The following is a 60,948-nucleotide window of genomic DNA, read 5'->3' on the forward strand; positions in this document are numbered from 1 at the left end:
TATAATCACCAACTAATTTAGATATTTGTGCAGTTGATTGAAAATATGCAAAGAAAGCAGCATTATTGAAAATTATTTTTAAATGTTTGGAATTTATTAGAGTTGACTATGGAAAAGAGATAATTAAGGATGCTAAATATAATTAATGTGTTGAGTTATAAAAAGCACTGCTTAGGTTAGGTGTTTTCCAGCAGTTAGAGAGATGGCTGACACTGTAATGACAACTTTACATTTAAATATGTTTGTGGTTCACATAAATATGTATTGAAAAATAATTTCTCAGTTGATGTATAAAGAATATACCTCCATCTTCATGTACAAAAACCTTTACACAGGAGCAAGTGCAGGGGAGAGACAAGGCTGTGGTAGAGAAGAAAGCCCAAACTGCTGCATGATATGGATTTCCCTTCATATCTTCAGCATGTGCAGATTCCCTACTTCAGCAGGCAAGGTGAGGTGTTAATTTCTGGAGGTGTTAAATGTTGGGGTTTAAATAAAATTGATGCACAAACAATGCAAAACAAGGTGAGATCAGCTGAAGAAAACAAAGGCACATTTTACTGGTTTGTTTTTTAATATTTAAAACTGCAGCCTTTTCACTTTGATTTGCTTCAGGGAATCCAACTCAAGATTTTTGATCTCTCAAGGTTTACAGCCCTAGGGGTAGGGAGGCATCCTCTAGCAAGAGGAGGTCCAGTGTAAGGGCAGGTCAAACCAAGATGGCAAAAGCCTCCCTGCAAAGAGGTGAGTTTTGTTTCTGTGCTGCTTTTGTAAGGATTGTTTGGGTTTCATATCTTCTGTCAACTTTACCTGTGCATTCAAACCCCAGCAATACCAAAGCAGAAAGCTGAAACACAGGGATGTGGAGGAGGTGGAGCTCTGGGAAGGGCCAGCTCATGCTGCAGTGGGCTAACATCAGTCCCAAGGGATCTTTGCTGTTTAACTGCAAAATCTCTTTGAGCAGCCAATACCAGGATGTGCTGCAGGAGCCAGAGAGTGTGGGTGCTGTGGGTCACTCATACCCAGGGCATCAGGCTGAGGAGTGGTCCAGGCAGTCAGACACAGAGCAGAAAGACATCCAAACTGACTGACAGACTGTATCAAACCATCCTAGGCCAGCACCAGACACTGTGGATGTTCTAGGAGGCTGTGAAGCTCAGCTGAAGGACTGCTGCAGGTGGAAACAGCTGTGGGCTGGGCTTCCACATCAGCTGTTGGCATAGCAAACACTTAAAAAAAACAATTATAAAAATGCACAAAGAATTACAAGTTTTATAATTATATGGAAAGGCCAGACTTCTCTGACTAGGAGATTTAGCATAAAGAGACTTTGGCACTCAGTGATTTCCCATAGGTTATAGATGCTTGAAACTCTGTGCCACCATTTCAACTGGCTCTTCACATCTAAATCTATCAAAGATGGAGCTTGCCATCAGGTACAGTGAGATGTTGTACTTCACCCAGCAGGAGGATGAGGCTTGCCAGATTCCCCTGCACTGTGCTATTTGGTCTTTGTGCTCATCCATCCTCAGGAAAAGTAAATTCAGTCTGTGCAAGGGAAAGGAAAGCACAGATGGCAAGCTGGAGTCTGTAGAAGGAAACACACAGAATCATAGGATAGGCCTGAGTTGGAAAGGACCTTAGAGATCATCTTGTTCAAACCCTCCTTGCCATGGGGCAGGGACACCTTCCACTAGACCAGGTTGCTCCAAGCATTGTTCAACCTGGCCTTAAAAATTTCCAGGGATGGGGCATCCACAGTTTCTCTGTACAACCTGTTTCTGTGCCTCACCACCATCACCACCATGATGTAAAGAATTTCTAGCTCCTAAACAAAACCTACTCTCTCTCAGTGTGAAGCCATTCCCCCTTGTTCTGCCACTCCAGGCCCTTGTAAACAGTCTCTCTCCATCTTTCCTGTAGGCTCCCTCCAGATACTTCCTTCTTCTCAGAAAGAAAAATTATAGCATTGCAAATATTATTTTCAGAAATCAGGTCAGATAAAAGAGAAAGTCTTATTTCTGGGCAGAGTAGGACTGTGATTCTTTGGGTTTTGTTTTTTCATGTTTTAAGAGCCTTACTGTATCTTTACTATTGCCTGAGTGGATGCTGCACATGAAGAGCCTCCCTGATGTTTAAGATAAGCACTTAGCCTCCTGGAGAACAAAAGCAGCCAGGGTGAGACTCCTGTAACCTTGAAAAACTGAAACCAATCCTTCCTGTAATGACTTTCCCAACATTTTCCTTTTGTTTTTCTCTGGGCCAAGGAGTATGTCTGAAACCAATAATACACAGTTCCCTTCCATGGGCATTTCATTGCTACCTTTAAAACCAGGACTTACTGTTTGAAAGTCAGGCTTCTTTTTCCCTGATGCTTTAAATGTGAATTTGAGGCCATAACTTAGCATGGGCTTTAAATGAACTTGAGAGTACTTGATGGTCTGTGTTCAGTTTCAATGAACACAATCTAAATTACTGAGGACAGAAAGCTCCTCAAGTTGATGTTTTCCACAGACATCTGAGATTTAAATACTACTAAAAGCCACTTATTGCATAAACCTTCATTGATTACAGCAGCATTCAGTGCCTGCTGTCTGCTCCCTGAGCACTGTTGCTCATATCCCCAATTTAGGATATCTTGACTTTGAATGGGCATAGTGGCAGAAATCCACCTGACACTCCAAAATTAGTTGAATTTTGCAAGCATTTCTTACTAAGCTTTGGAAATGCTCCATCCCCCTCCCAGTTCTCTAAGATCCTCAGAAAAGTTATTTGCTGTGGTGCAAGCAAATGTAGAGCTGAGGCTGGAGAGCTCAGTGTCACCTGTCTCCTTTAGATGTCATTTTCCCTCATTGCAAACATTGCAGACATTTTCCTCCTCATTGCAAGGAGACAGACAATGCTTACCTGTATTTCTGTGTATAGGATAGTCATGAAAGGAAAACATATCCCTAAAATGTTATTTCTACTAATGGAAGATAACACTATGGAAAAGAAGGAAGAAGATAAAACTCCCAGATACATGTTGCCTGGTTTTAGGGCTTTAATGGGAAAGAAGAGACCTCCTGAGGGGTTCATTTTACTCAGCTTATTCTCCAGTTGCAGTTGCATTCTTATTTGGTGTCCTGGTATTTGGCAGAGAAAAATCCTTTTTCCATTGACAGTGTTTCCCCCACTGGAATCTAATGACATTCTGCTTTTGGGAATAAAGCACAGAGAACTAAGGGTGGCCCCTCAAGAGGCCATCTCTTGGATTGCTCCTGAGGCATCCAGGTGAGCAGCAAGCAGTGCTGAAGGCCAGGGTGTGAGGACAGCACAGGGAACAGCTGGCAGCCCTGAGCACAGCTCTCCTTTCACCTGCCAGGTCTCCAGGACCCTGGAGCACCTTGAGGGCTCCACTTTCCCGTGTGCCATTCCACAAGCAGAAGACCATTGGCCCACGCTGCTCTTCCCCAGTGGGTTGTGTGGTGGGATTTGTCCAGGTGCAGAGCCAAGCTGTGCTTGGGGGCTGGCATCCCCCTGGGAGCTGCACCAGCAGCCCTCCTTGGGGGAGGATGCAGGACCTGAAAGGGCAAAGCTCAGACTTCATGTTCCTCTTTGTCCCACAGAGGTGAGGAGGAGCATCTGCTCCAAGGGGAGAGCAAATGGGCATGGGCAGGACCCCACAAATCACCCACATGTACACACACACACGCACACACTTGGCTGCTGTGCTTTCTCAGGTCATAAACTTGTGTTTTTGCAGGCAGGAGGGGGATGGATCTCAGCTGTGCTTTCTGTACTCCCCAGGCTTTGCTTTTCATCCTGGTCTCTGCTATGGTGTTACCTGTTTCCTTTCCCACATCTGATCAGACTAAAAATAAGCTATAAAAAGTCATGATGATTCCAGTTGGAAACAAAATAAGTTATTGTACCTTTCTGGAGCAGCTGTTCTCCTCTGCCTGCAAACCCCAGCTGGCAACTGAGCCCCACAAAACCCCTTGCTCACTTCTCCCTGTGGGATGGGGGAAGACATTTGGGAGAGTAAAACCAAGAAAACTCATCAGTTGTGATAAAAGTAGTTCAATAGGTAAAGCAAAAGCCACACACAAGCAAAGAAAAACAAGGAATTCATTCACCACTTCCCAGGGGCAGGCAGGTGTTCAACCATCCCAGGAAAGCTGGGATCCATCACACCTAACAGTGACTTGGGAAGATAAACTCCATTACTCTGAACATCCCCCCTTCCTGCCTCATCCCCCAGCTCTTTTTGCTCAGAATGATCCCATATGGGCTGGGATACTCCTCTGGTCTGTTGGGGCCAGCTCCCCTGGCTGTGTCCCCTCCCAGCTCCTTCTGCACCATCAGCCTCCTCACTGGTGGAGTGATGTGAGGAGCAGAAAAACCCTTAATTCTGTGTAAGCACAGCTCAGCAAGGGCTAAAACACCCCTGAACTATCAGCACTGTTTACAGCACAAGCCCAAGCCATCGCCCCTTACCAGCTAGTGTGAGGAAAATTAACTCTACCCCACCCAAAACCATCACAGGAATTCATCAGACTGAAATGAAAACCTTGGAAGGTGGGGAGGGGAGCTGCCATGAAACTCAGTGCCAAAGAGATGTGACAAAAGGTCACACAGACATGCCTGCACCCTGGCTAGGGCTGGGGGTAGATGCCCTGGGGTTTTCTCACCTGCCCAGCTCCATCCAAATAGGTTTCAGACATACACCTCTGGCTTCCTAATTAAGGTAAAAGTCACAAGAAGAAGTTTCCCTCTTCTGCAGTTGTTTCTGTCAAAGGGAAAGATTAGGTTGACTATAAATGATATTAATGTTGTCCTTAAAAAGTCATAAGGAAATCTGCTGTAAATCAGCCTGCTATTCCCCTGGAATACAGAAATGTGTCTGTTTGCTTCCCAAACAGTCATTTGCTGCAGACAAACTGAGTAAAAGGAAATATATGGCACCAAAAAGTGATTGAGAGAGTGGGAGAGTTGGGAAGCACTACTGGAGCAGCACAGCCAGGGCTCTCCTGCAGCCCCATGTTCAATAGCAGAGTGCAGTAGGTGGTTCTTGGATTTGTCATTGTTATGGAGCTGGTGAAGTTTAGAAGAGTCACAACAAAATTTTCATTTTAGAAGTTATTTTGTTCCCATATCGTATTAGCTGTATTTCCCTTCTGTCGTTGTCATTTACGAGAATATTGAAAGATAAACCAATGTTTGTTTTGCTAAGCTCATTTTCTCTTCCTACCTACTTCCCCTCTGAAATCATGAGGTGAACTATTTGCAGAAACAATATATTTGATAAATAAACTCCTTTTCCTTTTCACAAATTATCTGGGAATAGACATTGATTTTTTATTACTTTGTTCATTATCTAAAGCATTTGTCAAATTCTTTCCAATAAAATTCCAAACCATGCGTTTCTGTCACAGCTATCATTAACAGTTTGACTTAGTGATTTACTTTCTGGAGCCGGATCTTGAATAATTCTTCATGTCATTTCCAAATCCCAAAGACACTGTTAATTTGCTTTGCAGGAGCATCTTCTAGTTCCTGCCATGCATCAGGATGACACTGTGCTAGGTGCTGCATAAAAGATCAAAACAATTCTTATTCCAATACCCAGTCTAAGTCTAGAAACAGCTGGATATTACCAGGAAAGCCAGAGCACAGCAACAGGTGGGTATGATGGACACTGGTGCAGCATGTGAGCTCTCAAACAGTTGTCACATATTTTGTAGGCATTATAGCAAAGAAGTGTCTGTCTAAGCAGAGAATGATAAAACAATGAGGTATTTTACTTAAATTCTGAAATTATTTTGGTTTATTCACTGATCTGATGCTCACAGCCCCCTATATAATTTAATGCTGCTTGAGTTCTTCCCAGACCTTGCAGCCTAGCTGCAGGAATAACTTGGGTATCAAAATGTCTAGAGAAACAGATTTGTAGAGATATTTGTAAACTCCATCAATATTTCTTGTAATTACATTTTCAGAGAGTAAAAGAGATTGCAAACACAGTCAGAGCAAATATAAGAAAATGTACTTTCTCAACCTTTTAGCTTAAAAGTCAATTCCTAAGTTCAATGAAGCAACATTCTCATCTTAACAGTAGTCTTCCTGCCTGAAAAGGGAAGGGTTTGCAAAAAGAGATAGAGAAAAGACTCCACACATGAAGAATTTTCCTTATAATTTTTCAAGAGAACTCGCAGCTCTTTAAAACTAATAATCATCATTTCAATATATAAAATCAAGCTTAAGCAGAATTGGGCAAGAGCATATCATATGTGACTGCTGGGATTATATAACGGGAAAGTCCTCATTGATTTTTATAAAGCATTGGATCCCAGAGATTTTTAAAATCAGGCACGAGGCTGACCCAGTTTGGGTGGAAAAAGCTCACAGAATCCCAGGGAAGTGCACAGCCCAGGGAGAAGTCTCAGGAGGTACTGTTATTTTTAACCTTTGGACCTACAAGACAAAGAATGAATTCTGAAAACTCTGGGTAGAAAAGAGGTACTTAGTTTTGAAATTTTAGAATCCTCTACCCCCTCCCCTAGATCCTGACCCTGTACAGCAAACTTTTTTTTTTTTATTAAAAAAATTTGGTGTAGACTGAAGCTGGCATTCTACTCATCCCTCCACAAGCATGGAAGACAAAAGGAAAATATTTTCTAGGATGTGATTCAAAGCAAGAACAGAATATGCAAGGTTAGACCACCAAAACAGAAAGGGGTCTTGTTTTAACTGAAATCAAGAAAGTTAAATTTAAAACCAAACATGGTAAACTGTTGAATACAAAGATGAAACTTACTCTGAGAACTAACATTTGAAAATTGGTCTACAAAATACTGCAGTTTCCCAGTGATTAACTGTGCCTCTTTAGATGATTCAAACAAAACTTGACCTGGACAAGTATTCTTTTTAAATTGTAATTGAATTTTCTTTCAACATACAAGAAGGTTTCAGCCTTTCTTATAAATATGAAGGGACCATTATCTGAATAGACTCTAATAGAGAGGTGCTGAACAGCATTTCAGATACAAATTTATTTGCAGTGGAGTAAACAAGTGTTTGTGTTTAGAATCAGGTGAGGATGAGATGCTTGTGTTGGTACCTGATCTTATCATACCAGTGCACAAATTTTTAGTTGCTCTGAAATGGGAAAAGGACTGAGTAGACATTTTTTTAGCAATTCAGTTACATGGGACTAGCTATATGTATATGCTCCTGGTTTGAAATCCCCACCACTGTTTCAGCCTCATTTCACCACCTGAGAAGGTATCCTAGGCCTTCAACACACTTCGTTGCTTTCACTTCCTTGCCCCTAAGAACAGGATGTACAAACAGAAGCAGAGCAAGGATGGATACCTTGGGTCTAGTTTCCAAAGACCCTTCTAAAAGCTGGGACACAAATTAGGATGGGGAGTGCCCAGCGAGGCAGAGATGCCCACATTTGCTGGTGTATGATGACTGCAGTAGCATCTCCCACACTCATTTAAGGAGTGCTTTTATTGGCCAGTGTGGAAATATTACAATATGGGACACTGGAGGAGTTTTGGCCAGAGACAGGCAGGAGAACCTCTCTGGACACGAAGCACAGCCCTCCCTGATCCTTTCCACTCCTTCCCATGCTGGGATCTTCCCCAGCCAACCCCAGCCTGCCAGGCTCTGTGCAGGCAGGACAGGCAGCTCCAGCCTTGCAGAGCACAAGGCTCCAGCCCCAGCTGTTTGCTGCTGGCACTTGGGGAGCAGCAGCTGCTCAGCAAGGGGCAGCTTTGGGCTATCCTGTCTGGGTTATGCCCTGCATCTGCTGTCTCTTATTCTTGCCATTCTGTGCCTGTCAGGTGTCCCAGGACAGTACTGCTGGCAAGAGCTTGAGAGATTTGTCTTGTTGTTTAGGTTTAGGGTTTTTTAAGGTTTTTTTTCTACTCAAGCCAGATGAAATTCCAGATTGTGTCCAAGTCCTGGCACAAATGTGAAGGCAAGGCACTGCAGTACTGGCAGAAGGTGGCAGTGCCTTAAGCTGGTACTGCCAATGAGGGCACGGGCAATTTCTCAGATGGAAATCACTGGCCTCACAGCCATATTTTGTTAACAGAGCTGAACATTTCTCATTCATTGCAAGCTGGCTTTGTTTGAGTCCTAATTCTGATTTTCAGTGGCAGAAAAACAATTCTAAGTCACTGCCTCAGAAATTAAGTTTTGGTCTTTTTTTACATAATAATCTTTAGCTCTTGCACAATTTTACCTTCTTTATCTACAAATGTTAGCGTTGTCACCTTAGCCCAAAAGTCAGCATTGCAGTCCTGCCCTGCTGATACTCAGCTATCTGCTGAAAGACACAACACAAAGCACACAGCTGTAGAAAGGAGCTTGGACAAACTTCATTCTAAGGCAAAGACTCAGATTTCATTGATCTACAACTTGACATTCAGTTCCTGCAACTGAATAGAAAAAAGGCATTTATAACCTATTAAAAACCCAAGGATGATTTTAGTCTTCTTTTTTTTTTTTTTTCTTGGAGAAATCAGTCTTTCAGAATAGCCTGGGAGTTGCAAATAAAAAAGAACTTTGCTATGTTTATTTAGAGAACCTAACCCCTTGGAGCCAGCATTTTCACTAATGCATTTTACATTAGCGGGCTGCATCAGGAAATCCTGACTTTTGGTGCCAGGGGGGTAATTAATATCAGATCATGTTTGCAAAATGGTTGTGTTTATGTGGGAATGAGGACTGAGCTCTAACTGGCAGGGTTTGAAGTACTCAACTTTTGGTACGAAGCTTCCATGACTTGCTAGGATGGGATGTCGAAATTAAAGAACTAGGTCTTGGTAACTTGGTAGAGCTACAGCTGCTGAGGAGAGCTGCAGCATTTGGCATTCTGTTCAGAAACCTTTAAGGGGATTCTGAAGAGTCTTAAGAGTGCGAGATTGGAGGTAACATGCAAATAGTTGTTTTGCTCCTGTGGTCTCAGATGTGGCAGCAAGTGCCCAAAATATACATACTATGATTGTTGTTTCCCAGTGCATCCTACCTCCATTGCTCCCAAATCCCTGTGCTTACTAGACAAGGAGTATCCATAGGTGGTACAAATGCATTTTATCAGCACACCTCAGAAGCAGTACTTGCTTTTGTGCACACATCAGCCAGCATGGTCCAAAACAGGTGTGGGTCAATTAAGGAACTTTGAAGCCCAGTTTCTCCTGAGCTCTGCGTTTTGCAGGGGATCTGCAGTGCCACTCCAGTGCTCCCCACTCTAGGAAGTGCAGCTCCCCTTGCACTTGGCACCCAGCTGCTCTGCACACTTGTTTCTTCCTGAAAAGAGGGAGGAAGCATACAAGATCTTCTTTAACTCTTCCTCCCAACTCAAAGCCAGGGTATTCAGGGAATGGGCACTCTGCTCATGATGGTAATTCACCCTCCTTTGCTAGGACAGGCACGGTCTGCAGCTCCAGCTGGGCCATCTCCAGCTCATCTCCAGCTGAAGAGGATGATGGAAGGATATCCTGAACAGCACTATATTCTTAGTATCAAAGAGAAAAAACTACAGAAGATGATTTGAGCAGCCTGATCCAGTGGAAGGTGTGCCTGCCTGTGGCAAGGGGGTGGAACTATGTGACCTTTAGGATTCCTTCCAACCCAAGCTATTCTCTGATTCTAAGATGGTGAACTGCATATTTAGTAAAGACCTTGGTTCCTCACCTGCCCAAAAATCACAGTTTCTTAGCACCAATTAGGAAACTTGGAATAAAGTTTAATAAGGTTGAAAATCACTCAGGAGTACAGGACACACTGAATCATAACAAATTGATGTAGGCAAAGTTTAAAATTAAAGGATGTTTTCTGAAGTTGAAAAGAGGAAGAGTGCAACAGAGTAACAGCAGCAACTGATGTTCAAAATGGGTTTTATCTGCTGGTTTCCCAGCATCCATTTCCATGGGATGTGGCAGCTGGCAGGTTCTCTGCAAGACCATTTATTTACTCTCTCCTCACTCTCTCCTTTGCTGGAAGTTCATTACTCCCTCAGCGCTGGTGGGGATTAAAAGTAAAGGTGTAATCTATGTTAGAACTAATATATGTTTTGTACTATAATGAGCCAATATACTATTATGGATCTTGTGGTCAGCTCACTGTGTTTGATAAATATGATCAATAGATGTTATTCCCCTCTGAGATGCCCCCACCATCATCTTTCCATACTCACCTCATGCCAGTAGTCATTTGGGGATAATTATCCCCACCAAGATCCTACCTCTAATGTGCCCACTGTCTTTCCTTCTGTCATAAATTGGCCTGATAAGATAACAAATCTGAACTCTATTGCTATTATTGCTGTTATTTTACTAGTTCCTTGATCCTAGAATAGGGCTAGCAATCTTCATGGCAACAATAGTAAAATTCTATGTACCTAATGAATTTCTCTTCATCTGGTATTTGTGTAACTGATTATTCCTACCTAAGTCTAGGAACAATGTCCTAAGCTTGAATACTCTTCAGCAACACTGCCTACAGCTTTTGTTCTCTGAGAAGTAATGGATCAGCTCTTCTTTTTTTTTAACCAGTATCTCTCAATAATTATAGTTCAGTTTGTTGCTTGTCTTGATTTTATTTCAATGTGTTCTACTGTTATTTTAAGCCAATTCCTAACAATGAGAGCCTTCAGTACTCCTTTGTTTGAAGGCACTGATGAGCTCTTGATCCTCCACATTGGGATAGTTTGTACATCCACCATAGTGTAATTTTCTTTGAGGACTTGCCTGCTCTTCTGAATTAATTTTTTAGACTTTTTTTCCCCCTATTAAAGTTTCCTAGGGTAAAATCTCGCCATGATGGCTGCATTTGGTCTTTTCCAACTTGTTGTTGCATGCATTCTCAACTGGTCAATCTTCCATGCCTCAGAGAAATGCCTTATTCACTGACAAAGCATCTCCTCTCTTCAATTGCAAAAAAATATGTATGTTAATGTTCAAAACTAGTAAATAAATAAATAGAACTGCGTATCTGTTATGCCTATGTAGCTATAGTTTCAATCATACATTTATGGATCTTCCTGTATATTCCTGCACTTACTGCATTTACACACAAAAATCTGGAGTTTTAAGCTTATCAATTCAATATCCTCATTCTTGTTCATCCTCTGATCTTATAATATAAACCACCTCACTCTACAAAATCTTTGGTTCCTGACGCTTTGTTTCTGGACACTGACATCTTTGACTGCTGGGGACTGACTGTGCATGAGGGCCTGCAGTGCTCTGTCCAGGCTTGTCCCACCCTCAGCAAAGGAACTGATGAAGTGGAGCAAATTCAGTGGCGGGCCCCCAGGCTGGAGCACTTGCCATCTGAGACAAGGTAGTGGGCACAGGGCTTGTCCTGCTGAGATGAGATGGTTTGGGATGGGACCTACAAGCAGCATACCTCTAAGTGTATAAAGGTAGGCTAGCAGGAAGACCAAGCCAGGAATGTCATGGCAGTGCATGGCTGGAGGGCAAGAGACAACAGACATGAGCTGAAGCATAAGAGGTTCAGACTTGCTAAAAGAAGAAACTTCTTCAAGTGGAGGAGAAAAGTCAGTCAGGGGAACATGGTTCCAAGGAGGTTGTGCAGTCTCTGTTCTCAGAAGATGGTCAACCTGATCTGAACCAGGCTTTGAGCAGGAGGCTGGACTAGGGATCTCCTTAGGTCCCTTCCAATGTGTATTAGCTTGTTATCTGACTTGCTGCCTTCTGAGAATGTCATGTCATCAAAGTTGTTGCAAACCACCAAATTCTCCCTTTTTCCCATCTATATTGGCACTGGTGCTACAGACCCTCCCTTGTCCTTGCAAGTGTCTTGGGTTACATTAAGGAGGGATACATAAATCCTTTATGCTTATTGATGTTTCTAAGTTCCACCATCTATTCCTCCTCTTAAGCTTTCTATACCCTCCTTTTACTCAAACATGATTTTTTTGCTTTGAGACATTACATAGCTCTCAGTTTCATCAGTGTGCAGTATGGTGGATAAATGGAATCTTTTCATGACCCTATGCCACACCTGCGGCACAACTTCCCAGAGTGCATTTAGGGAGCCACTCACCTTGGATATTTCTTTATCTGGAGAAAACAGCACTGGTCCCTCCCACTATCAAAATCTCTTTGTGCAGATGGTGGAAAGAAAGGTGTCCCAGTTTGGGCCACTGAGATCAGTCGGTGCATCTGTGAAAATCTAGGAATCCTCACATAAAAGGAGTAGCAAACTCTTCTTGTTGATGGAGTCACAGGTGCTCACAGTGCTAAAAATTGAGGATTCAGTGCTGGGATAGGTTCCACACAACTTGACAGATTTTTTCAGGCAAAATTTGCCAAAGCAGATTTTGTTGTCCATCTTCCTTGCAGTAGACTTTCCCACTCCTAAGTCATCAGTCAGTGAGCAATAGAATCAAACCTCTTGGGCACCCTGTCCCTCATATGCACTGGTGCTTGGAATATGCTGTGATCTTTTAGAAACTCAGGGAGCAGTTCACTATAGAGGTCTTCACCCAAAGGCCCTGATTCCAAATATAACGTAAGTCCACTAATCCATGGCTATCTCTTGGGCTCAGAGCCTACTCAGAGCAATGGAGAAAGCACTCTCAAAACACACACCATGGCACAGATATCTCCCAGTAACTCCAGCAGCAATTGTGCCTTTGCATCCTTATCAGGCGTCCAGGAGAGTCTTGCCTGTTACCCTTCTAGAAGATGAGCATGGTGGAAAGGTAAGCTGTTGTGGCTTACAACAACAAACAGATGGCCAACATGGTCCCACTGCTGTATGAGAAACAGCAGCAAAGGAGAGAGCTTCTGAATATTCATCTATATATACAAACTGTCTGCACTACTGATGCCATAACATGGGGTAGCCTACAAGTTACTGAGTGATTGGATCAGCCTGTTGCAAGGACAACCACACACTCACCAGCACCACAGCACACTCCAGCATCCTCCTGCAACAACTCTCAGTGAAAAACAGGCAGCCCAAAAGGTGCTTTGACTCACGAGTTCACTCTTACCAAACAGCTGATACAAGCTGGACGTGCAGCCAAGTGCCAAGTGACCAGCTGCTGTCAGTGGTCACTCAAAGAGACGATGGGGCATGGTATCAAGAAATCCTGGACAGCCGGTCACCTCTATTGTGCTTGGCCCACAGATTTCAGGTCTGCCACATTTTAAACTCCAGATTTCTAAAACAGTAAAAAGAACTACTGAAGCAGTCAAATCAGTCTCATGTTCCTCATCAGCAGATTCTCACATAAGACTCTTGCTTTTCTGCCTTCCTTTTTTGCAGCCAGACAGGCAGAAAACATGAAGCAATGTGAAACTGATGGGCAAATAACACAGGCAACTTAGAACTTAGAAGCTTCTGAGGCAATAGAGTACCAGTGCTGTCTTTACAGCAAGACCACAGCAGCAGCTGTAACAAGCACCAGTGAACACAGGCTCCATTAGACATGTTTGCATGCACACAAGGTGCTTGTAGCTGTGACAGATACCCTCGTACTCACCACATATCTATTTCAGTCCTAAAATCAACCTCTTGCCATCAACCAAAAACGCTGGAGGATACAACAGAAACCTTCATGCTGCCTCAGGTTTGCCAAATGCACTTTTCCTGAGCCTACATGGACACTGAAGCAGGAAATAAATCCTAAGCCAGTGTCACTCTAGCAAATATTTTGTCATACTCAGATGGGCTGGATCTCTGTCCTTATGAAATCAGAAACTCTGGTGTTTCCAGGCAGAACCCTTTTTACACACCAGTAGGCTAAGAAGGCATTCCAGGATAGAAGGCAAACATTTTTGCTAAACTGGAAACAGTGTTGTGAGCAGATTGATACAATTATCTAAGTGCCCAAATAAGAGCTAGCTCTTAAATAATCTGCATCCTTGCTGGGGTGAAAAAAAAAGAAAAGACAGAGATTCTGATCATTAACCTTTGAGACTGACACTGCATCAACTTGCCAAAAAACTATCTTAACAAGTAAGGCCATAATTAGCATTTAGAAAGAAACTCTAAGAACTGCAGCACTTGTTTACATTGTAGCCCTGTGGAAAGAAAGTCGAAAGGCTGTGGGCTGAGAAAAGCTACATGTCGAAAAATGTCAACGTGGCAACTTAATACTGGAGACCAAAACTTCTTGACTTGAAATTTGCTAAAAGCATCCGGAACTACAACTGATGGAACTTAATTTCATAACAACAAAATGTGTGTTTCTACCAAGCCTGCCCTCGCAAATGGTATTTTTCTATAAAAGTATCTGTAATGAACCTGTGTAAAGATGCCAGTGCACTTCTGGCAACACCAACTGCAGTAGGTGATTAGAATTTATGCTGTGTAAAATTAACTGTGAGATTAAATTAAAATTATGAACCAAAATGCAAAAGCATTTATATGGCAATTCACCTACACCATTTGTTTAAAAAGTGCCAAGGCAAGTGAAAATGACACAGTGCCCTGAAGAGTTCACAGACTATTAGGTCTGGTTATTCCAGCAGCTTCCTTTCCAGCCCCACAGCTGGAAAACCAAAAACCCCAGGTGTACCTCTGTGAAGCCACTGACATACCAAACTACCTTCATTCCTAAGACCAACATGTGAATAGTTAAAGAGAAAATTAGAAAACTTTATCTATGGAAAACAGAAAAATCTCTTGTAAAATCATCAGATCTCAAGCAGGGAAAAAAAAGACATTCTGTTGGATTAGTCAGAATTTTCCTGAAAAATTATGTCATGGGAAGCTTAAGAGAGTTCAGTGAAAGTACCCAGCCAGCATCTTGCAAGACTGAAATGTAAGTATTTCACTATTCACATTGTTTAGGAGATATATTTCACCATAGCAAAAAAACCAGCTTTCTGAATAGAGCATTGCTTTTTTTCTGCCCTAATTTAATTGTTCATGTAAAATGAGGTTGCAGCAAAGTGGGGGTCAGGCTGCTCTCCAAATAACAGCTGGTAGGACAGGAGTCCTATTCTCCCCTCACCAACTTACCAAACTGCACATGGGGAGGTTTAGATTTAGTATTTGGAAAAAGCTTCTCTTCCAAAAGGGTTGTCAAGTGTTGGAACAGGCTGCCCAGTGCAGTGGTGGAGCTGGCATCCCTGGAGGTATTTAACAGACGTGGCACTTGGAGACATGGGCGCTGGTAGACTTGGCTCTGCTGGCCTAATGGTTGCACTCACTGGTCTTAAAGATCTTTTCCAACCTAACCAGTTTTACATTACTGTACATCTATCCAATTCATTTTTTAATCCTACTAAACCCATGGGATTGAGTCTGCAGTTCTGCATGCCATAAGAAGCATTCATCAATTTCAAAGGTGCTGCTTTTAATTTTGGTCATGTTGCCTGTATCCTTACAAAAATTACATCTGTTATTTACTGCTGGTTTACACATACTGACATTTGAAATAATCCCAAACACACTGTATTTGTCCTTGGCCATTTGTTACCCACTTACCTTTTACCTGAGCTGTCTTTTTGATGTGGAAGAGACAAGGTTGAACAATAATTCTGAACTGAAAAGAATTCTTATCAGTATTTAGAGTACTTTGTTAAGCATTCCACAGCACAACTTTTCGAGTATTTTGGTAGCCCTTTGACTCCTGACACCCACTGAACAGAACTTTAACTGTGTTAGCTGCTGGACTACTCCTGACACCTGAATAGCCGGGTATGAGTAAAAAGGAATTATCTCACCCAGTACTGTATTTATAAACATCAGTGATTTCTTAAGTTCTGCTATCTATGTCCCATTGCATTTCTAGTTTAAGTCCTGCATAATCTAAGTAGCACCACTTCCACCTCTTGTTGCTGTTGAAATACATATTCTTTTCTCCAATTTATTTTAAAGTGTTAATCAATGATCCCTAGAGAGCTCCAGAGTAACTTACTATCAACCTCTATTACTTGTGATACTCAGCATTTATTCCTACACCCCTTTTGCTGTCTTATCCCATTCCTAGTGCTTCACAGTCAACCTTACTCCATGCTTCATTTTTATGATAGCAGCTTCTCAGAGAACTTCAGGCATTGTGAACATAAAGATCAATTCCATCAGACTGTGCTATGAGTTGTTACTATAACTCTACCAGACTGAGGGTCAGCTTTTGTTGTTTTGAATATTTTTTTTAAATGAACATATTTAGCTTAGGTTGTTGGGGTTTTCTTACTTACTACTTTATCCAGGTATCTATTCATCTCAGAAGGTTTGTTTGGCTTCATTTCACAGGATTTCACTCTTATGCTTCTGTTTTATGATACAGCAATTGTTGTTCCTGTAGGGAAAGCCTGCTACTTTGTTTTTGAACTTCTTCAGGGCTTCTGGCAGAACTCCACCTAGACTTGCTGAAGTAACAGTTTCTCTTAATTTTGTAAATTTAAGTATTCTTTTTTGAAATCGAAAATCTGATTTTTTTTATCACATTGTAGGCTTTTAGCATCCTCTGTGGTGAAAACCGTAGAAATACAATGGTATTTTTGCACTGAGGTCCTTGCCCCTCTTTAATCAGGTGCATTTTCTCAAAAAATCTATTACTTTACACATTTTAGAGTAATTTAGGTATGAAAATGGAAGTGTCTTTTGTGAAATGATACATTTAGCCTGCCTACAAAGCAGCACATTTGCTTTCTTATGGCCAACATTGTGAAGTCAATTTCAACTGAAACAAGGAGCCAGCTTCTCCCTTCTGCAAGTCATTCACAGAGCAGAAAAGGAAATAAAACAGTCTGAATACTGAAAACATACAATGGCAAAAATCATAACCCTATGATAAATAGAAGTCACTGAATGCATTAACCCCTCCTCTTTACTCTTTTACCATTTTTATAATTTCTGCTCATGTGTTTGATTTGCTATGTCAGTCGCCCTCATTTTCTATATTCTGACTGTAAAATGCCAGTTGCAACACCTTTTTTACTAGTTTCCTTTTGGCTGGATTTTATTTTATAAGGAAGACTTACTAAAATGAACTTTGTATCTTGCCATTTTCTCCTGGTCCTGTCATGCACTTCTTTTGTTTAGGGAACACACGTTCCTTTCTAATATATAGTTTTAGAAAAACTTCTGCGAGGAGATATCTCCTCTCAAGTTGTTCTTCTGGCATAGTATCAGAGGAATAAGGTAATTTTTGTCACCACCAATTAAAAAGTTTTACGAAACAGGACTGTTATAAAACAATTAAACCTTGCAAATGCAGTAGTCTCTAGGAGGGAAACCCTGGAGGAAATTCTGCTTATTAAAACTGCAATTTTAGTTTCCATTAAAAAGGAGAATAAGACAACAGAAGATGGGTTGGCAAGACAAATTATTTCTTAATGTCAGTTGAGCCTATTTCAAATGAGATAACGTATCTACACCAGGTTGGGTTCAACACATTTTTGCCTCGTCAACTCATTTATCTAATTCAGTCATCTTGATTATAGCCTCATGGACCTTCATTTTCAGAGAAAGAATTTCTTAACAAACAACCTACACAACATGCTGATTACTGAACAGTTAATTCTAATTAACTTGGCTATGGCAAGAGAATTTTGATAAAGTCCTAGACTGCAAATAAGGTCTGGTTATTCTGGCCAAACATCTTTAAAATCAAAACCCACAGCAGAGTCTCCAGATGAGACATCAGAGTGATAGGGATCTAATTTAAAGAAACAAATGAGAAAATTAAAATCACAAATAATTTATTCTTCCGTTAGAATTGATGGAGTACAGTTTTAAATAGCAATGAAGTACACAGTGGTGGAAAATTGGCACAGAACCTGCAAGATTTTAATTCAGAATAATGTTCCTCATGCCATATCTGTTCAAACCTTGATGTGTATTTTTTATTGACTTTAAGAAATCTGTTTTCCTTTTAAAAAGGATGCACAAATTGAAAATCTTGTCTTCCATATATAATGTCACACATACTATGAACACGAGTTGTTTTTTATCCCCCTGAACATTGATTGCAAACTGAAAAAACACAAAATATTTTACTCCTGGGTTAATTTTAGGTTTTATCATTTATAAAAGTTGCAAGGGATTCTTGAATGCGTATATTTCTGCAGAATAGAATATCCATTTATTTATCTGATACACAGTTGTAGGGCAGTTTCAAAACCAATTTTTTGTGTGCTGTTGTTATTGATCAAGGTGCTGCCTCTCTCACATGCAACACTATAAGCATTAATGCAGTTCCAAACAAAATTTGGCATTTCCCTCATCAACAGGTTTTGTACTTAATGTTATAAAACATCCCCTTGGTCTCATGTTAACCAATAAGAAAAATGGGCACAAACAAAAATGTCCCTTTTCTAAAGTTATTAACTCCCAGTTAGGAAAGCTCTCCTGGTTCCGGCCAGGACGGGGTTAATTTTTGCAGTAGCCAGGAGGGCACACCTCATTTTCAGGGGACCCTTCCAGGCAGTGTAGCATGGGGTGGAACCGGGCTCTGCATGGTGAGCAATCAACCATGTGTGAAGCCTTCACCTCTTTCTTGCACCCTCTGGCACTGGCATTGCTGCCCTTACCTTCCTTTTGCTGTTTCCAGTAAATTGTTCTCTCAAGCCCTGATCTTTCCCTTTTGTGCCTCTGATTCTCCTCTCCAGCCTGCCACAAAGGAAGGGGAGAGTGGGGAGCAAGCGAGCAAGCGTGGCTTGGAGTGTGTCAGTGGGAAGACTAAAATTGGGGGACACCATTCCTAAACCATGACAAAAGTTTAGATAGGTTTTACAAAGTCCTCTAGGCTATTTTGATACATACAAATTATTCAACTAAAGGTTAAAATACACTTATACAATACAGTCCTGTTCTCCATATTCTTTTTCAAGTTCTTTGCATATTCAAGCCAAGTAAAATTAACACTTGTCATTTTCTTTGTTATTGCAATTATTAAGAAGGATTACAGCTTGCTTATGCAAAGCTCTGACAAAACACTTGAGAAATAAAACCCAAACATTTATCTTGTTACCCAAAAAATGTTGCAGAAAATTGTCAAACTATGTTAGAAACAATTTTTACAAAACCGCTTCACTCAGAAAAATTGGAAAGCTTAAAAATTTTATCTTTGCACAAGACTATATTACACTGTCCTTAATTATGTTCCCATTTAGATAACTGGGATTCTCAATCTTTGTATGTGAACCCATCAGTGACATAGAATGCTCTCCATCTTTTCACTGTTATCTTTATTGTACACCATTTCGAGACTAATACAATCAAGCATTTACCATGCCCTACCCATTTTAACAGTAGATTTGTTATCCTGCCCAGCGAGTAGTGTACTGTCTTGCATATTCATCACATGTAAAACATAATATACAAAATATTGCTGCTGTAAAAAGTGTGCATTTCCCCTTTCCCCCTACAAAAAAAATCTGTGGAAAAAATATTAAATTCCCATAACCTTCATAAACATACAAAGCTGTTTGCACCTCTCAGTCTGTAACAGTATATATGACATACAGTTCTCAACTCACTGCAAATTGTTATGTCACAGATTTTCTGTCCAATATTGCCATCTAGAGTAGAGATGTGAAACTAGTTTCTGAGAATCTACAGTCTTTAACAATTAACCCATAAAGACTGTATAACCATAAAACAGCCACAAGATTTTTCCAAAATCTAGATGGAATGGGAGGCTCTCATCTTGGGAAGATGTCCACAGTGCTGAGGAGACAATATGGCTGCTAATAGATTTTGCCTACCGGAATGTGAGTACTTTTTCACTGTTGGTAATTTCCATATTGACCCTAAAAAAATTCAAAATACATAATTAGACTACAAGGCATATTTTCCTGCATTTAAAGCTGTAATTGGAAGACCATCAAAATAAACTGTGATATTAAAAGATGGAAACTAATACAAGTAAATGATATACTGATATGAGTAATAAGTTTCATCTCACTAAAAATACTTTGAGCTTTAATGCAGAAGTAAGACCAAAGACATGAATATAAGGCCAGGAGCCTAATTTGATCAAAAGAGTATACCTTTATATTCAATAGGCTGCTGTGAAATTAGCAGAACATCATTAAAAAAAAGAAAGATGGGGATTACTTCCCACCTAAACCTTGAAAATTATTTCAAAAAGTCAAGGTCACCAAAATTCAAAGTAATTTAGGAAAGTAACCATGACACAAAGGTACCTAAAATTATTAATCTATCAAGCATTACATGTATTTCAAAACCAAGGCACATCCTGATGAACATGAACAACCAGCCTACATATCCTACAGAGGCAATTATTCCACAGATCTGATACATAGAATTACCACCCTTATTGATATTCTCTATTTCTTTTGACAGAATGTCATGTACTGCAGAAGTGGACAGAGGTGAAAGCATCAATGCTATAAGCTTACCATGATCCTTCACCACCACAGGGCTCAAGGCTTGCAGAAAGAAGTACTGTGCTAGGAAGTGAACATGCTCCAAACTGATCCTGCCACCGTTCCATGCAAAGTACTACCACAACAAGGTAGTGTTTTACATTTTAGTTTTATGTTGCAATGCCAGTTATGTTCCATTATAATATAACAATCAGTCACAAAGAAGAGTTTCACAACAGCTGCCAGATGAGAATTTAAGCAGCACAATTCATATGGGAATGGCCAGTATGAAAGAGAGGTCTTCTATAACTGAGTTTCCCAGGGGAACTTGCAAGTGCACAAACTGGAGGAGCACAGCCTATCAACAGAGAGGGTTATCCACCTCTACTGCAAGGAAAGCTGGAAAAAACTCAGCAAATTGTGATTAAGTTCCCTTGACCCTATACTGGCCACAAGTAAAGAATTCTCCTGTAGCTTATTGTTTTCAGAGGAAGCTACTGGTTCAGTGCATAAACATTTTATCTGTTAAATAATTAAAAGTAACTGCATCTCTAAACTACCACACAGAGAGTTTGTTCCTTATTCCTTGTCTTTTCTAATTTCTCTATAAAGAAAGCCAACTGTTCATCAAAACTGGGGGCAATTCTCACTTCCTCAGGGAAGTTTTTCTTGAAAATTGAATTGATCTTCTACTGACATAACAGGACTTTATTTAAACATTAGAACCTCAACTTTATCATTTAGTTAATCTTAATATTATTTATACCAAGGAAAGTAATAAAGCATTTTAATGATGCTTCTGAATGATTAATAGTGAAAAGTTTGGATTTTTACAAGTTAGTACTTTTTACAGGAACTAAACCTGTTTCATCCTTTAATTTTAAGCCAGCTTTTTTACATGAGCCCTTCACTACAACTCCAGCCCAAAGTTTTGGTGGTAATTGTTTGTTTGTTTTAATCTTGTCTTAGCAGTAATAGGAATGAAACAGTTGATTTTCAGGTCACTTCTTTCCCATGTTCACTGCTCCCTTATACTGCTCAGAGAAAATCTGTGCAAAAACAAGTTCACGTCTCCCCATAAGCTCTGCAGCTGAAAGACCTCAGCTGCACGCCTCAGGTGCTTTTGCAACTGAAGAGGAAGATTATGATTAGGATTTGTGTTTGTGGAAAATAAATTCAACCATTTCTATTGCAAAGAAGTAATGAAAAATGATCCACCATGAGATTTAGATACCTCATCTTTCATATTAGTCATTCACCATAAGGCTATGAAACACATCACCTTAATTTCTAACATCCAAAAACACTGCTGGGAAGGCCTCACTTTGCCAAATTGCATTAAAATTTAGGAAACTCAGGAGAGAATGACTAATCACAATTCCATACAAATGATTCTTGGTAACTCACCAAGAAATAAACTCCATGAGAATTGTATGTACATACCTGAAAGACCATGTCCTAAAATTCATTAGTTTAAGTGTCCAGAACCTAAGATTATCAAATGAGTGTGTAAGATTCACAACTTTCTCATCAAACAGAAGAATACCTGGTCATATCCGTAAGGCCTCTGCTGTGGTGGTTGTGGTGGCCCAGGCTGCGTGGGTCTGTATCCCCCATACTGTTGTCCTTGTCCCTGTGGATAATTGGGATACTGAGGCCCTGGACCACTCTGGGAAGGACCTGGAGATCATTAAATTTAAAAAAAAAAAAAAAAAAAAAAAGTGCTTAAGATGTTGGAAAGAAGAGAACAGGGAAAACACTGAATTTTACAGCTAAAAAACCACTGAATTTTACAGCTAACCAGGACTAAGAAATACCACTACTATGCAATTAGGTCTTTTGAGTGTCCTACCTCCCTCCCCCTGGAAAGCACCTTGGCTGCCAGGGCCTGTGCTCCAACCACAGAAACATTTACTTTTATTTATATATTCATTGTTTAATATCAATGCATGTAGTTCCACGTACAGGACAGAGAAGAACAAGGCAAGAAATTATAAACATGAGCCCTTTCCAGGTTTTAGGAAGGCAGTCTCCTGATGTAGGCTGCTTGAGTTCCAGAATTTTCTAATGCCAAGAGCAGCCAGATAACCAGCTATGTTTAGCATTTGGACTTTCTGAAGAGACCAGCAGTACTGTGCTGCCAGAAAGTGAAGTCCCACACCACAGCAGGCAATCATGGATGGGGTGTCAGGCAAGCAAGCTACACATGTATAAAATGTGAGATGTGACAAGCAGTAAAATGTATTGTGAGATGGAAAAAAGCACCCTCTACTCCACACTCCTTTGGTAATATTGACTTTCCAGAAAAAGGTTAAGAAAAAACCCAAAACTTGGACTCCAGTCTTTTTTGTCTGTAAAAGAAGTAGTTCTTTTGCAAGTATAACTCTCTGTTACTATTCACAGGGACTTGGCCTGTCTACCACTGGAAGCTGCACGATACCACAATCAGGCATTGCAGCCATATTCCAAACAAAATTATCCCCATCCCCTCCAGCACTGGGAGAGATGTACTCTGTATTTCAGTGGCAACCCTTATGAATCCTCAGCAGTGGATCTGTTAGCTTTTTCAACAACACTCCTCAAAAACTGGGTCTCTATTTTTCAGAGCTGAAGTTCTGCAGCTTTTCAGAAGGGCTTTTCTTTTAAACAAACCAACACTTTTGTTTCCTTCACTTCAGAAGAAACAGGTATGTTTTTAGCAACAGTGATTCAGTGCTAGAGAGGGCTAGTCTGAGCTACAGGCACTGGACATTAGGATGACATCAGCTGATAACTCCTTCAGTAATTCTGGATCTGTAAGACAGTGAAAAGATGACCTGGAGAAGAAAAGCTCCATAAGCTATTACCATTCTCCTCAGGCCTCAAATCCCCTTGAACTATGCAGCTTCACCTTTCCACAGTGAAACAAAACCTTAAAGATTGATAATAATGTCTTGAGATATTGATTTATTTCTGAAAATTAGAAAGCAATTAAATATTAAATTGAACGAGAATACAACATCCTAAAAGTGCTGTGTTCATCTGATAAATGAACATGGATTTATTTATTCATGGTAATTCTTTATAGCCGAATTCTAAATATTCATTGACAAATTTCACAGAAAAGAAATGGAACTTTGGTAACAATTCTGGCTAAAAACAAGAAACTGAAAAATATATTATTCTGTTTTACAAATTATATTGGGTAAGTGGCTCCAAAAGACTTCCTAATCCCTTTTTCTTCTAGCATTTCTTAACCTAAACTTTCTGAATAAATCAGATTTTATTTCTTTACTTACAAAGTTCAGAGCAGTGATCAACATGACCTCTACTCTGACCTTTAGTCTATTCCTATATTATGTTTAGCAGAATGTAGGTACAAGTATTACTCCAGAACTATCAATTCATCCATAAACTCCAGGAGTAGAACTTGGTAAATCTCAGTGGATCCTCTTAAAGCTTAACTCTGTCTCAACATAACTGGATTTCATGTGAATCTGGCATTTATCTACATGGCAAACATATTACCTGTGCATTTCCTCACATACACACAATGTTGAAAGCTTTAGCATTTAAGCCTGCAAATGAGCTGAAAGCTAATGTACATGGAATTTATGAAATTTCAGAGATTCCTTCTTCTGTCATAAATTTATGTATATTGCTTTACAGTATGAAAGCAAATAAAACTTTTTTGAGTTTCAGTATGCTCTTCTGACATGAAGTTTTTTAGAATTAATTCACCAAAATTACATTCTACTGCTTTAAGTTTCCTTTTTAGGTGGTTTTCCTTGAATCTAGGGACTTGTGGCAGAGAATTTCTCATTCCTGCCATGCACCAAAAGGTTTTGACTACTAGTACGAATTTATAAGGCACGGTTGCTTTAAAGGTATGCTGTCAATGCTTACAGTCATTTCTCTACTGATCAATACAAGAATTTGAAAATGATGGTTCATGTATGTGAACCATGAATATGTTCATGTATGTGTTGAATGAAGTTTTAAACCAGTTTTTAAAAGACTGTTTTAACTGGCAAATCCACAGATGAAAGTGGTTCTTTGTCCTCTTAGTAAGTATGTTCACCTAGAGAAGAGAGAAAGGAGCAGAATCTTTCTGGGTCCTTCTAAATTACAGACACCCATTGCAATGCCGTTTAGTCACTCTTCACTTTTCTGTGCCACCACACTCTCCTAGACTGCCTAATCCTAAACAGATCTAAGTCCCAAAAGACACTGCCTTCTATGTTTTCTTGTCTCAGCCCAGTGAAATTGCAGGCACAGAGCTGTTCTGTCCAAGCCTGGCCTCTGGACACAGTCAAACAGGGATGGAGTAAGACACAACAAAGGTCTCTCCTAGTCCTTTCTGTGACAGCTGTCTGTGTCCTCAGGTTCTTACCATAACCCTGCTGTTGTCCTGGATAGCCTTGTTGGCCGGGATATTGCTGCTGCTGTGGTGGATAACCCTGCTGTTGGGGTGGTCCTTGATATGCATCTTGCTGCTGACCATATTGCGAGTTTCCTGTAAGATCATTGCAAGAAAGCAAAAACTCATAAAGATACCTATTTTATTTTTTTTTCCTTCTAAGATGCACAGCCAACAACACAAGAACAAAATGAAAATGCAATATTGATTTCAAAAACTGAACAAAACAAAGAAAACTCAAACCAAACAGAAGGAACTCGGCCAAACAAACTGCAGTTAAAGCCAATTTTGCAAAGTTGAACTGCAGCATTTTCAGCGTCTCTGCCAAACGAGCATTACATTTACTGGAACATCACAGTCATAAGATCATGACTATGCTAAATAAAATAAAAAAAAAAGACAAAATTAAGGACAGCTACAAGAGCACAGACTAGCTACACAAGATCAGCAAGCTGTTTCCTAACAGCACTATAATTATACAAAATATACACACACAAAAAGATATATAACTGAACCAACAAATTTATGTTAAAATAAAAATTTCCATTGAGGTAAAAAAAAAAAAAAATCTCTAGAGTGTTTTAGTCATTTTACTGTTGTTAGAATGGCAAATTGTGGTTATATATTTAAGGTGTTTGCAAGAAATTATTCTGAAGGCTCCAAGTTCCCTGCCATTTCCAAGACAGCCAGCAACTAGTATTCTACAAGAGCTTTGCATGGGTATAAGTTGTGTTGTGCAAGAATGTCTGTTCCCGTTGAGGGTGGGGGAGGAGAGGGAATGTCTGTGCGTATGTGTGTGAAGGTATATAGATACCTCCTTCGTAGTAATGTTGTGAGGAATCCTCATAAGGCCTATCGTAGCCTTGTTCAGGATACGACGGTTGCTGATAACCGTAATCATTATGACCTACATCAATTCGACAAGAGACAGGAAGAAACGTTAATGGCCTCTGAGTGAAAACCCTAAAAATATTTCATTTCTCAGAAAAATGAAAAAAAAAATTTCAACTGGATATACATGAAAAAGAATTTTCAATTGTATTAGCCAAAGACTTATTAATATGATTTCCTTTCATATTGAATTAACATGTGACAGGGGAAAAAAAAGGCTTAATGCAGTAGTTCTAGAAACATCACAGTAAGGGATGGTCTTAACCTTCCAATAATCCTTGTTGGGGGAGTCGGAGGGGGGACGAGTACTTCATCTTTCACTCAAAAAAAAAATGAAAGCATTTAGGCCTTTCACATGTAAATAACCTGAATTAAATTAGAATGAACAAAGAAAGCAATTATCATACTTTGTCTAACACCTGTTCTGCTGATCTCCAATTCAAAAGCATATGCTAAAAGCAGTGTGAAATATAACAAATAAAGCTCAATGAAGTTATGAACCATCATCTACATTAAATTCTGGTTTTGAATGACAGAAATACAACACTCTCAAGGTTTTCCCTACAAACAGAATTCCTACTTAAAATCTTAAGAAAACTTTTCCTCTTACATTTCAGTCCTGAGCAGATTCATTACAAACAAACCTTTCTACTCAGAGACTACAGGCATCTCTGATTAAGGAAGCAATACATGCAGTAAGCACCCCACCTGTTGTTTTTAGCACACATATATTTTCTTACAGATGATCAAAATATATCTTATTGCTAACTTGGTCAAGAATACATGCCAAAATTTTGTTTACATTTGAAATTAAATATTATAAATTTGGAATAAATTTTTTAGATACAAGTAAGGAAAGGAGGAAACAATTCTGAAACTCAGTGGTTTTGTCATCAGGTCTGCAATACAGCACTGACTGAATCTTACATGCATACATAACCATTAAAACAAGTCTTAAAATATTCTACTTTTATTCTACATAAGAGTAATAATGAGGTAATGATAAAGATGACTCTTTAGAAGGAATAGATCCTAGAAGTCATCTGTGCTGTCACAAAGCTGCTGATGCTAACATCAAACCGCCTTTACTAGAGTAAATTGCCTGTAACAATTTAGCGTTCACGTGTATACATAAATCTTCTAAAATGAAATCTGAATAATTACCAGTTAATGCAACTTGTAAAATAACACAAGTTATTTGCACACACACCTCCAGAAATTAACACATGTAAGCTTATACAGATAAAGCTTGATGTACCTTAAAATCAATTTGATGGAAATTGAATTCAAACAACTGACTTGCATCCCTTTATTTGCTATGAGCAGTTGCTTTGGCAATTACACAGCTTTGCTTTGCATATATTTTTTAAACATTAACATGTACCACATTTCTTGAGCTTCATAAGATACCATTAAGTTGCACACATGGTTATCACAGTAGTCAGGAGTTAGCATCTTTGTTCTCCCAGTCTCTGCTCAGCCTGAAAACAAGTTAATTTCAACTTTTCTAACTTATAACACAATCCAATAGTCTTCAGCACTCCATAGTCCAAGAGGTAGGAGGACAGATTTATGAAATTCAAAGTTTCAGTCTTGTCTTGAAAGCACTGAGGGGACATCTAAAGAGGATTCACATTTTCAATATCCTCAGGGCAGGGACCACTTTATTCCTCTATAAATGTTAAACTGAAGGCCCATACCATGTCAGCAATAACACATTTGTGCGACTTACATGAAAATGAAACACTAAGTTAAAAAAAGTAGAGTATTTACAGAAAAAACCCACATCTTTTTAGCAAGTTTTTTCAGTTCAGTAAAATTTTTAATAAAAGGATATCGCCCCCTCTCTTATTGATAATAAAGTTATGACTGTTTAAATTCATGTCAATCATATTAGATATGCTAAGGAACTCTCCATTCTTTGAGAGAAACAAATTATTTCCATTCTTTTGAAATACTAAAACTGTTTTTAAGAGTTTCAAATGGGAGTAATACAAATTACATGCTTTAAGTTGCAAATTTAACTAGTCAGAGTAGCTTAAACTGTAGTAACAATTCTGAATTTGGAAGGGTTTTTAAATGTGAGGTATGATATCCAATTACTATTCTTTCCTCATCCCCTAATTTTGGGCATAGGACTACATTAGTATTGGGCAGGTATAGAAAATGGGAAAGTTAACATTTATGAGAGATTACCATCAGGGTAATATTGCTGGTTCATGCCTTCTGGAGGACCTTGTCCACCATGACTGTATTGGTCCCCATAATAGTCTTCCTGGCCTGAGTACTGCTGTGGTGGGCCTGAAAAACCACAACCAGTCAATACGTAAATAACTTGTTTTGTCTGTTATAAAGCCTGCTAATTTCTGATTTTAGTATGAGAAATATTTCTCAAATGTATTCCCCACCCATATTGCTGCATTACAGACAACATATGTAATCTGGTTTAGTTAAAAAAATAAGTAAATGTATCTATATACATATACAAACACACAGTTGTTTGGCTGCACAAGACTGAGACTATATATATCAAACTTCAGTTTTGAGCTCATTTTAGGAATATGTGTATAACAGACTAGGGTGTTAAAAATAAAATTATTCCTTGTTGAAAAGGACTAAAAAGAAAAAAGATAACCAAAATCATGGAACATTGTTCCTTTTTCGTAACTGAATGAATCCAGAACCGAGTAGGTATTCTGTTCCTTTTCTGCCCTATCATTTAAATATCAGAATATCAAATTCTGCATCAGCATATATCTGAGATGTCCAATTTCAGAATGTATAATCTCAGAAAGAACCAAAACAAAAAAAAAACCAAACTTTTCTTCACATTTCATGGTGACAGCAGTAATCTCTTGCTGCAAGAACCACCCTTAAAATGGGTAACAAAAAGAGTGTGCAAACAAAGTCTGTCACACCAAATGACTTGACAGAAATTTGGATTAAGCAAGAAAGAGATGAAAAATGGTTTTAAACATGGTTATTTAAAATCAATGCAAAAATACTGAAGAGAATTCCTACCTTGCTGTGGTGGCCTGTATGGAGGAATCTGTCTCTGCCCCATCATGTGATTTCCTTGGTTAACTTGGCCCATCATTCCCATCGGTGGCTGCTGCCCCTGGTAATGCTGGCCACCTGCCTGTGGCATGTTGTATTGCTGGGAGGGAGGCTGCTGGTGCATCATTGGACCTGCAAAAGGAGAAGCAGCAAAAATGTCAAATACACAAAAATGATTTGTGATTAAACCTTTCCAAAAGAACACGGAAAACCCAACCTTTAAAAATGGACTAAAAAAAGCTCTGTATATCCACTGCTCTGGTAAGGGTTTGTTGTTTCTGGACCTACGCAAATGTAGGTGAACAATTCAGCAGCCAAACTACAAAACAGAAATCAGCCTAAATAAGGTTGCTTTTTAGATTTTTCTTCAAAACCACAGATATTAGTTTACACCTACAAAAACATAACTGAAACACTTTCACGACTTTTTGTTATAAAAAAAATCTTCAAAAATAGTGTAGGTGAAAACCTGATGGTGAAACATTGGTAAGTCATAGAAAAATTATTTAACATTTGTGATCTCCTTGGAGCATAGTTTCAATACACATACATAGTTGCTGTTATATTCCACCAACAAACTACTAAGCTGTTATCACAAAATCAACAATTTTATTTAGCCTGAAAAGACAAACCACATGAACCAGACAGGCAATTACACAACAGGCATATGCAGAAAGCCCACAGAACACAGGCTCTGCCTGACACTGAACAGTCCTAAACAATCTCTAACAAAAAATATCTTTCATATTTAGTTGCACCAAGTTCTATAAACCACAGGAAGAGACTAGGAGAGATCAAGTACTGTCCATGTTTTATCAACTGACAAAATTTGATTAGGGCTGTACTTGGAGAAATGCAAATTTCAGTAATGAAAACAGACAGTTAAAGAGCACCCTACTGACACCACACAGCAATGAAAATGATGATTACACAATTTCATTATATGAGATTGCAGGTTAGACTGATACAACATTTAACAAAGAACAGCCTCAGTGTTTCCTCTGTAGTACCACTTCAGAAAAGAGTTATTCCAGTATCAAAAACATGAGGAGGAAAAAGTTGTGACAAGGAGCTAAACTTTTTTAAGCAACAGATTTTTGTAATATATTAATTTGAACCACTTCACACATACTGCCCAGTCTATAATGGTGAAACCCTAAGCTTTTCTGGCTTTAAAAAAAATAATTTATTTTATAAACTACAAAGATAACAAGAAACTAGCAGCCTTACTAAAAATTAAAACAAACCATGACATTAAACATCAAACTAGCAGAGCCACTCCTAAGTGCCATCCAGTGAGAAAAAGGAAGATATTACCTTTTTTCTGTATGCTTAGATTTTTCCATTCCATTTAGTATTTTTGAAAAACTAGGTTCTGAAGCACAAGCAGAAAGTCCTGTGTGAAACTAGCGTACTGGAAAAATACCTAGATACACAGCCAAGCAACAATGGATTTTTACAGGCAAAGGAATATGTAGTCACTTATACACTGTCTATGCAGATTTACAAGGGAAAGTTATGACAAATTAATTAATAGTATGAATTCCAAGTGCATAAGTTAAATCCCATAAAACCCCAGTGTGGGATCTCTCACTGAGAAGTAAAGTGGCCTAAGCTTCATTTTCCTCTAAAGATAAATATTGGCCACTCTTAAGAAGATCCAGTTATGCTTCTGTCCTTCAGTATGGCAAGTTTCTCTGTCCTGACTTTAAAGTAAGGGTTAAATTCAGATGTACTTATTTTAATTATTGGCAAAATACTTTTCCTTTTTTTGATCTTCTAAATGAGTAAGTAATTTAGATTATTCCATTTCACTGCTCCTCTGTTTGGAGGTACTGAGAAACATCAGGCAGTCTTGATAAAAAATAGAAACTTGTTGCCATAATATTCCTAGATCTCAAGAAAGCTTGTTAATTAACAATATTAATATTAGTCACAATACAATGTGATAAAATGTGTTGGGTCCCTATGGTGCAATGTAGAGATTTTCTGTTTGCTTTTTAAATTAGAACTTCATTAACGCTTTGTAGAGCCACAATGAGAATTCACTACCCTGTATTAGGCTGTGTGTTGTGTTCATAACAGACGGCCTGGCTTCCTTCCAGTTTGGTTCTTCTTATTAAAAAGATACCTAAAAGAACCACCATGGTCTCTACTGCCTCATGGAACATAACTATTTTATGCAGTGGTTTTGAGGGATGAGGGAACTTAGACTTTATTCTTCCATTTGAAAAATCTAGCCTAGGAGAAAGCTATGTTTATTCATTGTGTAACACTTAATATGACATAAAATCCCAAAACTTAATAAAACACTTAAGACTCTTAATTCATTATCTACTTGGATATGGACAAACTTGAGAAGTGGGCCCAAGAGAACCCCATGAAATTCCACAAGTCCAAGTGCAAGGTGCAGCACCTGAGTAGGGGCAAACCTAGATACAAGTACAGAGTAGGAAACTCACTGAGAGCAGCCCTGAGAAGAACTTGAGGGTTTGTGTTGATGAAAAGCTTGCTCTGATCTGGCAATGCGGGCCTGCAGCCCAAAGAAACAACTGTATCCTGGGTTGCATGAAAAAACATGGTCAGGTGGTCAAGCGAGGTGAACCTGCCCCTCTACTCTGCTCTGGTGAGATCCCACCCAGAGTGCTGTATCCAGCTTTAGGGGGTCCAGCACAGAAAGACACAGAAAGACGTGTTGGACCAGGTCAAGAGGAAGGCCACAAGGATTATCAGAGGGATAGAGAAGGAAACGCTAAGGGAGCATGGAGCAGAGAAAGCTGCAGGGAGACCTCACTTTGGCCTTCCAGTATTTTAAGGGGGCTTTATAAAAGGGAAGGAGATGGACTTTTTATACAGGCAGACAGTGACAGGACAAGGGGCAATAGTTTTAAATTGAAAGAGGGTAGGTATAGGTGAGATATTAGGAGGAAATTCTTCAGTGTGAAGAGGCACTGGGACAGGTTGCCCAAAGAAGTTGTGAATGCCCATCCCTAGATGTATTCAAGTCACCAGGCTGGATGGGGCTCTGAGAAACCTAGGCTAGTTGTAGCACAGGCAGGGAGGCTGGAACTATGTGATCTTTCAGGTCCCTTACAACCCAAATCATTCAATGACTTTATGTTTTCCACTATTTGTGGCACAAATTTTTACAAGCACCCTAAAACACAGCTTTTGAATTCCTGATCAGGCAACACCAAAAACAAAATGCAGCAGCCCTCACCAAAATTTTTTTTGGTGTTTTTCCACATGTTTAAAAAAAAAAAGCTTCTTTTTCAAATGATGGTTTTAAGCCTTGTGTGAGCTTTCTTAGAAACTATAATGAGGGTCAATTTAACTTGACAAACATTACAATTCAGATGTGCTTAGTCAAATGAACCACCATCCTAAATTTAACACCAGGAGCAGTTTAAACATTATCTCAAAAGATTTTGAGGATACAAAACTTTTTGCTACTCCTAATGTATGATTCAGGCTGCAAATTAAAGACAGTAGACACTTCTCCACACTTTATTACTCCACAAATTTCTCATCCCCAACTGAACCACAATTTCAGGTATCATTTTAAAAAAACTGGAACACAAAATGTCAGAGAAAAAATTCCTTAGTTACCAACACTGCCTTTCATGTTTTACTCCAGGGAAAGCAGATGAAAGCACAAGCTCTGTGGCAGCTGTTTATATCTTTTGTTTTTTCATGACAAAACTACAATGTCTTCTACAGCTAGACATCCTACACAATGCAGCTATAGCATGATGGCATTTCAGAATGTGGAGGCAATTTTATTTCCCTCTAATACACTAGATTTCAAAAAAAAAAAAGAGACTGCCCTGCTTTTTCCATAACATCTTGACTACTGTAAACAGTCAAGGTACTGAAACCTTAGTCTCAGCTTACATGGGAGTGAACAGATGGGAAGACATTTACAGAAGGTAGTCAAACTCAGAAATCACTTTATCCTGATCTGCCATACCCTGAATACGTTTATATTTTAGCTAACATTGGACGTTCCTATCTTTATGTTCCTTTCTTTATGTGCACAACAAAACAACCAGAATCTGCATCTGTCTCATCTCTACTCTTTCCATATCTTCATATTTGCTTGTAAGTCAAAGAGCTCTGAAATTTTAATGGAATTTTTCCAAGGTTATAGAAATTAAACAATCATTAAAGAATTTCAGCATCAGATTTGACAACTGGTCTGCAAGTGACTGAGTCAACATGATCTTGTCCTGTAGAAGTCACCTGTAAACTTGTTCTCCTCCCTTACCACAGGAAACATATAATGCTCATTCAATAGAAACTGGGAATTTGACAACCTTGTGTCAAACTCTTCTAGCACAGGAATGCAATCGCAGCAAAGGGATCTGACAGATGAGAAACAGTCTCTGGGCTGGCCATGCATACCAAACAGAATTTCTGAGATGACCAAGCTACAATTCCTTGGTTCTTACTTATAAAATATATTAACTCCACTACTAAATATTATTCCCTGAGTGTGAAAGATTTGTTCAATATAAAAAAAAAGAGGAATTTCCATGCAAGTTTCAGGTTTCAGAAAAATTATGCCTATATCTTCCCCCCTGAAAAGTCAAAAACTGGCAACACTTGACATTTTTTTTCAAGCTAAGTAGTTTACCATACACAAGAAGAAATGCACCCATAAGAACATAATTTCTTCAATATTCATTCAGTTCCTTCTGTTTCCTATCTTTTCCAAAAAGGTAGCCAATATTTCTTGCAGATGTCCTGGGCTGCTATATTCACTTTTCAATGAAGAGTCACCTACAGAATCTTCCACTTAAAATATTTTGCTTTTTAAGTCCAAAACTACTAAATTTTAAACTTTTAAACTGGACTGACTATATAAAATCAATACCATGAAAACTTTGCTTCTCATTTAAGGTATTCCTGTGGATAGCATTTTATAACTAGTACAAAGCAGTAATGAGTACAGAGAGGTACACAGGAAGTGAATGCAGCAAACAGTTCTGTTACTATGCATTTTATTTCTTAATTAGCACTTTTTCATTTTTTCTTGCTAACACCATCTGCCTCACAAGGTGTATATACAGCAAGATGTTCTGGTAGCAATTGCACATAAAGAGGTTATGCTCAAGCATAACCCAAGTGTTAGAGCAAGCCTTTCTGAGTGTTATGGTGGTTTTATCTATTATATAACAGTATGCTTCTTTTCCCCTGGAAGTATTGGCTTCATTCAGTACACGGTAGGTATTACTCACTGAAAAACTATTTCAGTATTTTGTTTCTGTTCATGTGAGATGTGATGCCTAGTCAAAGACTGAAGACAGAATTATTAACTTATTCATACGTTTTCTTATGGTACCCATAAGTAATTTGTCCAAATCTTCATAATGAATATACTCTTACAACTCTCCTGTGAAATCAGATGGTATTGGAATCTTACCATCAAATTCATTCCTCTATAGATGAGGAACCCACATAGGGAAAGATTAAGGCCAAAAACATCTACTAATTTTTAACAGCCAACTTGAGATGCTAAGACCTTATCTTGTGGAATATTTAGCATTATATTTAGCTAGTGCTGTTATTAACTGACAGATGTAGTAGGATCTCTCATTTTCAGTATGGATCAATCCTGTAAGACAAAGAAACAAAGCATACTTAGGGGTTCACAAATGTCTCCTGACCAACAACACTGATGTTCAGAAATTTTGGTTCACTCATGTTTCTGAATTGTTGTACATATGACCAGTTAAGAAATCTCTGAGTCCCAATCTGTTTATTCCCCTTTTGTTAAACTGCACTGGGTGCATTTCCTAACAGCTCATTCTTGTTTCTTCACTTAGGAGAGAAGCCTGAAGTGGCCATGCTTGGCTGAGACATCTGCCAAGCCATAATGGGGCTTGGCTACCTACCTCTAAATTTCTCATGGTGTCACAGATTGCTGTCATTCTCTGCCCAGCTGCCTTGGAGTCACAAGACAGTGAAGATACAAAAATACTTCCTCTAATTTGTCATCAAACATCAATACACATGGAACAACTAAGAGTAGAAAATGGGGGAAATGTACTAAGGAGACCTGATTGGCAATCATCTTAGATCAAAATAACAAACATCCCCATCTTCAAACTTAAGACTTCCTCTCTCACAGGTAATTGGAACAATATTTTCATTTAACAGCAAATAACACTTTGTTTGCATAACAGACAAATTTCAAACCCTTGCTTTAAGGAAAGTGGCACGTGCACTCCTACATTTATATATGAAGTGCTCTGTTTACTAATGTTTTTGTGAAACATTGAAACATTTTAAAGAATATGATTTTTTACCCCACTGGCCTCTCCTTCTGAGAAACCTCTGCAAAAAATAGAACCAGACACTTGAAATGGAAAAGCCTCAGCCTAAAGGGTCAAAACTTGGCAGAATTAGAGTTGCACAATGCAAAAGCTTGCTGTGGCCTTAATGGCATTGGTGCCATTGTTCTAAGTAAAGATTTTGCTCTTTGAACCTATAATTTTGTTGATTTTGTTTTTGTTAATTTTTGTTTTGTTCTTGAACCTATAATTTGGTTAATAATGTTTTATTCTCTATTCCCCAAAGTCACTTCAGTTCCACTATTTGTTCAGCACAGAAATCTTTTAAGTTTATTTCTGCTTAGTTTCTAATGACCAATTTTCAAAAACACAACAGGAGAATAAAGAGTAAAGAATCCTACTTTGAGATGGAATCATCTCCTAAATTTTAGGCCAGTCACACAACAATGTTTCCTGCAGAGTGACTTACTAGATGGCTCCCTCACATACACTGCTACATAATTATTGCTAACTCTGCAACTAAAAAATCTGAATTGAAACAGCATAAGACTTTTCCAAAGCATCTTACAACAGAATTATTACACTATGTATTGCCCAGAATACAGAGATAACTTCCCAGTTCAGAGAGACAGTCAAAAGTATTCCCACTTATGATTTCCCCGACTATGTACCTATCTTTTGTTTCTTCTATTATACATTTATTAAAATGCAAGTAACTATGTGGATGCTAAAGGCCTCAGATCTGGTAAGGAAAGGGCAGAAACAGCTTCTCTCATCATGACTTATTTTTAGTCTCTCATTAAGTTAGTCTTTTGTCTGTTTTGCAACTTTCTGTAACCAAATAATCAAACTGATCAGTATGACCTGGTCTGTCTGTACACCTCAGAACAGATGACATCTACACATAAAAAAGTGGAGCTTTGGTTTGTCATATGTCTTCTAGCAGGTGCTAGATCCAATGTACAGATGTACTTCTAGCATGTACAGATCCAATGCAGTAACAGACTTAACAGGTAAGCTGAAAATACTGATTGCTGACTTATAAAGCACCTCTATAAGAATATGCAGTACATATACAGCTTAGTAATTTGCTGTGCTGTGACTTTAATGCAATTTTTTAATTCCACAACGTCCTTGCACTTCAACAAGGACATCAAAACACCATCAGTTTATACAATGGAAATACCTTAGATACAAAATTAGCTTTGATTTTTACTATATACACAAGGACATCTCATCAAAACAGTAGGGAGTACAAGATTTGTTCCTGGAACTGAATTTTGCTTCTCTAAGACTAAACACACATTCCATGCTAAAAATGCTGAAAACAAAGACTAACTAGGTTAACAATCTGAGGGCTATCTGACTTTGATTTTTCCATTTAACCAAGAAACTTGAAAGTAGAAATGTATTTTATCAACCTGAATGACAATAACACTTCGCTAGAAGTGTAAAGTCTAAAAAAGACAAACAGTAGCTCCAGCTTATAACTGCTGAAAGGAGATCCATTTCTAGATTCTCACATTATACCTGAAAACAGTTAAATGTCTGCAAATAAACAAAAAGTCACAGATATATGGGAGAAAAGAGGTGTAGAGGTGTAGAATCCTCCAAACATGAGTACAGAATATTCACAGAGTATTCTGAGATGATCCTTCCACAAGGATCCTTGAGTCCACGTCTTAGGTAAATGGCCCATAGGGTGACTGAAGTCACAATTTTTGGTCTTTAGCACCATGCTCTAAGCAACTGAGCCAATCTCAGGGTACAAACACATTTAGAGAAGGAAATCTACAAGATAAGACCTTTAAAAAAATCTGCACCCAAGATATTTTCCTTTTACAGAAGCCAATAGATACCTTGCTTACCTTGGTTTGGTTGCATATTCATGTTTGGTCTGGGCCCATAGTTGCCCATCGGCTGTCCCTGGCTCATTGTCATCTGATTCTGCACTGGCATGCTCTGTGATGATGGCACTGAGTGATTATAGCCACCCATGGACCCGTGGCTACTTGAAGGCATATTCATGGAACTGTTTGTCATATTGAGCTGGTTAGGTCCAGGCCCTTGCATAGGCATATGGTTGGGTCCTTCAGAAAGAAAAACAGGGAGGAAAGTTGTGCATTAAGCATCTTCAAAGCAGGTGCAAACAGTCATACTGAATTACGAAACTAAACAGAATTAAATACAATTACATGAAAATAATTTTAAAATACAGTTTGCATGTGATTTCGTCACTTTTAAAATAACAAAGTGAACAACAAAGTTCAACTTTACTATGAAATACATTTTCTTTTGTTGAGTAACTGAAGCTACTGAAACAAAGGTGAATTACCATATAGCTCATCTTCTATCCGTATCATACACAAAACTAGTCTTTTTAGTACTTGCATAATACAGCCTGAATTTCATTCTGAATGGCAGAAGACCAGTGTAACAGAGAGGTTGAAACTTTATCAAATCTGTAATTGTTACAATGGATGTAACATTTCTGTGTATTCAAACAACTCATGCTAGACAATTTTTGAAACTATTATTATTATTATTTTTAAATGCAGGCAGGCGGTATTAACATTGACATGGTATAATTACATAGAACCATAGAAACATTTTGATTGGAAAAGAACACTAAAATCATCAAGTCCAACAACAAATTTAATACTGCCAAGTCCACCACAAAATGCTAACTTAGGCTAATTTTCATTCTAATGATTATACAGTCATTCATAGAAGAAAGAGAAGGTCACAAGCACTCCATGGATCACTGATACAACAGCAAAGGCTTTTACGGAAAACCTGTGAGCCAAACTCATTCTACACAGGTGTTTTAATGCCCTTGTAGATAAAAATGTAACCAAAAGTTTCTCATGACAAGGAGACAACTCCTGAGTTTATCTCCTGAGATGGGAATGAGAACAAATCTTTTTGGTAAGACATCAAGACTTTTTTTTGGATACTTCAATCATGACTTCTATAAGAATGACATGTAAATGGAAAGCATTTAGTGACCTGCACTGGTAAACACATCACCTTTGCTGTGAATACGTAAAAGAATAACCTTGGAAATCAGAGAAAGGTGTGAAAAAAGGAACAAAGGAAAAATGTTACAGGCAATGTGCTGCATTCTTCTCTACTTGTAAATAAAGTGGAAAATTTCAACACTTGTTGCTTTTGACTTCTAATGGACCTAGCATTGCAGTGATTCAGACAGTATGAAACAATGTAGAATAAAAATGGCTGAAGAACTATTTAACATTTTTGATCATATACTATATAGTCAATATTCTGCAACTGTATTTGTAGAGTACTAGAGTGGGCGATGATGACTGGAAGGACAGTCTCCAAATTATCAGTTCAACTTGTGAAGATGCAAAGGAAGAGCAAGTTGCTCCAACACCCATGTGCCAACAACATCTTTTCACCTTTTATTTCCCTTCTTCCTGACAACAGAGGATGAATTCAGATTATTCTCTGAATTCAATCTACTCTCAATAGGTACTTTAACAAGTACAACATTATAATACCATCTGGTCAGTTTATTCATTACTTTAGTGGAATAGGTGAACAGCTACTAGAACTAAAATTACTAAGAAGTGGGACTGGATATAACTATGACAAGTAAAAAAGTAGATTAAATGCATGGAGTATGCCCATGACAAGCACCGCATGAAGACCTCATGAAAATATGTAGAACCAGAGGACATGACAGACCAGGTCAACTGTAAACAAGGCAAATGCTGACACGTACAGATTTCAGCAAGAAGATGCTCCTGTTGCTTAACATGACACAGGTTTTTAGTTAAGCTAGAAAAGTCTAAGAAAAGGAATCTAAAAGAAATTACACTATTAGAGTTGTAGGAAGGTACTGATTTGGTTATGTATTTCCCAGTGAAAATTAAAAAAAAAAAAAGAACCACACACACACCCCCTCTGCCTAAGCAGCTCCTAAGTCCTTGGCTAATGAAAAAAAATGCACTAATCTAGAGTAGAATGAAGGCAGAAATAAGGACACAGATAGCTGCACACAAGGTCACAGATACAATAATAACTGACTGAAACAAAAAGATGCAGAAGAAAAAGCTAACAATAATAAGTGAACATGGTTACTAAAGCCAAAGTGAAGAAACAGAGAATAAGTTTTAAAATGTGTTTATCCTTTTGCCCTTAAGACACCTTACCGGAATAAACACAAACCTATTTTGTCAAGGAAAGTGTAAGAGCTGAAAAAGGCATCAAACATGCAGTTGACTGTTCCTGCAAAACAAGGTGAGCAGAGATTGCTGATATGTACAAAGGCAGGTCCACCCCAAATACAGAAATAGTAATTCAGTGAAAAGGATTATGCCCACAAGAGTACTACAGATGCCTATGCTGCCCCTCTTCAATTCAACATTGCTTAATTCTGTAATAATGAGAACATGGAGACAGTTTAATTATGAAAAAGTGAGCTTGTCTCTAACCACGAGCTCAATCATGAATGTGCTCTGAGGTAAAGCTACAGTGAAGCAAAGCTTCCTACTGTAGTGCCAAGCAACTGTTGCAGAGCTGCTAGAAGACTATTTTCCTAAGTAAAGGAAGGAATATACAGGGTTAGTGCCAGAAAGTTAGGGCCTGGGAGTGGCTTTGTTTCTTTCTGATTAAAGGAAGACATTGATAAACTTCAGAGAGTTAGGCAAGCACACAGGGGAGCAAGATTTTAAAAACTGGTAATGTAAGAAGCAAAATGAGGAAGGCAAAAATCATCGCAAGAGATGGCTTGAAAAAATAACACACCTTCTCTAAAAGGTTGGTTATATTCACGTATCAGATAGCACTAAAACAGAAGAGAGCACTCATAAGAAAAAGCTGTCATATGAAATGCAAGGTACGTGTATTTTCTGTGGTCAAAATCTAGGGGGTTTGTTAGTGAGAAGCTAGAAAACAAGAACAGAGATAAAGCTAAGACCATAGGATCAAAAAGCTTGCAAATGAAAAATAATAAAAAATAATGAAAAATAATAAAAAAACACTTTACATATAAGTTATTTTATAGTTTGTCAAAACACTTCATTGAGTTCTCTTGCATATAAGGACAAAACAATTGATTTTCTTTTTTACACGCATAAATGAAATAGGAAGAAGAGAATATGAATGAACGGAGAGTGAATTAATGAGGCATGAAGTATGTATCTCCACTTTAAAGTAATTGCTTTAAATGCTATACTTAGATATATACACTTATAATTAGATTTGTGTTACAATGAAGTTAGTAGAGTAACTATCTATCCTGAGTATAAACAGAAGTCCTTTTTCCTCTTAACCACCTATGCACACATCTTACCTCCAAGAAGCTGTAATCCGAACTAAATACATTGGAGACTACATTTGCAGGAAGGAAAGATTTTGAGAGAACTTGTTGGGAACACACAAACACCTGTGTTGTGGTTTAGAAATGCTATTCCCCAGTTTATGGTTTCCACTACAACACTCCAAACCACACACCACTTTGCTTGCTCCCCTGTATCCCCTTTCCTGTGCTGGGCTGGAGAGGTGAACAGGAGGCAAAAAAAGTAAAGATTACAAGTTGAGATAAGAAAAAATTACTGGAAACAGCAATGAAATCAGAAAAAGGACAGTAACAGCAACAGTATTAATAACAGTGTACAAGATGCAAAGGATTCACAGGCAATTGCTCACCACACAGAACCCTCAAAATATCCTGCAGGTCCTGACCATGCCTCCTCCTGGCTACTGCAAAATTTAACCCTGTTCTGGCTGGAACCAGGACCTGTTGTCCAGGAAGGTCACCTATCAGTGCCATGACAAAGCACAGAGACCCCCATAGCTAGTCTTACCTTTCAACTTTGTATATGTGAGAAAACAACCTCAAGAAATCAGGAAGACAACTTGTCCCCAACACATCCTATTTCATCATCTCCTTCCAAATTCAGACCACCCTTACTTTGCATCACATAAACTCAGCCAAAGTAACTCTTCAGACAGCGATTTTTGCAGCTAAAACCCACAATCTGTCACAGGTACAAATAACACTCAAGTGTATCACCAGTTGAAAAAGGTTTGTCATGACTGTCTTCCCTGACAAGAGGATACAGACACACATTTGTCAGGGGATGCAATTAAAGGCCCCAACAGCACTTCAGGTTCTGTATTAACCAGGACACAAGTACAAGAAAAATCATCCTTTGCCCTTCAGGCAATGGGACAGGTCTGTAGCAGAACTTTAAAATTACTCATGCCCTGATGATCACTAGGCAGTTCTTCTATACCTCTCATCAACCATTCTCTTCTGCCCATACACAGATCTGTGGAAGCCCCTACTCACGTAATACCTGAAATCCTTAGCTGGCATTTTTAAGAGCCTGCATTTTATTTTTTCCATGCTGGTCAACTGATGTCAGTCCTGGATTCTCTTAGTTTAAGATTAGTGACTTTACTCCTTTTATACAGATAATCTCTACAGATATTTAAGATTTTGTATCTGGTTTTTAGTACAAATGTTTATGTAAGCTCAGAGTAAGTGCCCTAAAACCAGAAAGCAAATGTATACAATGTAGAAATTATTAGAAATACAAAGAGAAATACAGAGAAATTCTCTGTGAAATACAGGAAGGCTCACAAGCAGGTAAACTAACACACACTTAAAAAGATATGTGTAATTCAGCTACACACTTACCAAGATGATTGTTTCCCTTTTTCCAACCTATGAAATTATTTTAGCAAGCCTTTCTGATATTAGAGATGCCCTCATCCTAAGCTGTTTATCTTCACATCCTCAGAGAAAACTTCAAACTGAGATGGAAAGAACAGACATTCAAGAAAGGGAATATGTTGGAGGAAAGGCTAAATTAAAGCTTAGTTGGAAACTGTATTTAAGTATCTGTCTAGGTGAATACCAAAACAAAGCTATTTACCTTTCACATATTTTCCTAACAGCTCTTTTCTTATTCTATCTAATTACAAAATATGTATGTTTAAGGAGTGACTTTTCTCCCCCGTGGCTCTGCAGTGAAGTCATTATGCTCATGTTGTGACTTAGTAATCCTTCTCCTTGGAAAAGATCACTATAACAACAATAATATGATTACACTTGAGGGTCAAAGAGACTGATTTTTGAGAGGCAATGCTATTCTCCATGGGAACTGATGGATCTTACTTGGATAAAGGACACCACAATCAGAATATCTCTGCCCTACTTAGGGAGAAGCATATATTGCTCTTTACACTTCCAAATGCAGACCATGACTACTGGTGTATGATGAAACTAACTTCTCTAGATCTTTTATTGCACTTCTTACACACAGCCTCTGGAGGCTATTCAAGCTACTCTTTCAGAAAAGCCACCATTATATCACGTCCATTTTATCAAGATTTGCACAGAAATTAGAGACTACAGCAATTGTTGTATTTTTTATTTTGTATTAAGTTTGCATAGTTATTACTGTGTTTGCTGTCAGGAAGGTTATCCTTGACACCAGTGAAAGATTAATTTTCAAAGATCCTTTGACAGTAGTTTCCTTTCTTGAAAGTATCAATACCTTGAGGAGCTTTTGTATGAAAAGTTCCTCCATAACAAAAAAAAGAAAAAAAAATGGAAGGGATCCTGAACAAAAGCAATCCTGGGAATGCAATTTTAAGCTGAAAGCCATTTCACATGAAATAGGCAGTATGATTTTACAAGTGGAAATTCAGGAAAATAGCCTCTATATAAAAAAGCATGCTTTTCCATTGCCTACACCACTCTGATCTGACTGCTAAAGGGAATAGTTACCCTGAAGCCAGTATTGGTAGGTACAACGTGGAATTTTATCATCCTCCTTCTCTGCTTTGTTTCTGTCTTCCCAAGTACATTTCTTTTTATTACAAAACAGGAGGGCATAGAAACTGACTTAAAATTTACACCTAGAACAATAATCTGGAGGCCATTTCTTTACAAATCCCTTACGATTCAACACATCTTCAATAATAAAGAACACAGGAGATTAGTGGAAGCTGTATAAAAGCAACCTTTTTTTTTTTAAACATTTACCGAAATCAGAAACAGCTGCTTTCAGAAGTATCTATTTTATTATTATCTAATTATTTAGCTACAATGATTTCACATTATCTTTTTATGGAAGGATTTGTGTTCGCTCAGCCACAGGCCAATACCTTTCCCCAGTAAGCCCTCTAAAGCCAGCTGTACTGCATGGTTTCAAACAGACTAAATTTAGCCAGTTCTGTTCATCAGAGGAATGCTGTGTGTCAGCTACATCAAAGCCCAAGGGCAGCCTGATAAACACTGAATACAGGTCACGTAGCTCTGTAGCTAACAAACTCTAAGAGAGCTTGTACTCGGGGGCATTCAAAGCAGTTTTGTCATCAACAATCTAGTATCCCTTGAGCCCCCATGTCGTTTCAGTTGCCAGGCAACGCTGGTGTTAATGTCTTAGAGGAGAAAAACTTACCAGGCATCTGGCCGTTCATCTGGTTCTGCATGTGTGGTGCAGGAGGGCCCCCACCTACCATACCATCTGAAGACATGTTGTGCGAGCGCGGGGGTGGGGGAGGGCCGCTCTGACTCATCCCGCCCGGACCCATAGGCATATTCTGTGTGGGTGGCTGAAAGGAGACAGTTTAGTCAAACACGGGGAGCAGTTAGTCTGACAAATATATTATATGTACATATGGTACAGCACTTGCCTATATTGTTCAACGGTGTATGAAAGAAAGCGCTGAAATGCATTTCTTTCTCTATCTGATATGTTTAACTCCTCCCAACATTAATTCTGGCAAAGCGTTTAACATTTTAATCAATTTTACATGAAGTATTACATGCAAACAACACCACAGCACCTTTGAGTGCCACTTCAAGAGATAAAAAAACCAAATCAATGCCTCATTAAAAAATTACATCTGAACAGTTTAAGACTGCTGGAGTCACTCCCTTACACTCACACACAAAAGCTTTCATTCAACAGAGAAATAAGTGTTCACTGTAATTCTCTCACATCAACTATTTGTTGCTGTTAACAGACCTTGCACTGGGACAAAACAGGTACAACATGAGATGAAAGCCTCTGAATGCTCATAGACCAGCAAAAAATTTGCACCTGGGTGTGGTAAAACACTAGCGATCTCTTCCCTGCTCTCCCCCAAAGTAATGAAGGCCTAGTTCATAATTCCATGCCAAACACCCCCTACAGACTGGAAGCACATTAGTGCTGGCCTCCAAAGGTCCAGAGACAGCTGCCTAGAAAGGATGTTTTTGGCAAATTTCCTAATGAAATTGTGAGGAAAATAACTGAATAACCTTGAGAGTTCAAAGAGGGAGAGCAAGAAAAACAATAAATACAAGAGGGAATTTACTGGTAGGTTCTACTCATAGCAATGTAAGGAGACAGAGAAACTGCTAGTAGCCAGCTTTGTTTTCCTACTAAAAACACCTGTGAGACTCTACGATCCTTCTCACATACCTTAGCCAAGCACTTTCAGGGGAGTAAAAATCATCTCAGTGAGAGCAAATTCCCGGCTCTCTGGCTTTTGAGGACTCTGTCTACAGGTTATAACTATTCATGAAAAACTGCCCCCATGAGACAACCACGTGTGCGTTTTTCAACATTTCTCTTCACAGACAGAACCAAGCAGGTGAACCCTAAGTTCCTCTCTAGCCCAGTCCCTGCCTATGCCTACACTATTCACCAGGTTCATAAAGACAAAACACAATACAATAGTAAAGAGCAAGGCTTTCCCAGGGAATGTATGCTGGAGATGGTAACAGCAGGGTAACACAGACACACACATATATTCACTTGCCAGGGGAGGGGACTGAATGGTAGTAATTTGTTGTCTCAACAATTCTTCAAATACCTCAAGCAGGTATTATTTTCCCTGCAGTACTTTAAAAAATTCTTCAGGAAATTAGTGAAAGCTTTTTTTTTTCAGCAGGAAGAAGGAAGGACATGAAGAAAAACATAAGCAAGTATGCAACTTCTCTTACTAAATTCCTTTCATTCCTCCATGATGAAAAGAATAACATTTTATAAGCAAAGTTCCTTCTTCAGCCTATAGCAGAAGCGACAGGAGGTGAAGAAGGCAAGAGTGAAAGGCAGCTCTACCCTCTGAAAAATGTGACTGAAATGCTGCTCCACTCTGCTTGTTCTTCCTCCACTAGTGAGCAACCAAGGCAAGGCTGCTTCCCCTCAGTTAGAGTCTTCTGTCCCTTCACCTTCAAAACTCACTATTATCCTAATTTTGCATTTAAGAGAATCTAACAGAAATTATCTAAAACTGATATACAAAGAAACAAACAAAAAAGAAAACATTTTTTTTTAGAAAGTATGTTCAGGAATACTATTCAAAACCAACACACTTGGTAACCTCCACATGAACAGTCAGTGCTCAGAGCCTGTCCCATGTCAGCCTCAGAGAAGGCCCATGCCAGCAAACTGAGAGTAAAGTCAAAAATCATCCAAGCTGAAATGTTTTTAGAATTAAAATGAACTTCTTCAATTCCAAGTATGAAACAAACATTAGAAACTCCAATGAAGTACTAAAGAAGATCAGCTCATACCTAGGTTTTAGCTATCCTGCAGATCATATCGCACAAACACAGGCATGTCCTTATGTGTGGGAAGAGGGATGAAGAAAGCTCCAAGGATTATTTTAACAAAACTATATATATTCCAACGCTATTTAGACTGAAGTTTTCAAAACAACTATCCTTCAAGAAAAACACTGCAGTTATCAAAAAGACAGCATGAGAGAGTGTAGACATGCAAGGACAGGGAACAAAAAATTGTTAAGGACTTTAGATACAAAAACCTGCAAGAGACTTCACAAACCACAGGGAATTAAGTCAATTGAGGGAGCGACTAAAAACACTCAAAGAGGTACTACCAGAAAGTAATTCATCAAGAGGAGCTTCTGGATATGGAAACAGCCCAAAGACCTGTGTGAATCCATACAAGATTCTTGAAAATAATGCAAAAGAAGATGCTAAGAAAAAAATTCAATCTTCCATTAAAAGAAACTACCCTATCAGATGAATAGAAGGTAGACAAACACTATACCTCTACTTATAAAAAAGTAGTAGGACCAATATAGTAAAGTCAAACCTTTCTAATTTACTAGAAATTTTTAAAGTATAAATTAAACCACCTAGCTGCATAATTAAAAGAAGCCTCTTAACACAAGTTTTTTGACAAAGCCTTTTGGAGCAATACATTGTCCAATGGCACTGATCAGAAACTGCCCAAAGGGAAGTTCAAAGAGTAAAGGAACACACAGAGCTCTCCTGAAAATATTTTAGTAAATGTCAACATATGAAGCTACTGTAACATTACTGAAAATGTGAAAGAAAGAATAAGCAGAAGGTGCCAAGCGATGTGGATAAATATATGACAACTACATGGAACTGTAAACCACATTCTTCAGAAAGAGGAAGCTCCTATTGCCTTTGATCCAGAAAAAAAGTAACAAACAAAAAAGAATTTACCACGATCCAGAGTGTTTGGTGGGGAAAAAACATCCCAAACTGAAACAAAAAACCCAACAAAACAAACAGAAAACTCAAAACCCCATAAAATCTATACATAATACCTGTGGTCACTTTCTGATTATCTTCAGTAATATCTAAAGTCAGGTAGAATACTAAAGAAAAAATGCTGATGTTTTTGATACCATAATGCACATTCAATTTGGGCAAAGTAATCTCAAAAAGATACTGTAAAATAGCAGGATTCTAAAGAGAGGCAATCAGTGATTAAAACCTTTGACTGTTTACACCTGAAACAGGCAAAAAGGACAGATCTTTTTTTTTTGCATATAAAGGAATATAACTTAAGAGGATATGACAGAAAGACAATTTAATGTATGATACATACAAAAAGTAGATCATCCAATTTATAGTTTAACAAGAAAGAAAACCTCAGGAGATTAGTCAGTAAATTGACGAATAACATTAAACATACAAGACACACCATAAATCACATAAATCTGAGGTATTCATCAACACAGTACACTAGAAGTATGTTTAAATAAGATTAAGAGATAATTACACATACATATATGCAATAGAAACAGTTATATAGGATATTTTAAAAGAGCATTACAAGCCTTTTTGTCAGATCATAAACCAATCACTACCTGATAGTAATTAAAATGAAATGTCTCCTGCAGATATAATTATTCCCCAGTGAAATTCCTCCAGAGTATTTTGCTAGTGGATCCAGACAGAAGAAAACAAGAAAAAATTGTTTTTAAATGGTAACTTCCCAATTTCTATTGGACTTGATCCAGACTTTTGGAGATAATAAACTTTTTTAAATTAACTTCAATTTAAAAATCCCACAAGAAAAAAGCCCCACTCAGCTACATAAACTAGATTATTTAACCTTTTTTGTTCCTTACAGAAGTTAAGAAAATTGACTATCCCCAGGAACATGCACTAAATAAATTTTGCAATGAAAAATGATCACACAGTATTCAAAAGAAACAACCCACCCTGTGTGAAAGAAAAGCTATCCAAAATGAACCCTAGCCATTAAGCCTAGATACAAAGGGTTAATTGACATCCAAACACAGTTAGGTTAACAGAACCAAAGGAAAGGCTACTTCCCTCCTTTTGCTGGAAGTGTGACAAAAAGGAATGAAAATTAAAATCACTGCTGATTTTATTCTGATTATGTAGTAGAAAATGTTAAAATATTTTACTTCAGTAAAAAGTAAATTAAAGATTTAGAAAATGTTAGTTTCACTTGCTAAACACTAACTTTTGGCTTATTTCCCCAAACACACAGATTACACTTACAGTGGCTATGAGCATTTAAAATTTATCAGAGCATGAAAAAAAAATAATTATAAGCTATTTAGTGAAACTCCAGAAATTTGAACTGGAAAAAGACTGAAACTGATCCAATAGTTGCAATTAAAAAAAGAGACATGAAAAAAATAGATTTTAACTGACAAGTTCCAGCAAACAAAATCCTACTAAATCCAGAAGTTATTTAAAAGCATGCATTAAAGACGACAGCTACACTGCATTTTTTAGAGGATTTTCTTGTAAATAATAAAATAGATCAAATATAAGACGCAACAATAAAATCACCTTGGGTGAAAATGTGTACCAGAAGATGGTAAGATTTTTCTTACCACCACCAGCAGGTTCAAAGCAGGTTCAAAGATTTGTTTAGGGAACATGTATTGTTATGAAAACTGAGGTGGAATATCAACTCAGTCAGCAAAAAAAAAAACCAACCAAACAAACAAAAAAACCACAAACAAACTAACAAACAAAAAACCCCTCAGGAAATACTGGTAAGCACATTAAAACACAATATTGCTAATCAATACAACTAGCAATAGATACTTAAAGTACACTATCAAAAATACAATTTTCTTGAAATTCTCTCAGAACAACAATTAAAAGCTCCCGGAAATGCAAACATAAATAGCCTTCTTTTCTTTCCAAGAGAAGCCTTAACTCAGGATTTAATCAATCATCTTTGTTTTCAATTCTCAAATACCATTTTCTGCAAAGCAACACACCCTTTCCCAGGGGGTACTCTGCCCTGCTCATATCACATTGCTAATATCGCAGGACCTGTCCCAGTCTCAGGGAGCAGTACTCTGTTGATAGGTGGTGATGGCACCTGTGGAGTACTTACTGAGGTGTCAGACTGGGAAATAAGATTGTAAAGGAATATGCTTTTGAGATTTGAAAGAGCAGAGGTTTAATTGGGCTACAATTCTTCCTCTACAAGGTACAGGGTATTCTGGTACTGAGTGTCTTCAATGAAAAAATAAAGGCCCCGTATCAATTCTCAGCTAGTGAAATATTTGAGGGTAGGGAGGATTTCGACAGGAAAAACATTTACAATCATGTCTAAATAGTGAAGTTAATTATAAATGTAATTTGTGCTCTCACTGTTGGATTATCAGTTGTGACTCAGAGTAAGGAATTTTAAATTTACAATGACAGCCAGTTAATACATCTTGATCTACATCAGGATCTTCAAAAGTCAGAGAAATTCTGACTTAAACATTCTGTTTAAAGAGGAAATTGAAATCTTTAATTGTTTCAAATTGCATATGTCACTGCATAAAAATATTTCACTGTCCCAATATTCATTAACAACATTTTAACAAACAAAATTTAACCCTGAAATATCTGATGTCCTCTTAGCAATAGCTACTCTGACACTTACAAAAATAATCCTCCAAAAATTCTTTCGGGGGTTTTAGTAGAACTAAAAATTACTTAAATCAGAAATTTTAAAATCTGTATTAATTCATAAGGGTTTATTAAGAGTGACCATGCATCACTTAACTGTGGATGTTAACTCAGGGATCACTGAATTATAGAAACTAGACAGCTTCTGAGGTGCTCTATAACTCCCCCATAAAACGCAGTTCCTATCTGTCCTCAGCTTTGTGTTCCACAGCCCTGGTCTCTTTTGCTTTTAAGATGGTTTAATGTTTGGTCTGATACTTACAGGTTTTGCTTGCATTTAGTAGTCTAAGAGAAAAAAACCCCACCTCTGTTCTAGCTAAAAGGCTTTATGTAAACTCACCTAAAGCAGAAAGAATCCAGGAGAACCCCAAATCACAGCAAGGCATTTGGGAAAGAGCAAAACCATACAGACTCTGCACCTATGCTACCAGACTATCTGGTACAGCTCTCAGGAAACAGCCTACAACTGAAAATGTATTTATTGTGCAGATAGTGCACTACAGAGAGGCAAATGACATTTGTGAGTATGAAAGAACTACACTTTAGAGCATACTCCTCATTCAAGCTGCCAGTGATTTTTACTGATTTCTAAATCAGACACAGAAGTTCAGAGGCAATAGAAATAGTTTTTTGTGTACAGTGCACTAGCTCCCCGTGTGGACACACCTGATTAACAATACATGCAAAGTAGCTTACAGAACTCAGAGCAATCCTCTGTTTAAAATGGCAGCTATTGGGCTCTGAATTCACTCCTAACAACAGAAATTCCAGTATTTATTTTTTTCATAGTGTAGCTGCTGGGTTAAGAAGCTCCCACCAGTGACTCTTCATTTCCAACAGTACCCTTTCACTTGTGCCAACACATCCGCCGCCTTCTCTTTTGTAACATCTTAAGAAATTACGGTTTTTTTCAAAACTATTTAACATTTAATCAGAGCAATTATTCTTCAAAATCCAAGCTCCAGGAATCACTAATAGCTCCCTTGCCTCTTGACAGGAAACATTCAACCTTGCTTTGGCTCTGTTCTCTATTAATTCAGTTTACAAATAGTTGAACTTGAACTGGGCATGGACTTGTGTTCTGAAAGGTTAATGCAAAATTATGCAGCATACTCCACATACTACAAACAGATTTTCTGCTATGCTACCTGTCCTGATTTCTGTTGGGATAGAGTTGATTTTCTTCCCAGTAGCTGGTGCAGTGCTGGGTTTTGGATTCAGTAGAATAATATTGATAACACTGATGTTTTAGTTGCTAAGCAGTGCTCACTCTTAAATCAAAGATTTTTTGGTTTCCCAGGCTCTGCCAGCAAGGTGTGCAAGAAGCCAAGAGAGAGCATGGCCAGGACAGCAGACTCAAACTGGCCAAAGGGATAATCCACACCACAGAGCATCAGACTCAGACTGAGCACTGGTCTGTGGTTTTTACTGTCTCATTTTTAATTACAATTATAATATTATTGTAGTATTTTATTTCAATTATTAAACTGTTCTTATCTCAACACAGAGGTTTCATCTTTTTTCCTCATTCTCCTGCCCAGCCCACTGCAAGGGGAAGGAAGGTGTGTGGGATAACCAAGCAACTGCATGGTACTTAGTTGCCAGCTGGGGTTAAACCACATCACCACCATAGCTATCAAACTTTACCAGGCATTTGGTGCATAACTGGACAAGAATCTCATTAATTTAGGATTCCTCTCATCATCAGTAGTAGAAGTTTTACTTCACAGTTTTATTTTAAAGTGTGAAAAAAACTGAGCCATATTTTTATTCTCAGGATGCCACCTTGCTTTTTTCAAGAAGAGCCAAGTCAAGGTAATTCAATTACCATATATTTTAGACAACTTTTGTGTTCAAAATAATGGCTACTAAAAAAAACAGAGTGCACAGCTCATTTCTTAAGACTCACATTTTTTTCTACAACACATTGCAAGTGCATTAAAACCATAGATAGAACATCACCCCTTTGAAAAATAAAGTGTGTAAAATTATATGAGAGTTTTCATTGTTTGAGTGAAACCATGCTTATATTAAAGATTCCTACTTAGCCTGCAGCGCTCCACAACATAGAACCATTAAACATCATTACTAACACTTCATGAAAGCTTGTCTTCAAGTTAATTTTTGGAAGTATTTTATTATTTGGTGTATGGGCAGTGGTTGTCTTTGGTTTTGGTTTGGGAGATTTGTTTGTATTAGTTTGCTTTGCTGTGGTTTGGGTTTTTTCCTATCTCTTGAAGCAGTTGCTTTGGGAAGAACCAGGATTTCAGTGCTTGTTGAGATTAGGTGTTTATAAAAAGCTATCATTATCTTCTAGAGAAGTATTTTGTAACTAAAGTGACATGGACTCCTCCCTAATCTGTGTGACAAGTTTGGGAACAGCACAAAGTAAGGGATTTCACAAGTGCTACAAAAAGCTTAATTTTTGAAAGAAATAGCTCAAGAAAAAAAGGTATTTCAGGTTTGTAATTAGAAAGTTATTAATAACCTTCACAATATTATCCAATTTAGAAAAACTATTTAATGCAATATCCAGATTCTTCTGGGACTTGGACACAGTAAGTTTTCTTGGAAGTCATTACACATACAGACTGTAACTTAGTACTGGAAGAAACTGGCACTTTCAACATAAAACAAAGCTCTATGTTACACAAGTGAGTAATAATCAGGAGCACTTATTTTCAACACCCTGAAATATACACTGAAATCTCATGCTCTGAATGCTGACAGAATATAAGAAAAACTGAAAAAAATCACTGCCTATACTACAAAAAAAAAAAAACACCACCCCCACAAAACAAAACCCAAAAAACCAATAAAAATCCACACACCAGTGTTCCCAAATAATTCCTGCAGATCTCAACATGTGCCCATTATAAAATGGAGTTTCCCACTACATACCAAATAAAGTGATGGGCATGGGTTGTTTCCTTAAAAATATCTGGCAAAATGAAGACATATAAGAGAGGGAAGATGTCCAAATAGAAAAGCTGGGTTTTTTTTATTCAGTAGTCTTCAATGAGTTTTTAAGGGCACTAAAAACACTTCAGAAAACAAAAAAATATAAGTCAAGGAGGATGCTTGTTCTGCAGTTTGAAATTTCATGTGTTTAGAAACAAACACACAATATCTCACCTCCACTTCAATTGCATCTTTGCTCTCTACAGTTCAAGGACATCAATATCTTGCTGTAGGCTTCCCTCAAAAGCAGCACCAAAAAATTCAGTGAAAAATCACAAGAAAGCAAGTGTTATGTTCCTCATGGTGCAAAAGCCCTTTTTGGGAAGCTAGCTTATCTCATAAGGTGATGGTAAAGAGACTCTTGACTGTGATGCAAAAATACCTGCCACAACTCAGAAAGAGACAGCAAAATGTTGCATCAACTTAACATGTGAACTTAGTCACTGCCCTAATCCAGCTGGGAAGACACCACATAACAGCCCTGCCCTTAATAACACTGCTGTTCACGCAGCTGAGAAAAGACTGGTTCACTCAAGAACCTCACACTTTGTCTTTTAATGTGAAAGAAGGTGTCCTACCCAAAAGTAATAATTCAGTACTCTAGTAGGCATACAAGACCACAAGAGCTTTGTTATAACACCAGATTATCAAAGTTTTCCTGGCTCCTTTCACCCAGACTCTGCAGTGTTTGCTTCACCTGCTTCACCATTCCACACTTCCAGGTCCCAGTTATATAAACATTTCTCTGCACAGCACTACTGGATCACTACACTTTTTGTTCTCTAAGGCAATACCAGAGTTTCAGAAACTACATCAGTCATTTCATTGGAACACTGAATTCTGAAAGGCATGGGAAAAGGCACAAGAGCTGACTACAAGCATTTCTCCTAACAATATAAAGCATTGAGTAATTTTTGCTTATATTAAAAATTTCAATGAAGCTGGTAACTTATGTCTTTTTTTCAGTGTGAATGATATCTGAGGAGAAGCATTCTCTTTCCAACCTTCCTTTAACACGTAACTATTACTTTTTATGAAATGCTTTAAAAGTTGTGAAATTTCTTGAGAGCTTATTTACCTGATTAAAACAATAACAGGATAAAACCTAAACAAAAAAGAAAATTTAGTCTGCCGGGGGGAACAATCTTCCAGAAATGAATAGATGAGACACAACCCAACTTGAGAAGGTATCCAAACTCAAGGTCTCCTAACTTCTATGGAAAGAAACTGCAATAGCAGTAGCATAAAACTGATATATTTTAGTATTAAAAATAGTAGATGTCTACACACACACTGTATCCTGCTCTGTATTTACTGTTGCCATCCACACCTCGAAGACTGATCAACTGCTGATACATAAGCATGGTGAAGAGAATCATACTACCTCCAAGTCAGCATGAGCCTCATCAGCTCCTACATGGAAAGCCAGTGGAGGAAAAGACCCTGAAGTAGTTCATCTTGCATTGAAAAAAGAAAGAAAACATGATATCTCACATGTGCCCAAATTCTGTTAGCTAAAATTGCTAGATATATACTAGCAAGACAGAAAGAATTTAAAGAATATTTTCCCATATACCCCAACAAAAATAATCTTGTCTGATTATGCTACATTTTGGGACAATCTTCAAATATCATAGGTCAGAGCATCTACATTTAGATAAGACTGATGATCGAAATTTCATTTAGTATTTTTGAAAGAAAACCCAGAGAAACACAAGAACGTTTATTCCCTTCCTCACCTGTCCAAAAGAGACTTTCTCTACCCACTCAAACACACACACTATGCTATTTTTCTCAGTATCATGGAATATTCCTGTCATTGAAGAACAGAAACACACTTCTGTCCAGATCTGCAAAAGCCTTTCCCAGCCCTATCTTCATTTTCTTTTAGGAAGAGAATGTCATCACATTCAACTTTAACAACAGGGCTGTCCACCAGGGACTAGGATAAGGTCAAATTCATTTCCAGTTGTCATCAGAAGCAGGATATGAATTAAGCCTCCAAAAACATATTAGTTGAGGAACATACACAACCCTCTTAAAGGGTTCTTTCCCTCCCCTTCAGCTACAAGCATGGATTTATAAAAGAGAAACCTCTACAGGCACAACAGGTTGGACATAATAAAGCAGTGTTTCTATAGTCCTCTAGGTACCAACTTGAAAGGATGCTTCGCCACTAGCAATGATTGGAGAACACTTCTCCAGAGACCAAAGAAAAAGTAATTCAATTTCAGTTGGTGAAAACTAGTATCTAGGAATGGCTGTTTTATAGATATTCTTTTTAGCTTCATTTTGCAGAAATGAATCAAGACTATATTAATTCAAGAAAAGTCTTACTACTAAAAAACAAAGAACTTCCTTGTGTTACTCACAATGAACTCCCCAAGCTTTCTGATTAGCACAAAAAGCAAACAGACAGCAAGCTATGCTGCTGTTTCTTTTCTTACTGCTGTATAAACAATGAAAAGGGGGAAAAAATTAAGGCATCATGTAAAATACAGAGTTCAGGAATACAGATTCAGAAAAAATTCAGGCTAAAAAAGATAGCAAGTAATATCCAAGACACGTAAAGTGATGCAGCATTTCAAGGGCCTCTGGGCCCTTACTTCTTTTGTATTATCATAATCCACCTTAAAACAAGGATGTTTTCCAATAAAGGAGAAAGGCAAAGAATTTGAGAATCATCTAGAAGGTAGAAAAGCAGAAAAAAATTTACCCAGCCTCATTCCACTGGGGCAAGAGAATGGATTATATTCCAGTGAAAAATAAAAAGACAAAAAATCCCATTCCCTCACCTTTCCCTAATCTAAGAGGAAAAAGAGTACTGCAGTAGGAGTTGACTAGGAACCATACCACTACAGTTCTCAGCTGAGGGTGAAAAACAAAAGAGGAAAAAAAAAATCTGTCCTTGAAGTAGACCAGATATCTAAATCACAGTAAGAGTCTACATTTAAACAAGTCAGATTTTAAGCAAACCTAAGCAGTGAGATTACTCCAAATACAGCATAAAGAGCATCATGTATTTACGGCACAGTAAATCAGAGGCCAAGTGTTTGGTCATTATCTCAAACATTTGTTTGGTTGGTTTTTGGTTTGGGTGGGTTTTTTTTTTTTTTACCTTCGGGAATCCAAATGAAATATATTCCCTACTTTTACACTATTTAGTACTTACTGCTGGTAGTAGAGACTGCATGTTCTGGTTGGAGTCAGCTATAGTGGCTAGGTAAACCAAGTTTGTATGCAGCATCTGCTGGTATCTATCAAAATAAACAAAGCAAAACAAATCTTAATTCATAAATACAGTTAACATGAGAATTTAGAAAAGAAAAAAGAAAGCTACTTATGCAAAACATGACTCAGGAGACTTACAAGAGTACCATTGCTAGGAATCTTAAGCCTTTTCCCTCACACTTCTCTATTATCCGATCTTTCCCAATGTCTCCATCATATCTGTATCTAACTGTACTACTGTCCTGCTATGAAAAAAATCTAAAGCTGGGTGACACTGTTCTCACTTATTTCACTTCCTGCCTTAAACTAAATCACCAGAATACATACAGGGAGTGTGTTTGTGTCTGATGTAATTTCCATCACAAACACTAGAGCTGTTTATTATGTCCCCATATTCAAGATATCATAGGTTTACATGACTACATTTCATCAGGACCATGAGATTTGGAAGTTTGCTATGGAATAATTTTTCTGCTAGAGAACCACAGTCCTGATTCTCAGTATTTAGCCCACAGTCACAAAAACAACCTTGAAAGCTGGAGCAGATGACAAGAACATAACTACAGGCTTGCAAACAAAAGTAGTCCCTTAAACCAAAAGCACCCATTGTTTATGATCCCACTCCTATTCCCATATTACCAGTTCTCTTGGCAAGGGAGTAGGACATCCTATCTGTCCATATTTGTAGGATTACATGGGTGCCATCATCACTTCATGCCAGAAAAGAGTAATAGGAAAATAAATTTCCTTAACAATTCACTCCTTCTATAGTTCTCTCAGATTACTCTCCAAAGACCCCACTAGACAGCAAATCTATGACAGATATTTTAGCAAGCCAAACTTCTCCAACAAGCCTGTTTGTTCTTGGGCATGTGAAAAGCAGGTAGTTTTCAAACATGCCATCAGGAAGCAGAAAGGTCCATTCTCCTACATGACTTTGAGAATTTTTCAAACAAAACTACCTCTTTCCAACAATGTAATTACAATACAGAAGAAAAAGATCTATGTTAGACAGTCCTTATTTTTATGAGCATCATCATCATGACATCAACTTGCAGTAGGCAAGTTGCAACATTTCAGTGACAGAAGTTATACTCGTAGAGCAAATAAAACCCACCCACCCCCCACAAGAATTTCAAGTGTAGTATCTATAGCAATGCTTTTCTTCACAGCACAGCTGTCCTGTAAGGGAAGCTAAACAAATCAAGAATGATGGTCTAGATGGAAATTCACCCAGTCCACAGTAGGTATAGATTAAGGTCTTACTGAGAGCATTCAGAAGTCTTTCCCTTGTTCTGATAGTCCATTATACACTGGATAAGATGGTTGTTTTCATCCAACATCTGGAACAATAAAGAAAAAGTTTGAAGTAAATTCCATGTTCTTTTTTGGAAAGAAACTGAAGATAAGTTTGAGTCTTGAGTAATGCTCCTCTTCTTAGTTTTAAAAAACAACAAAAAATGTTGTTATCCATAAAGTTCTACTTCACCACTTATTTGCAGAACACTGGTTTGCTCCCATTTCCCCCCTCTGATCAGTTTTACAGGTTTTGGCTTAAGGAATTCACAGTGCTACCATCAGAAGCCACATTCGTGAAGCAGCCTGTTCAAAGACCTGTGCTGATTCTGCACTAAGTTCTTAGAAAGTTTTAAGTTTTCTGCATTCCTTCGTTTGATTTTTAACAAGAAATTCACTTAAAAGTCTATGCCCCAAGTTTCCCTTCTCCTTCTAAAGCCTGCAACTGCTTATAAATTTAATTTTAAAAGACACTGAAATTGTTATTGGTGAAACTGGGCTGACCAGATTTGTTCAAAGTAAATGCACTGGAAAGCCAGGCAATATTTACATGAAGAATCTCTAACTAAGCTGCATTTTATAAATATTTGGTATAATGGCACATTATGGTTTAGGAATGGTATTGCCCAATTTAGTATTCCCATTGAACACTCCAAACCACACATCCTTCTCCCCTCTGGTAGGGTAGAGGGGAGAACTGGAGGTACAAAAGGATCACCAACTGAGATGGCAAAAATTTACTGGAAATACCACTGAGATAAGAAGCAAACAATAACAGCAAAACTACTACTAATAGAGGGTACAAGAGGGGAAATGATTCACATGCAAGTGCTCATCACACAGAGCCCCCAACAGTACCTGACAACACCACAATACGTGACCCCTTCCCCAAGCCTGGAAAATGGAGCGAGGTGCTACAGAATAACCTCCAGGTCCATGCCATGAGACTTCCTGGCTAGTGCAGGAATTAATCCTGTGGTGGCCAGAATCAGGACAAATGCACACAATAAATCTATCATACTTTAGCAGTGTCCATGAAAATGAACACCTGCTAATTCATTTTCTCACCAAAAAAGGGTAGTTCTAAAAAATCATGGGAAATGGACAATTTCACAACTTTCTACAAAAATTTCATGAAGTCAGAGTGTTCCAAGCTCTGTGAACAGGGAAAAAAAACACACAACCTGGTATCCTGGAGTGCATGTGGCCCACACTCATCTTTCTAGCTCATGCTCCGCACTCTGATCAGGCAAGATTCAGCAGAACCATGGCTAATCTGAGCCACCAGCCAAGTTATCCAAGTGAACTTACAGAAATGGAACATTTACTGCCAAATGCAAAATTTTGCATCAATTTACTCCTTTGCTTTCTCTCACTGAAAGGCTGGTTTACATCCCTTTACCCAGCTGCTGAATTTCACAAAACAAGCAGAATCTTAAGACATCCCACAGATTTTCTCCTTCTTCCAAACACGGTTGAAACTAGCCATGACTAGAGTCATTCTTCCACAAGGAAGGGCCAACATCATTCCACAACCTTTATTTTCCTAACAAATTCTACAGGGAGGGAAAAAAAAAAAAAAAAGAAGAAGTAGTGACACTTTTTTCTGCACCTAATCCATCTCTACTATGAAAAAGAGGATGGAGTCAGAAACCTTAGGCAGTTCATTCAGGACTTCTATCCAGTAAGAACAAGCCAGTCAGCCAAGTTTTCTCAATCTTTAAACAGTAATTCACCAGAATGGACTAGAAAAATCCCAGTGCAAGTATTTTGCCTGAAACTGCTGGATCTGGAAACACATGCATTAAGCACTAAACACAGACATAACTGCAGTATTTTCAGCTACTATGTGAACCTCGGAAAACAGGCAAAGCTACAACTGCACTCTCTGAAGAGGATCACAAACCCACTGCAACACTGACACATAGCACATGTATTTACTTCAAGTTTTACAAGAAACACAGTGGCCATATTCATCAGAAAAAGGGAAAAAGGAGATAATACCTTTGATACCAAAGTCTAATAGAACACTTGCAAAGGAAGCTGTGAATCAAGGCTCTCCTCAGACTACCTCCCACAGTCCTGAGGGAAGCAGCAGATTCTTAAGGCTTAGCAGACAAGCAGACCTTCAAACTACCCATTAGATAGTTGCATTCTTCACTATAACCATGTAAGCTAGACCTCTTGGGGAGGAAAGGACCGGAGGGGGCAGGAGTGCTAGGGCTAAGAGGAAAAGGAACAAGAAAGAATATAACTGTATCCTAGGAGGGGCTGCAGACAACTGTTTTTTACAAGTTTAACTGAGTGTTTGCTGATAGAAAATTGGGATAGTTATAAACGCCTACCATTGAAAGAGAATTTAGTTTCTAGCTGGATGAAAATACCCTCAGGACTTCTGACAACTCAGGTACATTACAAAAATTCTTCAACTTTAACACTGGGGTTTTGCCAGCACACCACCATCGAACTAATGGTTTGACTACAGACCCAGGAGAACTTTATCTTCTGTATTCTCCATGGGCACCTCGGCATCCTGAAGTCTCTACTGACTACCCCTGTGCAGCTTCCCACCCAGTGGATATGTATTTTTCATCTACAGTTCCCAAGCACTGACTTCTCCTACAGTACCCTGGAGCTTCCCATTACAACTCTAGGTTCTTCTTTGAGGTCCGTATTGGGGCAACACCTGCTTTGTAGAGGTTCTAATTCTTTACTAAATCAGAGGCTCTATTTACCTAAAGGACTCCTCCACATGAGGAGCTGGTACCAATCTGAAATCTGTTTGATCCACGGCCACCCACACCAATGATGGTACGAGTCTCAAGTTTCTAAATATCACACAGTTACCAGTGAACTTGAACATGCTCCTCTGTTGCTGCTGTGCATTATTATTAATCCTGTATGTGCTTTTCTTTGATCGCTTTAGCGAGTTAACTTGCTCCCTCCCACACAAGCTTAGGTGGAGTCGTCCGGAGGCGCTGTCATTGGCTCCGAACGAGATAGCCTTCTTCAATCACACCTAAGGCTTACTGGGAGGCAGCCTTAACTACCAGGTCGACCAAGTTTGGGAACTGGAGCCGCCGCCTACCCCGCAGCGCCCAGAGTCAGGCAGAGGGGTCTGGAACACCCGGGCTGCGGTCCCGCTGTCAGAGCCCCCCCCCCGCAGGAAGGACTTACTCCACTCCTCCACTTTCAGGCCGAGTCCTCTCGGCTTAATTCAGGCCCGCGGGGGCGATCGGGGCAGCCCGAGTGGAGGAAAAAAAATGAGGGCTGGAGGCGCCCGGGGACATCGCCGCCTCCGCCCGGCGCCTCTCGCCGGCCCCGGGACCCTCCAACAAGTGTCCAAACGCAGGGAGAGGGGCAGCGCCCCGCCGGGGCCGAGCCCCGGGCGCAGCGAGTGCGGCCCAGCCGCCTCCCTTCCCCGCCGGGGCCTCGGCGCTCCGGGCCTGAGCCGCTGCCGCCGCCCCCGTTCCCCGCGCGGCAGGAAGCGGCAGCTGCAGCCCCCGGGGCCGCCCGGGCCGGGCCCTCCTCTTCGCGCCCTCCTCACCTTCTGGATGGCGGCCGGCGTGATCTCGCCCTTGCCCCGCTGCCTCGGGGCCGCGAACGCCACCGACATGTCTGGCGGGTGCCGGGAGCCTCCGCGTCCGCTCCCGCCCGTTCGCGCGCGCGCCCCGCGGACCCAGCAGCGGCGGCGATCCGGGAAGAACGCGGCGCGCGGGGGGGCGGGGGCGCGCGCCCGGTGGGACGGCCCATCCCCATCCCGCCGGAGGAAGGGGTTAAGGAGGACCGGCGGCTCCTCCCTGCTTTTCCCCCTGGCGAGGGGGCGCCTCGATGAGACCGTGGCCGCTCCGTACGGCCCGGCCAGAACACCTGGATCGAGAGCCGACCCTGAGCCGCTTCGAAAGTGATCCCCCCCACACAGCCTTGTCACGCGCCTTTCTTGTCTATCCCTTTCCCTCCGCCGCCTTGGTACGTTCCTGCCCGACGAGCCTCATAACAGGGAAGTGGTACGGTCGACTGGGAGGGGGGTCACGGTGCTGTGGCGCGCACGTTGCAGGGGACATGCTCGGGCTGTGCCGGGCGGCAGTCTCCACTCCCCCCTCTGCCCGGCGCCGCAGTTGGTTGCACCCGGGGAGCCCGCTCTGGCGGCAGCGCGGGGCGGGGCGGGACGGGACGGGACGGGACGTGCTGAAGGGAGAAACTTGGAGGTGGAGGGGACGTGGTTTGGATCGTCTCTCATGAGGAGAGACTGCGGAAACTGACCCTTTTAGTCTAAAGAATAGACGATTC

At 39.0% G+C, this 60,948-nt stretch overlaps 1 protein-coding gene across 2 annotated transcripts; it reads right to left on the reverse strand.

Moving 5' to 3' along the window:
- Positions 1-17,670: 17,670 nt before the first annotated feature.
- On the reverse strand, positions 17,671-60,427 carry SS18 (SS18 subunit of BAF chromatin remodeling complex). 2 transcript variants are annotated; one of them, XM_071418512.1, is made up of 11 exons: positions 60,206-60,426; positions 56,629-56,705; positions 55,304-55,388; positions 43,406-43,559; positions 36,830-37,051; positions 28,630-28,797; positions 27,805-27,909; positions 25,532-25,624; positions 24,691-24,813; positions 21,865-21,998; positions 17,671-19,739 (listed from the first exon to the last, which is right to left on the reverse strand). In XM_071418512.1, the coding sequence occupies exons 1-11, from the start codon at positions 60,272-60,274 to the stop codon at positions 19,713-19,715; spliced, it is 1,257 nt and encodes a 418-aa protein (XP_071274613.1). In that variant the 5' UTR covers positions 60,275-60,426; the 3' UTR covers positions 17,671-19,712. The 2 variants fall into 2 exon arrangements, with proteins under 2 accessions (XP_071274613.1, XP_071274619.1); XM_071418518.1 differs by lacking the exon at positions 25,532-25,624 and having other exon boundaries at positions 60,206-60,427.
- Between the last annotated feature and the right edge of the window lie 521 nt (positions 60,428-60,948).

Source organism: Agelaius tricolor, unplaced genomic scaffold (genome assembly GCF_023055355.1).
Source record: "Agelaius tricolor isolate 1412-34295 unplaced genomic scaffold, bAgeTri1.0.p SCAF_2, whole genome shotgun sequence".
Lineage (NCBI taxonomy): Eukaryota > Metazoa > Chordata > Aves > Passeriformes > Icteridae > Agelaius > Agelaius tricolor.

Coding starts and splice junctions, on each gene's coding strand:
- SS18 (XM_071418512.1), bottom strand. CDS start 60,274: ATGTCGGTGGCGTTCGCGGCCCCGAGGCAGCGGGGCAAGGGCGAGATC. Junction 43,560..55,303: donor TGCAGTCTCTACTACCAGCA/GTAAGTACTAAA, acceptor GTCTCCTTTCAG/CCACCCACACAGAATATGCC. Junction 27,910..28,629: donor ATACAGGCCACCACAGCAAG/GTAGGAATTCTC, acceptor GTGGTTTTTCAG/GCCCACCACAGCAGTACTCA.